The 72089-nt window shown below is 34.8% G+C and overlaps 7 protein-coding genes across 8 annotated transcripts; 4 read left to right on the top strand and 3 right to left on the bottom strand.

Moving 5' to 3' along the window:
- The first annotated feature begins 5275 nt into the window (after positions 1-5275).
- LOC130809279 (uncharacterized) lies at positions 5276-7098 on the top strand. The gene is made up of 3 exons (XM_057674982.1): positions 5276-6070; positions 6400-6516; positions 6818-7098. The coding sequence occupies exons 1-3, from the start codon at positions 5984-5986 to the stop codon at positions 6932-6934; spliced, it is 321 nt and encodes a 106-aa protein (XP_057530965.1). The 5' UTR covers positions 5276-5983; the 3' UTR covers positions 6935-7098.
- Positions 7099-7330: 232 nt separating this feature from the next.
- On the bottom strand, positions 7331-9549 carry LOC130809278 (uncharacterized protein At4g38062-like). Its single transcript, XM_057674981.1, has 2 exons — positions 9401-9549; positions 7331-9024 (listed from the first exon to the last, which is right to left on the bottom strand). The coding sequence occupies exon 2, from the start codon at positions 8981-8983 to the stop codon at positions 7331-7333; it is 1653 nt and encodes a 550-aa protein (XP_057530964.1). The 5' UTR covers positions 8984-9024; positions 9401-9549.
- Positions 9550-19217: 9668 nt separating this feature from the next.
- Positions 19218-23104, top strand: LOC130809277 (uncharacterized). Its single transcript, XM_057674980.1, has 2 exons — positions 19218-20347; positions 22307-23104. The coding sequence occupies exons 1-2, from the start codon at positions 19867-19869 to the stop codon at positions 22357-22359; spliced, it is 534 nt and encodes a 177-aa protein (XP_057530963.1). The 5' UTR covers positions 19218-19866; the 3' UTR covers positions 22360-23104.
- Positions 23105-30799: 7695 nt separating this feature from the next.
- LOC130808451 (protein NETWORKED 2D) lies at positions 30800-35744 on the top strand. The gene is made up of 3 exons (XM_057673928.1): positions 30800-30920; positions 32198-33852; positions 34374-35744. The coding sequence occupies exons 1-3, from the start codon at positions 30827-30829 to the stop codon at positions 35742-35744; spliced, it is 3120 nt and encodes a 1039-aa protein (XP_057529911.1). The 5' UTR covers positions 30800-30826.
- Positions 35745-36261: 517 nt separating this feature from the next.
- LOC130809276 (nicotinamidase 1) lies at positions 36262-45705 on the bottom strand. Of its 2 annotated transcripts, none has more exons than XM_057674979.1 (5): positions 45370-45705; positions 45085-45268; positions 37667-37800; positions 37261-37559; positions 36262-36604 (listed from the first exon to the last, which is right to left on the bottom strand). In XM_057674979.1, exons 1-4 carry the CDS (start codon positions 45520-45522, stop codon positions 37302-37304), a joined length of 729 nt encoding a protein of 242 aa, XP_057530962.1. In that variant the 5' UTR covers positions 45523-45705; the 3' UTR covers positions 36262-36604; positions 37261-37301. The 2 variants fall into 2 exon arrangements, with proteins under 2 accessions (XP_057530962.1, XP_057530961.1); XM_057674978.1 differs by having other exon boundaries at positions 37374-37559; positions 45370-45701.
- A 2023-nt stretch (positions 45706-47728) lies between these two features.
- Positions 47729-66726, top strand: LOC130808450 (uncharacterized). Its single transcript, XM_057673927.1, has 7 exons — positions 47729-48046; positions 48203-48907; positions 49010-49150; positions 65700-65711; positions 66171-66247; positions 66392-66444; positions 66650-66726. Exons 1-7 carry the CDS (start codon positions 47729-47731, stop codon positions 66724-66726), a joined length of 1383 nt encoding a protein of 460 aa, XP_057529910.1.
- Positions 66727-67197: 471 nt separating this feature from the next.
- On the bottom strand, positions 67198-70374 carry LOC130809275 (putative expansin-B2). The gene is made up of 4 exons (XM_057674977.1): positions 70139-70374; positions 69583-69695; positions 68776-68957; positions 67198-67906 (listed from the first exon to the last, which is right to left on the bottom strand). The coding sequence occupies exons 1-4, from the start codon at positions 70320-70322 to the stop codon at positions 67582-67584; spliced, it is 804 nt and encodes a 267-aa protein (XP_057530960.1). The 5' UTR covers positions 70323-70374; the 3' UTR covers positions 67198-67581.
- Positions 70375-72089: the final 1715 nt, after the last annotated feature.

Genomic DNA, 72089 nt, shown 5'->3' with positions numbered 1-72089 from the left:
TGCAAAATTTTGGTTTGAGGGTAAATTCAAATGGACAAACAATGGTTTAGATTATGTTGGTAGTGAAGGTTGTACTATAGAAATTGATGCAAACCTAATTTCTTGGTTTGATTTAGTAGTGAGTAAGGTTGGGGTTGATTATGAACATTCTTTGTTTTTATGAACCCAGCTTATATGCAGTTTGAGGTGGGTTTGCAAAGGGTAAGTAGTGATAAAAGTGTAATGAAAATGGCAAGGCTGGGTATTAGATTTAGGGCAGTACCTATGCATATACTTAAGTTAGGTGATGATGCAGAGTTGGAAAGGGACTTAACTACAAGGGTAACAAAGTTAATTTTCAAAGGGGCAGGTAAAAGCACCGTGGAATATAAAAAACAATTAGGGGTGCTACTAGTCCAAGAAGGGGTGTAGCTGTTCAAAGGAGTGGAAGAAGTACAAGTTCATCTGCAACCACAAGCCAAGTAAATATTGAATATTTGCAATACTAAATAGTCAGTTTCTATGTTGTTTTGACTTGCTTTCATTTCTTGTTAGGGACCGAACACAAGATCAAGGTCAACGTTGAAGATTTGCACTATTCAAGAATCAACTTCATTAGTATTGAACTAATACGTTTGAATCTAAGCACTATAGTGATTGTTATTTTATAGTGATTGTAAGGGTAGTTAGTATGAATCCATGAACTATGATTGTAAGGGCAGTAATGAAATTGTGCACTGATTTGCTGTGCTGCTGTTTAGTTTTTGTGCACTGAACATGATGACAGTGATGTATATGTGCACTGATGACAGTGATCTACTGACAACTGTTTAGTTTTGCTCAAATTGATTTTGCTCCAGCTGATTTGGTCTGCACTGATGGATATGTGCACTGATTTGCTATGCTATGATTTGTTCAAGATGACTTGCTGATTTGTTGTGTTGATTTGCTGTGCTGATTTGTTGAGTTGCTGTGCTGATTTGTAAGGGTAGCTGCACTGATTTGGTCTTCAGCACTAATTTGTGCTAATACATGTTGTAAATTCAGTACTAGTACAAGCTGCACTCATTTGTTCATTATCATTCAGTACTAATTTGTTCATAATCATTCTTTATAGTAGTTGCAAATTCAGTACAAATTAGTCATTACTTCTTAATACTAGTTGCACATTAGTACATTGCTTCCAATTACATTGAACATACTTCAACTTCTAGAATAATGAATGTTAGTACATTGCTAAGTAAGGAGAAATACAATCACAAAACAAATGAACCATGAGAACAAAAGCATAATTCCTAAGGCCTTCACTGTGCCATTGAACTTTGCATTATCAACTTTAGTGATGTAACAATCTCTTCCATAGTTCTTTTCTTATGCTTTAATTTCTGAATTTTTTCAACTAAAGCTCCAATTTTAACTTCTAATTGTTCATGCTTTTCGATCTCGTTAATGGATTTTTTAACATCATCTTCCAACTTAAAAAACTTACACTTGGTATCCTAGCACAGTCATACAACGATTAAATCAGATATGCTTTATTTTTGGTGAAAATATCAAATTGAAATTTTGTTCAGAAATTGGAGCACTTACAAGCCAATTAGCATAACCATAGAATTTGTTTTCCGACCTATTACCTCGTTTGGCGATCCTCAGTGGCGCAGGAAGACCATTGTAGCATGTGAAGCTTCCTCCATAAAGTGAACCCCTAGATTTGAGATTTGAGTTTGAAACTTAGAAGAACAAGTTGAATTCATTAGTTTTGGGGGATCAATGTCACATGTTGCAGGAATTTGAAGATTTTGGAGGTTTAGTTTCAATTTGGTTTTTTTGAAAAGTTAGGGTTCATCAATAGAGGAGTAATAGGGAAGAAGATGAATGAGGGAATTAATAGATGAAGGAGAAGGGTTATTTTTGAAAAGTTGAGTAAAAAAAAAGGAAAAAAAATAAAGGGAAAAGATACCTACTGTTGTCGGTTCTCAGGGGTAGGTATGTTTTGAACAAATTAGGAGAATAGTTGGGATAATTAAAATATAATTAATAGTTGGAATTAATTTTGGCCAACGAATGATAGTTGGGATTAATTTCAACAAATTTTCCTAAATGAAGTTATATTTGATGTCGATGTGCTTGGTTCTTCGATGAAAAGTGTTTTGATTTCTTGCCAAGTGAATGGCACTTTCACTATCACAATGAACACGCACCAAGCTCATCTCAGGGCATATCTCACCAACCAACCCTTTAAGCCACTTTGCCTCTTTGAATGATTCAGCGATAGCTATATACTCCGCTTTGGTGGTGGACATAGTGACCACATCTTGGAGCGACAATTGCCAACTCGTCGCCGTTCCACTCCATGTAAAAACATTCCCCAAGGTAGATTTTCTAGCATCTACATCAACCGCATAGTCGGAATCACAATACCCAATCAACCCGCTTGAATTTCTCCCAAACTTGAGACAAACATTTGAAGTTCCCTTCAAATACCTTAACAACCACTTCAGCACTTCCCAATGTCCCTTACCCGGATTTGACATATATCGGCTCACCATGCTAACTGCATGAGCAATATCGGGCCTAGAGCACACCATGGCATACATAACGCTACTAACTGCGCAAGTGTAAAGAATGTCCTCCATTTATTCTTCTAGTTCTTCCTTTGTTTGTGGACATAGCTTCTTGGATAGCTTGAAATGAGAAGCTAGAGGCGTGGACACACTCTTTGCATCGCTTATGGAGAATCTTCTTAATACCTTTTCAATGTACCTCCGTTGACTAAGGTACAAGATGCCTTTTGCCCTATCCCTCAATATCTCCATTCCAAGTATCTTCTTGGCTTCACCAAGATCTTTCAAGTCGAACTCACTTGAAAGTAACACCTTCAAGTTCTCCACCTCAAACAAATCACTATATGCTACAAGCATGTCATCAACATAAATGATCAAATATATAGTAGACCCACCATCAAGCTTCTTAAGATAGACACAACTATCATAAGAGCTTCTTGTAAAATCATGTGAAAGCATAAAGGAGTCAAATTTCTTATACCATTGTCTAGGCGATTGTTTTAGCCCATACAATGATTTCTTCAAACGGTACACATAAATTTCTTTACCTTTAACTTCAAAACCCTCTGGTTGCTTCATATAGATTTCTTCCTCCAACTCTCCATGTAAGAAAGTAGTCTTCACATCCAATTGATGTAACTCATGATCCTCCATAGCCACAATAGCTAACAAAGTCCTAATGGAAGAATGCTTCACAACCGGGGAGAAAACCTCATGAAAATCTACTCCCTCAACTTTAGTGAACCCTTTTGCCACAACTCTTACTTTGTATACCGGAGCACTTGTGCTTGTCGATCCCTTTTTCTTCTTGAAAACCCATTTACACCCCACAACTTTCTTGTTTCTAGGTGTTTCAACGATAACCCAAGTCTTGTTCTTTGCAAGAGACTCCATCTCTTGCTTCATAGCTACTAGCCACTTGCTTGAGTCACTTGAGGCTATAGCCTCTTTGTAGGAATTTCGATCATTCACACTCTCCACCTTACTAGCAATAGTGAGGACATAAGCCACATAGTCACACTCCTCCTCTATATACCTTCTTTGACGTATAATTCTTCTCTTTTCTCTTTGAGTGGGCAAAACGGTTTCTTTTTCATGTCGAGCATCATCATCAATTTCATCAATATTGGGAGGCTCCACCTCCTCTTGGGTGTTATTGGATGTATCACGCAGTGTTAGTAAGAGTGTTCCCCATAGTAGGAGTAACCAATGCATTCTCATTTAAAACTACATCCTTAGAAGTAATCATTTTTCTAGACTTCTCACACCACACCCTGTATCTCTTTACATCCAAACCATAGCCCATGAAAATACATTTCCTAGCTCTAGGTTCGACTTTCCCTTACTCACATGAATATAAGCCGGACAACCAAATACTCTAAGATTAGAATAATCAATCGGCGAATTATACCATACTTCCTGTGAGGACTTGAAGTTCAATGCGGTATGTGGAGAATGGTTCACCAAGTAGCATGCCGTAGAAACTGCTTCGGCCCAAAACCTGTAGCTCAACTTAGCTTGTGCGATCATACTCCTAGCCCTTTCCAACAACGTCTTGTTCATCATTTCGGCTATACCATTTTGTTGAGGCCTTCCAACACATGTTTTATGCTTCACTATACCCTCCTTGGTGCAATATTGAAAAAACTTCTTATCAACAAACTCAAGACTATTGTCCGTTCTCAATGTCTTGATGCACTTCCTGGTTTTCTTCTCAATCATGATCTTCCAATCAACGAAGACATCAAATACATCATCTTTGTGCTTGATGAAATAACACCAAACCTTCCTTGAATAGTCATCAATGAGAGTAAGCAAGTAATTGCACCCACCAAGTGAAGTCTTCCTAGAAGGCCCCCAAAGATTGGAATGTATATAGTCAAGGATCTCCTTGGTGTTGTGGATTGCCGGGTTGAAACTCACTCTCTTATGCTTCCTATAAACACAAGGTTCACAAAAGCCAAGGTTTCTAAGCTTCTTTCCTCCAAACAAGCCTTGCTTGCTCAACTTATGCATACCTCTCTCACCCATATGACCCAACCTCAAGTGCCAAAGTTTGGTCTCTTCATCGGACATATTACTAGTGGAGACATTCACAGAGCCGGAGATGGTTGAACCCTCTAAAGCATACAAACTCCCGTTCATCTTCCCCTTTATCACAACTAGTGACCCTCTTATGACTTTCATCACTCCACCTTGACAAGCAATCCTACAACCATTCTTGTCTAAAGTACCCAACGAAATCAAGTACACCTTAGGCTCTGATACCAATTGAAACAATAAGTACACTAGGGTCTAAAGGTTCAAACTTTATCCCTAACAACACCTAAGAACAATGGTAGGGGTGTTCTATGCAATGAAACAAACACTTCAATAAACTAGTAATGAAAAGCAATAAGAAACAATGCAATAAACAAGAGACGCAAGATTTACAAGGTTCACTCAATGTGGGCTACGTCCTCGGTGGTGGTTAGCTTGCCTGTATTATGTGAAGAATCAATGGAGTTCTTAAGAACTCATACAATGGAGAATATTACACTTAGAGAAGAAGAGTAGAGAAAAGTAGGGTTTATGTTTTGGCTTAGGGTTAGAATCCTCTTAGGGATGTGTGTAGGGACTTCTATTTATATTAGAAGTCATGTACAAGTGCTGGGGCAAAAGCCCATAATGATACAATCCCATATAACTATCGCGCAAGAAAACAGAGGACGCTGCCGCACCTCGCTCGACCGGTCAATCAGAAATTAGCCTGGTCGAGCGGCTTGGGGTTTCGGTCGAGCACAAGGTCAGAAAGCTCACTGATCTAGTCAAGCCAACAGGCTCGGTCGAGCACTCCCTGATCTTGGTCGAGCGGCTCATGTGAAACCCATAAGGACTCCCTTATCATCATACACACACATCCACACATCCAGAGACCATCAAACGCATCATACTCCATTGGTGCACTCAAAGTCACACCAAACTCCAACACCATAGTTCATTAGTGCACCTTTAAATCATGGTCATTAACCTTTCTTGCCACCTTTAGGCTCACGCTTCCGCATTCGTTAGCATACTCTAACACAATTATTAATAAACTAAAGATATAAACAATTCCATACCAACTTAAATCCATATTTAATCATTTTTTGTATCCCTAGATAATTAGTCTAGCTCACTAATCATTCAAATAGACAAGAAAATAACTTTAATCTATGGTCCTTAGGTGTATTCAACACGAAGTGCTCTTTGAATGTTCATTTGATTGAGTGGACTTAAAGTGACTCTAATTGATAAGGGGAAATTCACCTTTCATTTATTTTCAATAACATGCTTGATTTTATTTGTGTCATCAATGTAAATTTTAAGTAGAATTTTAAAGTGACTCTAATTGATAAGGGGAAATTCACCTTTCATTTATATTCCTATTAATATATACGCTGAAGGATAACGGAATTGAAATGGCCATTGCCTCAAGAACTCCAACTTCATATGTAGCAAAAGCATTTTTAGCCAAGTTGGGTATTCAGTCTATGTTTACCGTGCAGGTTAGTTTTGCAATAAATTCATATTTAATTGATGGATTAAATTACATTCACGGACTGATGATTTCTGATTTGATACTACGTAGTATATAATTGTTAATGGTAACTTTTGCACTTTTCATTGGGCATGTTTCTCAATATTTTTCCAGACTTCATATTATGTCTATTTTTGATGGATTTGATTTCTCACTATTCTTTGAGTTAGGTTCAGGCTTATGATGAACTAATTCAAAATGGCTTGTTGAATTGTATGTGCGTCATTCTGGCTAATGATGTTGATCCATTCAGGTTAAAAGACCTCCAGCTTAAGTACATTGTCGATTTCTATGCAGGAAATCTTCTCTAGCTGGACACACAAGACAGAACACTTTAAGAGGATACATACCAGAACTGGCATACCATTTGACTCCATGCGTTTTTTTGATGATGAGTACAGGAACATTGAAGCGGTAAGTGTCCTTTGGCTGGTGCATCATTGTTGTCACCGCATGTTTTTTTTACAGAAATTTTATAAAGTTACATTCTGTCAATTCTAAAATGGGATAACTTTTAAGGCATAGCTTTTGAAGACTAGATAAAAAGTTTCATGTTTCAGTTATACACAACATGTTTGTTAGTAGCAAATTCTTTCACTTTTAAATTCTATCTGGTCTTATTAACTCTTGACTCTTTAGTAAGATAATGAACAAGGTTTGACGACCTTATGTCAAAACTGGAAACTAATGTCTAAAATCCTTCCTGTGATTTCAGGTATCAAAAATGGGTGTAATATGCGTTTGGTTGGACAGGGGGGTTAACCTAGAGGCACCGAGGCAAGGGCTCACACATTTCTCTCAGAAATCCCATTTCTCAAGCGCCAGAAGCTGAGTATTCATTATAACCAATTTTTTTGCAAACATTTATTCTGTAATCTCTGTAATTTGATCGTGTTCTAGATAATTATCTACCTTGCTGGTGTAAGATAGTTAGATAAATAATATTCTATCACATTTTAGTAACTTTGATTGACATCAAATGTGATTTGAAATTCATTGGAGTACAAAGAAAAGCTGTTTGTAAAATCGTATAATCATGTGAGACTGAGTCACAAAGCTGACAAAGCTTACAGTGCCTATTAAAAGAATTTAGATCTGTTTCCATTTCACATAACGAAATGATGAAAAGAATTGTTAGGAGTGGTGACGTGAAATGCTCCTCATTAACAAGTCAAGGGATTGCATTGTTTCCAATAGCTTTCCTCTAGGTTTTTTCTAAAATTATCTGCTAATTAAGCTCTTTGAAAGGTGATCTTTTCTCAACGAAGGGATCGCTTGTCTTTCTTAAGTGAGAATGTTGGTGGGTTACATTCTCTTTCGAGGCACAAACTTCATCACCTTTAGGATCATCAACTAGAACCATTCTTTCTTGCTTTTGTTCAGGTTCATTATCTTGTTCAAATATGTAGTTTCTCTCTCCCAAGATATGACTAACTATGGCTTCTTCAAGTTCTTTTGCCAGTAACTCCAGTTGCAACTGTTCTCCATCATATATCTTCAATCGCCGTGTTATGTTTTCATCCTCTTCCATTTCTTCATCATCATGTTCTTCAATTCTTATCTCTTGGTCCATCAAAAATATCTGATGCTCAAGATTACTGATTCTTTTTTCCTTTTCTACTGTATCTAGCTTGAGCATTTCCTCAACCTCGGCCTGTGCAAGCAAGGATAATTCTAACTCTCTACGCATCAATTGAGTTCCTGTAACCTGTCTTTCTAAGTGTGCGGCTACAGATATCCAATTCTCTAACTCTAACTCAAGTTCAGATTTGTCATTGGCACGATCTGTCAACTCTGAATTAAACCTATCTAGGGATTCTTGCGCCGATTCTAGTTCATCTCTAAGTTGGTCGAGCTCCTCCTGCATTGCATGTTTCTCCTCGCGTTCTTTCTCCAATTGATCCATCAAATGTGCTACGCCACTTTTGATGTTTTCTGAGCCTTCGGATTTCATCAACTGTAACATTAAGGACAGCTCTTCATTCTGCATCTTCAACTGTGTCAATGAGGAATTGCACCTTTCTAGTTCTGTCTTCAGGTCTTCTATGAATTGATCTCTCATCTTTAAATTAGAAGTTGTTCTATTCAGCTCTTGAGTAAGTCTATCTGTTTTAGAATTCCACTCTGTTTCTTTTGATTTAATATTAGCTGTACATTCTCTGTGACTCTGTTCTATTGATTTGAGTCTGCTTTTCAGCTTAGCCCATGAAGATGGAGTTGGCACTGCTCTCGGAATATGAGCTTCCTGAAGTTCTTTAATGGAGGTCAGTAACTCCTGATTTTCTTTCTCTAATTTCTTTGCTTTGTATGTCAAATCCTTGTAATCCATCTCCTTTACGCGCAATGAATGCCTTAGATTTGCTACTTCTTCCTCCCTTTTTCCTGCAGCCGAGCATTCTTCCTCTCTCTTTCCTTCAATACCCTCATTTGTTGCGCTTTCTAATGCTGATTTCAAATCAGAAACATGTTCTTCGAGTTTTTTTCTCCGCTTCTCTTCATTTTCTAACCCTTGCCTGCACATTGCTAACTCTAATTTGAGCTCATCTGTTTTCTGGTTTTTGTCATCAAACCTCTCCTGCAGTTGGGTTATCTCATCAACCAACGCCGATTTCTCCTTCTCCCATTCGCTTTTACACTCATGAAACTGATTGCGAAGCTTCTCGTGTGCTTCTTCGAGATGCTTGAACTTTTCCACCTTCCATTTGAGCTCTTCCTCCACCTTTCTGTGTCTATTCTCTAGGTCAACCACCAAATCCCCCTCACTTAAACTGCTTTTAGGTGATTTGGTATCTCCCAAGTTTATTATAATAGTTTCTTTATCAGCCAAGATGCATTTTAATCTCTCAATCTCGGCTTTCGCTTCTTCTAGCTCTATCTCCATTAATGTCTACTATGTTGTTTCTGGATATTTCAAACCCTAACCTGAGAACAAATACAAAAAACCCATTTGAGCCATTCAATCCTTTCATCTCTTAAACACCAACACAATTAGTTTAACCAAATCACATGCTTTATAAGTTTCCTACAACTTGATCTAGATATCTATTTTTAGATACCCTTATAGGAATCTTAAGAAAACCCAGAAATCAGGTTACATTACAATGATTCTTAGTTTTATAGTTACATATAATAATATTTTACGAAATCAATTATTCAATTTGAATTATAATTTTTAGGTAATTTTTATTATAGAATTAGCATTTAGCAATAACCAAACAAGAAAAAGTCCAATGAACGATTGGCTATTTCTGAGATCTCAGAAGAAAAATTACAACTAGAGAGGACAATTGGTACGAACCTTAATATTTGATCATCCACCACTTTAATTGAAATGCAATATTTTCCTGCAATATATTCTTATTATTAGGTTTATAATTTGGGATTTATTGAATAACTGGGCTATGTTTTTCCAGTTGCTAGATGAAAGAGATTGAGATTGAAAGAAATTCCTGAAAAAACAGAAGGAAGAAAGATGATCAACAGAGAATCCGGTCGTTATAATTAGCCGTTAAGATGATGGGGAAGATAAGAGCTTTGGGTGTTTAAAAATTTCTGTTGCTTTTCCCTGGGATTCGTTGGAGGTGGGCACAACTAGCCGTTAGGTATTGGGTGGGCCTGAATGAAGTTTGGTCTGGGCTTTAAGGTCTTTGATAATGCTGTTCTGGGTGTCCTAATTGGAAAATTTAAAATAATTAAGTTTTTTTTGTGATCAAGAATTCCCAAACTAAGCAAATACTTAATTCTCAAAATAAGCGTCTCCCAGTCTAAAGCTAAGGTTATGGAATTATTTATTGTTACTAATAGCGAACTAAATAAACTTGACTAAAATTAGTAAAAAAATGTTTGTCCTTCTATTCATTGTTATTAACTGCGAACAAAGGAGACATAATCAAAGGAACTGGTAAAAAAAATCAAATTCGTTTGTTCACTTTTACTAACAATGAATAAAATTGTTTTGACTTTTTTTTTAACAATTTTCTCTTTTGTTCGCTGTTACCAACAACGAACAAAGGTTTTGACTTTTTTTGACCATTTCTTCTTTAGTTAGCTATGACCAACAACGGACAAATGTCATACCTTAGATTTGGGCTAAAGACGTTTATTTTAGAAATTAAGTTATTTCAGCCTTAATTTTTAATTTTATCAAAAACACGTTTATTTTTTTAAAAAAAATTAATAATGGGCCTACTGGGTACTTTTCTTGGAATAATTATAGGCCGAAATTCTGAATGACAGTGTCCTAAATTTTAATATGAGCACAAATATTCAGGATAACATGATAGTAAACATTCACTTTTGTACTAAAAAAAATTTTAATTGTTAATCATTTTGCATGCAAAATTGAAGTTATATTTTAGTTGTTTAACTTCTACTTTAAACCCCTTGTGATACAAAATAAGTCAAAGTGATTGTTTTAACTACAAAAGTGAGGGTTTGACATTCAAATATGAAACTGTGGTAGTCTACAACCCAAAATAACTATAACTATTATAACTAGAAGGTTTAAACAATAAATGTTGAGAATTTGACAATTTAAAATTTAAAATGATTATTTTAACTACAAAAGTAAGAGTTATAACGATTGTTTTTACATTAGTTGGTCTCATACAAGAGTTATTCATTATTGATTACTAATTCAGTGAGAATAACCTGGCGGTATATTATTATAGGCATGTAAATATAGGGTTTATTGGTGGATGATTATTTCAAATATGGAGAGAACATCATATAAAGATTCTACATTCATTGTCTTTAAAAATTTATCCATAATAAAATATTAATTTAAAGAGAGAGGAACTTAATCATGGCTTTTTATGCTTATATATGCATTAAAATATATTTGTGTAGGATGTTTTTAGATTCGTCTTAATGTATAGAATTTTAATATATTTTTTATAATTTTTTATGAACAAGTTTTATAATACAATTTGACAACTGTCCAAATGAAAAATGAACAAACTTTTAAAAGTATAGAGAGTATTCCTTCTGACCCTCTCATTAGCATCATTTTCATTTGGATTTAGGACTTCGGAGTAATATTTTTTAGATATATACTACATTTAAGGGAACAATATAAAAATTACTCCTAGATAAGCCTATCCACTCGCTTGTATTTTTAGATATATATGTGTAAGGTAAATATTATAGGATTTAGGACTATTAGAATATTAAAATATCTTAGAATATCTTAGAATAATATCTCTTTGATTTCTTGCATATTTTTGTATAATCTTTGTGATTATGTAGAATATTAGGAAATATTTAGTTTCCTAAAGTATAGTGACAATTTTGTATATATTGACATTAACATTAATGAGATAGGCAACCGAGTCATTCTTACATGGTATGATGTGGTTCATGGTATCAGAAGCTTCGGTTTTTTGATCTCGACTCGTTTTCCTTCTCCTTGCCGCCATCTTTTGTCTTTCTCTTCTTCCTTCTTTTCTTTAACCTTTCTTCTTCATGGCCTCTCCCACCAAAATTCATCCCGCTACTTTGATTACTAACATTAAAACAAGTATTCCCATTCAACTTAATGAAGATGGTTCCAATTTTCATACTTGGGTCACTTTATTCAAGCTTCATTGTCGTGCTCACCTTGTGGACTCTCATATTCTTCCCGATGACTCCTCTAAAGTTTTAGTTCCTAAAGATTCCGATTGGCAACGTCTTGATGACATTGTTCGAAAATGGATTTATGGCTCTATTAATCCCTCTCTTCTTCAAACTATAGTTCGTCCCGATGATTGTGCTTTTGATGCTTGGACTCGTCTTGAGAACAATTTCCAAAATAATAAGACATCCCGAATCCTTCATCTTGAATCTCAATTTAATGACATTTCTTTATCCACTTTTTCCAATGTAAAGTCTTATTGCAATGAAATTGAAAGTATTGCCACTTCTCTTAATAATCTTGGCACTTCCATCACCGACAATCGCTTGGCTCTTCAAGTTCTTCATGGGTTAACTTCGGAGTACAAAACTTTTTGGTCTTTGGTTCAACATATGAATCCTATTCCCTCCTTTGATACTCTTCGTTCTATTTGGAATTGGAAGAACGCTCTAATCATAAGCATACTTCTCCCGCTCAAGATTCGGCTCTTCTTGCTTCAAACAAAGGTACTTTTTCTGAAAATTCCGCTCCATTTATCAACCGCGGCCCTTCTCACCACCGTGGTGGCCACCGCCACTCTCGTCGTGGTGGCCGGACCCAATGTGGCAGCCACCATGGCTCCACCAGTGGGTATGGACGCTAGCAGCAGCCCCATCTATTGTTTTCCATTCATCTCGGCCCAACAGCAATCATTCTGGCCCAAGTCCTTCTCCTTCTTCTTCTTATTATGGGAGGCCTTCTTGGCTCGAACATACTTGGGCCCAGCCTGCTGCCCCCTTTCCTACTACATCTTGGGCTCCTCATTTTTCAAACAATGGATATTCTGATGGTGTACTTGGGCCACGTCCGGCACAAAGCTATCACACCGGGACTAATACTTCTTCAAATTTTATTCCTACGGACATCGATCATGCAATGAACACTCTCTCTTTATCTACTCCGGATGAGCAATTTTATATGGATACCGGTGCCACATCCCACATGACTCGTTCTCAAGGTACTCTTCTTCCTTATTTTCCTTTAAAGCATCAATTCAATAATACTATTGTTGTCGGTAATGGTAATTTAATTCCAGTTCTTGGTCACGGGCATATTTCTTTTCCTTCTTCCCAAAAATCCCTTTCCCTCAAAAATGTCTTACATGCACCTAAACTTATTAAAAATCTCATTTCCGTTCGAAAATTCACTCATGATAATATGGTTTCCTTTAAATTTGATCCTTTTGGCTTTTTTGTGAAGGATTTGGCCACGGGGAGCATCGTCCTGAGATCTAATAGCACGGGTGATCTTTATCCTTTTCCATCCGCACATGGAGCTACTCCTTCATCCTCCATATCATCAGCTTTTTTCGCTTTTTCCTCTAGTATTTGGCATTCCCATTTAGGACATCTGGGCAATGCGGTTTTAAATTCCTTGTATTCCTCTAGTTTAATTAAATGTAATAAAGATCCTCATTTTGTTTGTCATTCTTGTCCTTTAGGAAAACACATCCAATTACCTTTTTTTAATTCTATGGCTATGAGTTCTAAACCTTTTGATATTATTCATAGTGATTTGTGGACGTCTCCTATTTCTAGTCCATCGGGATATAAATATTATGTTCTTTTTCTTGATAATTATACTAATTTTTCGTGGACTTTTCCTTTATATCGTAAATCTCAAGTTTATGATGTGTTTGTGAATTTTCATACTTTTATTAACACCCAATTTGAGCTTAATATAAAATCTTTCCAATGCGATAACGTGGGTGAATTTGACAATAATATGTTTCGTCAATTTTGCACTAGTCGAGGCATTTCACTTTGTTTTTCTTGTCCTTACACATCATCCCAAAATGGCAAATCCGAACGAAAAATTCGATCCATAAATAACATCATTCGCACTCTTTTGTATCATGCCTCTCTTCCTCCGTCTTTTTGGCCTCACGCTTTAAACACGACCACTTATCTCCTCAATATTCTTCCTTCTAAACTTCTAGGTAATCTCACTCCCACTCATGTTCTATACCGTAAGTCTCCTACATATACTCATCTACGGGTTTTTGGGTGTTTATGTTTTCCTCTTTTTCCCTCTACTACTATTCACAAACTCCAACCTCGATCCGCTCCATGTGTCTTTTTAGGATATCCCTCTTCTCATAGGGGGTTACAAGTGCTATGATCTCTCATCCCGTAAAATCATTATATCTCGGCATGTTCTTTTTGATGAGACCACTTTTCCATTTTCTCAATCACCTTCTTCATCTCCCCCAACCTATCAATTTTTAGATGATAATATTCACCCTCAATTATTTAAAACAGCCTCTACACATTCTTTTGGGCCTAATCCATTATTGAGCCCACCATCAGATTCTCCCTCCTCTCTCTGCCAGCCTTCTTCAACTCATAGGCCTCCTTCTCTGTCAGGCCCAACTACCATCCCTCAATCTCCATCCTCTCTCTCCCCTACTGGGCCTGCCTCATGCAGCCCAGTCTCCATCCAATCCCCTTCTTTCTCTCCCTCTCCTACTAGGCCAGCCCCAATCCAGTAGCCCCCAGCCCCCATCAGCCCCACCCCAATCCAGTACCCCTCCTTCTCCCTCCCCTCAACTGGGCCTGCCTCACGCAGCCCAGTCCAACAGCCCCCTCCTTCCTCCCCCTTCTCTATTGGGCCTGCCTCACGCAACCCAATCAACCCACCTCCTCCTTCCTCATCCACTGGTATAACTACGCGGAGTAAACATGGTATTTTCAAACCCAATCCCAAATACTACTCTCAGGCTTTATTTGTTTCTTTTTCACCTTTACCTACATCTCCTCTTCATGCCCTTTGTGACCCAAACTAAAAGTTAGCCATGAAAGAAGAATTTGATGCCTTAATTGAGAATAATACTTGGGATTTGGTGCCGCGTCCTCCTAATGCTAATATCATTCGGTCTTTATGGGTGTTTCGTGTCAAGACCAAGTCCGATGGCTCTTTTGAGCGCTATAAAGCGCGTCTTGTTGGTGATGGTAAATCTCAAAGGGAAGGCATTGATTGTGATGAGACTTTTAGTCCAGTTGTGAAACCTGCTTCTATTCGCATTGTTTTAAGTATTGCTCTTTCTAGGTCTTGGTCTAATCATCAGCTTGATGTTAAGAATGCTTTTTTACATTGTCATTTAACTGAGACTGTTTACATGCATCAGCCTATGGGTTTTCGTGATTCTACTCGTCCTGATCATGTTTGTCTTCTTCGTAAGTCTCCTTATGGTCTCAAACAGGCTCCTCGTGCTTGGTATCACCGGTTTGCTACTTTTGCAACTACTATTGGCTTTTCTAACAGCATTTCTGATAATTCCTTGTTTGTTTATTGTCATGGCTCTGATATTGCTTATCTGCTATTATATGTGGACGATATTATTCTCACAACTTCCTCAGATTCACTTCGTGAGTCCATTATGTCCAAACTTAGCTCTGAATTTGCCATGAAGGATTTGGGTCCTCTTAATTATTTCTTGGGTATTGGTGTTACTCGTACTTCTACAAGCCTCTTTCTCTCTCAACAAAGGTATGCCTCTGAAATTCTTGAAAAGGCTGGCATGTCTCAATGTAATCCTGTTGCTACTCCTGTTGCTAGCTCCGGCAAACTTTGTGCTAATGCTGGTTCTTCTTGTGAAGATCCTACCTTGTATCCTAGCCTAGCTGGTGCTTTACAGTATCTTACTTTCACTCGCCCAAATATTTCATATGCTGTTCAGCAAGTTTGCCTCTATATGCATGATCCTCGCATTGAACATATGGCTGCTATTCACCGCATTCTTCGCTATGTCAAGGGTACTCTTCCATATGGTCTGCAGTTACATCGTTCTAATATTTCAACTCTTTTTTCCTATATCGATGCTGATTAGGGTGGCTGTCTTGACACTCGCCGCTCAACTTCTGGTTACTGTGTTTTTCTAGGTGATAACTTAATTTCTTGGTCAGCTAAACGACAACCTACTGTTTCCAAATCCAGTGTTGAAGCTGAATATCGTGGTGTTGCTAATGTTGTTTCTGAAACTTGCTGGATTCGCAATTTACTTCTTGAGCTGCACTGTCCTATTACCACAGCTACCCTTGTCTATTGCGACAATATTAGTGCCGTTTATTTAGCTGGTAATCCGGTCAATCATCAGCGCACTATGCATATTGAGATCGGCATTCATTTTGTTCGAGAAAAAGTTAAACGTAGTGATGTTCGGGTACTTCATGTTTCATCTCGTTATCAGATTGCTGACTTTTCACCAAAGGCCTTCTTCAAGTATTATTTGATGATTTTTTCGTTCCAGTCTCAACGTCTCCAAACCGCCCGATTTGACTGCGGGGGTGTATTAGAATATTAAAATATCTTAGAATATCTTAGAATAATATCTCTTTGATTTCTTGCATATTTTTGTATAATCTTTGTGATTATGTAGAATATTAGGAAATATTTAGTTTCCTAAAGTATAGTGACAATCTTGTATATATTGACATTAACATTAATGAGAAAGGCAACCGAGTCATTCTTACAAGGACTTAAAGAGTAATATTTTTTTAAAGTGTCCTAAGAGCAATTACCAAGAGAAGCTTTTGGACTCCTCACTTCTTGTTTTCAAAGCCTAATCTAGAAGCATTTTCAAAATAATGTTAATTTAGATGATGTTCTTAACGTGCTAGATTATATTTTTAGTTTGAAATATTATCGATTTTTTTTAATCTAAAATGCTTGAAATTGTTATTGCCCTTTACTTTAGGCTATGAATTACGGATTTTTTTGTTATGGTTTGTTATTGAAAATATGTTACCATATCATATTTCTAACTCGAAAATGTCAAAATTGTTTTTGTCTTAAGTTATGTTATAACAATAAGAACCTAAAATATTGTTAGATACTTGATTATAAAATTAAAACATGTTTGCTCCGTGAGTTCCTCCCGCTAGAATGAGGTAGGGTAGCGACGAATTAAGTGTGCTTGCTAAAGTGGTTGTGCTTTTGAAACTTTAGGCTCGTGGGTAGATTTTGAGGATCAAGCTCTACCCAAAACAAAAAATATTGTTATATACTTTTGACTAATGAATATATTAAAAGCTGATTTACTCAAAACAAAAAATTAATTCACTAATAGTTGATTGATAGGGATGTGGTCATAGATCTAAGCCTCTATTGTATTCGTCCCAAATTCAACCCTTTTTTTAGGGTTTAGGTTCAATTTCTGCTTACAATAAAAATAAATGGCAATGGGCGTAGGTTTTAGGGTTTTCAGACCTAAATTCGACCAAAATCCTCTCTTTAGAGTCATTTACGACACAAAGCCACTAAACCTGTTTTAGACCCACTCCAGACTCGACATATTATACAACCAAAAATTACTTTTGAATTCGTTCTAAAGCTATTTCCACATTTATTAGAATTCATTTAGACTTGAATGCAACCTAAAGACCCATTAAAGAACTAATGAAATCTTTAAAATGCAAAAATATTTAAGTATATATAATTTAATCAAGACTCATTTAGAGCCATTTAGGAGCCTAGACCCATCAAACCTAGCGGGTCTAGGTCTAGATCTAAAATTTTCAAGTCCTGAGGATACAAGTTCGAATATGGCTTCACTAAAAATTAATGGGTCTGGATTTGAATTTGGTTGGACTCGACCCAAAACCGACCCATGACCATCCCTATTCATTGATCTGCCATTTTGAATTGTCAAATTACATTCAGTCAACCTCTTAGAGAGACACCACTTAGGAGACCCAACGCCCAACCCAATTTGTATTATTTACTAAAAAAGAATATTATAAATCGATATTAAAAATAACACGCTTTTCTTCGCGTGATTCAAAATAACCACTTTCATACAATTCATTCAAGAAAATCAAAACAGCGAAAAACAAGAATTGAAATTAAACAGGATTAAGATGAAAGAAATTTCGTACAATAACACACCAACTAGATCCATATAAAACCCATGTTGTCAAATGATGCCTAATACTTTACAGATCCACAATCTCATAATTCTATATAAATTCATTGCACGATTGAGGATTGATATATATATTCAAAGATTTAAAAATGTCTACAAGTACCCAAAAGCGATGCCACCAATCGAATTCTGCTTGACAATAGCTTTGAAAACTCAATGATTGATAGGTTTACAAATCAAAATTTTAGAAAAAATATTCTAAGCGTGCTAAAACATCATACACAACTAAATAAGGTGACCCCAAATGATATACATGACAACTATTCAAAGATCCAAAATGTGTATATGTGTTGCTCATTATCAGATATGATAGTCTAAAAATTTCATTAACTTCTTACAAAGTGTAGGAATTTAATTTCTCATACATACAAATTTCTGTGTTAATTTTCGATGTTCAACCAAGTAATTAAAAACATGTTAGAAATTTGACAAAAGAAATACTCCCTTCTATTCCCTAATATTGTCTCATTTTCTTTTTTAACACTATTTATTGATCACTTTTGATATGTATTTTATTTTTAATTTATAGGTTAAAATATAATCAAGTAGATATCTTGATTGATTCCTCTTAATGCAGATATTATTAATATCATTTTGTATATTTTTAATCAAGTATAATTAAAATAATTATAATTAAAAAAGTACATTGGATAGAGTAAAAAAAAATAAATGAGACAATCATAATGAATGAGTAGAAGAGAGTATGAATTTTATTGAAATTTAATTTTGGTGTAGCGAGAAGAGCTGTAGGTTTTCACATAAAAGTCTCTCCTATTCTTACTAAATATATAGTAGTCGTTCCAATTTAATTTAGTTGTCCTATTTGATTTAAATATAAATATTAAGAAAATGAGGGATCACTTAAAATAGTAGACCCATGTGCAATATATGATTTTTAATATTAAGAAAATGTGGAGATCACGTAAAATAGTAGACATGTGCAACATTGGGTATTCTTAATATTAAAAAATGAGAAGACCACCTAAAAGTGTATATCTTAAAATGGAAATGAGACAATATAGGTAAACTGCCAAATAAGAAAATAAGACAACTAAAAAGAATTAGAGGGAGTACTATTTTTTTTTCTTTTACTCCCTCTTACTCATCCTAAGTGTTCCATTTCCCATACTAGGTCAAATCACCATAATTGTCTTATTTCTATTTTAGATATGTTAACTTCGCCAATTTACCTTATTAAATTTAATAATTTCAAGCCTATACGCTTATTAACCCTATTTTACCACTATTAAATTAAAAAAACACTATATTTTTTTAACATATTATTTCATTTGATCACCTAAAAATAATAAAAAGGTCAAATAAAACCCATTAAATAAATATAAGGGAGTAATATATTTACATCAAATATCTCATTTATTTTCATATATTAACTTTATTTTTTTCATAAATAAATCATCATGCCATTTAACTATTTACACAATAGTTATAAAATTATCAACACCCGATACACTGCTTGATTAGAATAAAAAGAATTATTACCGACGTTATCCAGTAGAATAAAATAAACTAAGAGAAGCAAAAAAAAAAAAAAAAAAAAAAGGTTTTTATAGATTATACTAGTCCATATACTTTGTAGTCTATAACTTGCTATGTCTACCAGAATTTGTTAGTCGACATCCTTACTGACTATCATGACCAATTCTTCTGATTCCAAGGATTGTTGATCTTAGTGTTCTTCACACCATATTATGTTCTTTATATTTCTGTGTTTGTTAAGTTTCAAGAAATCTCAAAATCTTCCATTTTTTCATTAAAACAAACAATTTTTTCATGGGTGAGGTAACAATTATGTTTCTTAAATATATGTTTAAGTTTGGGTTTCTTTATTTATTCTGAATTGGGAAACTTCTGCTTTCTGGTTACCAAAATTTCTGTTAATTATTGTCATAGTGTTGCCATTTTTAGAAAGTTTTTTAAAATGGGTCATTGACATATTTGAAACTTTCAAACTTAGCTCCTTGTTTTTAGCTGTTTCAGTTGGGTTCATTATGTTGTATGTTTCTCCGGAATTCGGTTGTTTCTGTTGCTCCCCTATAGACCTATTTTAAAGAGACATTTTTCTCATAAATTTATTGCAACTGATTTTAAAGAGGTTAAATTGAATAAAGAATCCAACTTTAATAGTCACAAAATTCGGTTTTTATCTGGGTATTGTTCAGTTGTGTAAATGGCATTTCCCAGGTTGCAGTTATGGGGTTTATCCTTATGGGGTGGAAAAAAGGAGAATAAAAATATACCTAATTTAACCTCGTCAAACTCTCAATTTGATTCTGGTTTTGGGGTGAGGGAAATTGAGAGTATCAAATTCCCATTGAAGGGTACAAAAATGGTTTCTTCTTCTTCATCTTCTTCAAGGAAAATTAAGAAGAAATGGAATAGTAGAGAAGAGAGAAAGATTGATGGAGAATATGATGGTGTTTTAGTACCAAGAGATGGGGGTTGTTCTTCAGAATCTGAATCTGAGGATTCTGATTGGTCTATTGGGTGGTTGGAGCCTCATGGGCCTGATTTCTTGAGTGATGATGAAACTGATGATAGCTTTGCAGTCTTGGTTCCTTGTTATAGGAATGATAGAAAGGGGACAATTCAGGGTCCTAATACCCAGCTTCTCAATACCATCAAGAATCTCACTAGTGAGCCATTCACCGGTAATATTTCTCATTTACTAAATCTTGTTTCAATGTTGCTCTTACTATTTTTGGTGTTTACTATCAGAAATCAGTTTGCTACCAAAATCATCGTGTAAAAATGCGGTAATGGTCGTGATCGTGGTAACAGAATGTTGATGCGGTTATCGTAACATCTGAATATTGGTCAAAACCATAAGATATCCCTTGATACTAAAATGTGTTTTTTTTACATTTATAATGCGGGGAATATCGGTTTGTTTATTTCGAAAATCTTTTTAATGCGGCCCATGCAAGGTGACCTTATTTTTACACTATGACCAAAGTTCTGAAACAACCTGAAAAGTTAGGGTTGTTTCCATTGACCTTCTGAATCTTCGTCTACATGGGAGCTCCCTCTGTCCCTTAGGAATCACAATAATTACAACATGGGTGTATTTTAAGGGGTGGGGCAAAAATATGTACTTCGCGAGAGAGTGAGACAAATATCTAGATGGGATGAAATGATTTTAATGGGTGGATGAAAATTAAAAAGAACAAGTTACATCAAACAAATAGAATGATAGCAAATTCAATAAACCAATAAGAAAATTGTTTCAATTCCTATATATAGATCGAGTACTTAAAAGGCATTGGGGTGATGGAATATATATACTACTTCTATTAGATATTTGTGTCAAGGAGTTTGATTTTTTGGTTTTTGTAGTTATCTATTGCAACCTGTTTCAAAGGTGAATAGTGGCATTTGTGTTAGTTAAGGGCTTATTTCTGTTGATAATATATTTTTTAAGTGAATGGTTTTTGTTCCCTATTTACTATTTATTGAACTTAAAACTGATGTAGTTCTTAGATTGTCCCTCCTTCCTTGACAGTGTATAAGTGTAACATAGGGTCTCATAAGCGTCTATAAGAAACGTTATGTGTTTGGTTCGATTATTTACCGCAGGCCAATATCCCCTTTTTGAAGGTACTTCACCTTGTTTTTCTTTCAGAACAGCATAAGATTGTCATTTGTGGAAATGCTTGGTTTGTTTTGTCTGTCATGATGTTTTTGCGGCTTCTTGCCGTGAAAGTTTTGCAGTTAGGTACCCCTGTTGTGGTTCTGGGAACTTGAATTTGTGCTTTTTTATTGGAAATGTTCTGTTTGTAATTGATGAATGTAAATATCTAAGCATATTGAGATTGGAGCCTGGAAATGCAATCTTATGCTCGGATTTTCGTTGGTTGCTTGGTTTTGAATGACCACCGTTAGACATGGTTGTATGGGTTTCAATAATGACATTATTCGAATTGAGCATGCTTGGTTTTGATGGCATTTTACCGACAATTAAGGGTAATTGCTGTGAGCAGCTCTAAGTTCTTATGGATGCAACAATTCTACTGAACACATTTTATTTTTCTTCTGTCTGGTGTATCCCCCTGTGTTGAAGCCCGAAGGCTCGAGCCACCATCTGAATACAATTCCTGAATTTCTCATAATATCGTGTGAATGACTAGATGGATTTGTCACACAGTACAAGACCTGAGTGTTAGACTGCTATTATGAAAAATTTTCTTGCTTTTGGCCTAGATTGTGTATTGCATCCGTCTTACTCCTGTAGAGCAACTGCCACACACACACACACACACTTTGAGGTATTATGAAGAATCGTTACAAAATATCGACTCAGAGGAACTCTCTGGTGGGTGTATTGGGAAAAAGGATGGGTTCTATGAATGAATGATAAATTATGCTCTACTTGTAGATTATCTACTCCATATATCACAAGCCGTTACGTCAACGTCAAACTCTCTAGCTTAGGGGGGATTTGAGGGGTTGGATGCACAAAACCTTGCCCTTTCCGATAACAAACAATCGCATTTACCCTTGTAATAACATTGTCTACCTTATATCGGCTTAGTTCGGAACATTCCTCCAAATTTTCCGATTTTGGCTTTAATAATTCGTCTACTTACAAACTATGTGATTATACCTTGCAGAAGGGAAGAACCGGATGGATCAGTGGCTATCTTCTCTGCAAAGCTTCCGATAAATTGCTGTAATTACCAATGTTCAATAATGCAGAAGCTGGTTCTTTGTGTGACATGTTCAGAAATTGAAGCTAATCAGCTATTGTGCATCATATCTATGTTAGTATTGATGGATTTGGAGATAACATAAAAATCTCATTAAGTGTCCAGAAAGCAAAGAGAACAAGAGATTAAGGCGATTCAAAATCTGGTGACAATCAAGAATAAAGATATATGTGACAGTAAGGCACGGGATTTACTCGTGCCAGCAACCGTTTTGGACATTAAGGATCTACCTGATGCCGCTACTGCAAGTATAAGTGTGTTCTTAACCATCTTTACTTGACACGGCCGTATGGATTTACCCAACCATTTCCTTGAACTTCTGAGCCTTTGTAAATACCAGAACAATGTAAATATTTTTGCTATATGATTATGCTTTTGACTTGATTTCAAATAAATTTCTGGAAGAACTTTGCTTTCTAGGCTCATATGCGATACTTCTTCCCTCCCTTTGAGATTGCTATTGAAGGAAAATGTCGCTCTCAGTAGCAATTTCAAATGGAAAGAAGAATACTAATTTCTAACTAACATGCATACCATGAATTTGCTTAGTACTGTAGATTCATCATCTAGTCTGGCATATCCTGATGTATGCTGTATGTAATCAATAGTTTGGATAAATTTTGTTACAGTACACTTATTTCTGGTGTTCTATGGTGTATCATGTAAATTTTGATCAATACACCAAGAATAATCTTATAGCCGACTCCATATATTGGGATTAACATTGTTATTTTTGATTTACGCAAAGTGCTCAAAACTATTCGTCTCTTGAGCTTTTCCCAATCTGAAGACGCTCTTACATTATCATATCTGGTGTATCTCGCTTATAAAATGAAAAGGCTCTTACAAAGAAGGTAAATACAACAAATCAAAGAGAGAAATTGGGCAAGCATTCAACTGCCTGCTGCATCCAATTTGATTTGATCTAGTCGAAGTAACGTTATAACGTGCACTCTATACACAAATTAAAAAAAAAATTGTTTCCAAATCATTTCTCAATTTTCATTTTTGAGTGTTTTTGCTTAACATGATTCGGTCAAGTAACTCAAATATGTACTAGAATAAATTAGTTAATTGATTAATTAAAAATACATATAGAGTTTATTTAATAATATATTAAAATAATTTTATTATAGAGTTGATTGAGGAAAAAAAACACTTGGTATAAATTAAACTTGATTTGATCTGGAAAAGTGATACTCACTCTAATTGTGATAAAATTCAATTCTTATTATTATTCATTTAATAACTAATATTGCATATTTTTTATGATTTATGAATAAGTGAACTTTCATTATGTGCATTATTATGTCTAGATTGTTGCATATGTCAGGATATGAACTAAAGTAGTATTGACAAGTACCTTTTACTGTTTAGGATAAGTTAATTGTAATTAGTCTATGCTCTAACAGAACATAATAATATTGCATTTATCTCCCTCTAAATAAAGAATTAAAATAAAAGATACTCAATTATATACTGAGATCATTGAGATATGACAATTGTTAGATGATTATGTTGCGTGTAGAGGTGTTGGAAATAAATTTGATGTCACTTTATTAAACTTTATATAATTAAGTTTAATTAAAGCCCAGTTTCAGAAATAAATTTACAACAATGTAAAAATCAATATAAATACAAAACCAGATTTTAACCCGATTTAAAATTGAATCGATGACCTTATTGAACAACTCAAGTTGAGTCCATCTATAACTTACTCTCTATGTCTCACATATTCGCATAATTTTTTTAGTCTGTCATATGGATTCTTTTATTTCTATATTTGATTATACTTTACACTCTTTTTAAATTCTCATTTACATAATTAACTTATCTTTTTTTTCTTAAATTCATTTTTCATATGCCTACACATTTAAAATTTGAAATAATATAAAAAGTCTAATAAAGTGAATATCCAATTTAATCCAAATCGAATATTGGATATCGGCTTTTGAATTTTTATTTTTTTATTTACGACTATATATAATAATAACTTAAAATTTACGGTTATGATTTATTAATGATATAATAATTAATAAACATCATTTCTATTAAATTAGAGATGGTAAACGTACGTAAGATTTCAAAACTCGATAGTTGATACTTTAGTAAGATACTAGAGTATGTACCATATAAACAATAGTAACATTGCACGACAATTAGTTTACTTACTCAACTTGTGTCAAGGGTGGGTGATATTTATAAAAGGAAAATTTACCCAGAATAATCCAACCTATTTACGATTTTCCTACAATAATCCCAACTATTGATTAACCATGAATAATTCGAACTTAGGAGGGTCTTTGCCTTGGGTACACCCAGGTGACCTGCTACCTATTGTAGCAAGTCATTTTGAATATAAAAAAAAAAGATAAATATTTTAAAAAATGGAAAATTTACCCAGAATAATCCAACTTATTTACGATTTTCCTACAATAATCCCAACTATTGACTAAATGCCAGAAAATTACCTGTTGCACCGGTAAAAACAAGAGCAACAACAGCACAGGTTAAGTGAGTCAATAGTTGGGATTATTCATGGTTAATCGATAGTTGAGATTATTGTAGGAAAATCGTGAACATGTTGAATTATTCTAGGTAAATATTCCTTAATAAAATTGAAAATGGCAATTGAAATACCAATAAGTCTACCTATTTAACACATGAGCAACTAACAAACATTTAACACATAATTTAACTAAAATATTTTATATAGTAAGACTAACGCTAATAAATTATAGCCCACTCGATACATTGTATAATTAATTGCTAAAATTTTAACTGATGTCCCCTAGGTTACTTTTGGGTGTTCTTGTCTTCTTACATCTCTCGTTTCTTTTATTATTAGTTTTGTATTCTTTTTTGTTTTTTTTCAGTAGTTGGTTCTACTTATTTATTTTATTTATATGTACTTTATTTATCCTTTCCGTAGCTAAAATTTTTCTGTAGCTACGTCTTATCATCTTTCTCAAGCCGGGGGACTCCTTTGATCGCGCTCTCCTTTATGGGTAAGAGTTGCCGCCGTCCTTCCCTCCCCAGACCCTGTCCATAGTATGAGCGGGATACACTGGGTAGGATGATGATGATGACTCAAGCTAAGAGAATGAAAGGGTGACTGTTCTAAAGCAATGAAATATGATATTAGTTTTTCATTTTGCTAATAAAATGTATTTCGGTTAAAAATTGGAAATAATCAAATAAATGGGTACCTTCGGGGTATGTGATGATAAAACGGTGGTTGATCGGGAAACTATTAAATACCTGAAAATAAACACCAACCCAAAGTGGTCCCTTGGGGGCGGTTAGTGATGGCCACGGAGCGGGTTATCCGGAACAGAACCGGTCCCGAACTGCTTGAAACCGTCCCGGAACCGGAACCGTTCGCGACATGTTCCGAACCGATCCGAACCGCGGAACCGTGAAACCGCCGGAAAAAAAAGTTGTCGGAACCGTGAAACCACCGGAAAAAAACTGCTTGAACCGGACCTAAGAACCGCGGGTCGGAACCGGAACCGGTCCGGGTGAACCGGAACACAGGTTCCATGGAACCGGTCCGGGTGAACCAGACCACAGGTTCCGTGGAACCGGAACCGGAAGCGGTCCGGGTGAACCGGCCCACAGGTTCTTTGGAACCGTTCGAAAAAGAGTCGTTAACTAGCCGTTGTGATTTTCACTATAAATATATATCACTTTCAATCATTTTCATTTACAACTCATCTCTTCTCCTACTCTCACTACTTACTCTATCTACTTAATTACGCAATTATTCTCTTAATTACATAATTAGTCTTTTAATTATTTGTTAATTTAGTTAATTACATAATTAGTCTATTAATTATTTGTTTATTTCTTAATTCTATTATTATTTCAATATTATCATGTCTTCTTTTTTGAAAAAAGCCTCTAAAAAAGTTATTAAAGTGGCAAAATCATTGGGAGGTTCTAGCTCCAAAAGAAAGGCCACTTCAACTCCGTCGATATCAACAACACCTTCCATTAGTAATTATAATTATGAACTAAATTATCCAGAAGGGTACGACCAAGAATTACACGATTATGCAGAAGAAGTGGAAAGAGAAATATAAATTGATGAAGAAGAAGAACAAGAAGAGGAACCAACGACCCCTATTGGGATACATAGATCTCGACAGTCATCAACAAGATCAAATGAAGAACAACTACAACAACAATAAAGACAAGCTCGTGGTAAACGAGTCAATTTCCAAACTATCGGTTAGTTTTATAATTTTATTCTTCAAATTGATAAAATTTAAAATTATTATTTATTTATATATTGTGGTATTTGAGTATGTCTTTATATTTAAATTTAGATGAAGATGAACCAGTAAGACAAATTTGTGAAAGTCAAGGTGTAAATCCCTTAGTTTCATACAATTTCACCAGAGACAAATACTTTTTAAGTTTTTTATAACGAACTTGCATTTAGTTTTATTCTTGGGGGTAGATTATTACACGTACGTTTTTGTGCTCATATAGTAAACTTATCTTGCCAAGCAGGTATAAAACAATTAAGTGATTTATTAGATCCCATTAGAGACATAGTGAAGTGGCTTAGAATTGGACAAATAAAGAGACGATATAAGCAATTATGTGACCAATATCAACTAAAAAAGTGTATTGGTCATTAGATCCATGTTTAGTGGAAGACATATTTTACCGATTTTTCTTTTATTTATGGAATTGCAACCATTTTAGACCCATGTTTTAAGACAGAAGTCCTTACTAAAGTAATTGGATTTTACTACCAATCAATAGATCGCCCGCCTAGTGATGTACATAATTATGTTGGAACTTGTAAAAAACTTTTAGCAGAACTTTATGATTACTATGCTAGTGTATATAACCCAAAACGCGATACGTCTAGGCGTGCTAGCGTCTCGGCATGTCCCTCTTATTATAATTCCGTAATAGCTAATATAATGAGCCAAGATGATAGTTTTGTAGGATCATCTTCTTCTTCACCCTCCACTGCATATTTAGAATTAGATAATTATCTTAAACATCACTTTGAAATTGACCAAGGTAGCTATAATATTTTAGACTGGTGGAAAGAAAAATCTATAAAATTTTCCATATTATCGAGAATTGTAAAGGATATCCTTGCAATTCCTACTTCTACGATTGCGTCGGAGTCTGCTTTTAGTGCAGGTAGAAGAGTTTTAGACGAAAAGAGATCTCGTCTTGCTCCACATAGTATTCAAATATGTGTTTGCAAGAAAGATTGGGATCAAGCGGAGATTCGAACACAAGGACTAAGGAATGATGATGATCAAGGCGATGATGATGATCCATGGATAATGATGGATACATCTGCATCATCGTCAGGAGGAGAGTCAGCGGAAGCATCTAACTAACCAGATGATGATGACGAAGACGAATAGGATCCATCGGACAACGATAAATGAACATTCAACAACTACAAATAAAAGGTATGACAAAGAACTACATGGGCTTTCATTCCTTCGGGATACGTAGGAAGCTTAGTATTCCTTTGGATACTAGGTTTAAGTCCATTTTCTCCCTCTTTTTTTATTAATCGCCTTTATCGACATTATCGTTGATTTTTTCTTATTAATTTATTTTTTTCATTCTTTTTAGTAAATATTTTAATAACGATTACAACATGACAAGCAATGAATTACGCTGATAATCAAGTAATCATCAAAGGTATGTCCGCAATATTATAGTATTTTTATATTATATAAATATTTGAAGGAAAAATAAAAACGGAACCGATGATCCGACCCGCCCGTCCCGCGAGTTTGAACCGCCGGAACCGCCTCATGAACCGCCAAGGAACCGTTTGGAACCGGAACCGAAACTGGAACCGTTCGCGACAGGTTCCAAATGGAATCGGAACCGGATGGAACCGAAACCGGATGGAACCGGAACGGAACCGGCCCAACCCGGACCGTGGCCATGCCTAGGGGCGGTGCCTTCGACGCCCAAGTTAGTACCCACGTGTAAGCTACTATGATATAGTGTAGTATTTTTAGAGAGATAAAGACTTTTGCCTAAGTTGTAACCAAATGCCCATTTTTTCTACACAAATTCTTGTGACAAACGGTCTCTTTGAGAGATTATCTCTAATTGGGCTGGCCCATTATATATTTTTTAATATATTGTAAATAGGCATCAAGAATGTTGTAAGTAAACATTTAAGGTATTGAAAGTAGGCATTAAGGATATGGTAAGTAAGCATTTAGGATAATATAAGTAGCGATTAAGAGTACGATAAGTAGGCATTAATCTTTGATGGACTAAGCTTGAGATACGTCTCTCAAGCGACTAGCTATTTTTTCTATCATCATTCTTACCCCCTAAGAAGTGTATATATAAAGGCTTTCTAGTGAGGAATATTTGAAAAAAATAAGACATTTCAACAACTTATTTTCCAAAATAAGCTCCGTGAAAACTTATTTCCCAAAATAAGCGTCCGTACATTCAAAGCTGTGGTTTGGGATTAGTCGCTGTTAGTAACAGCGAAAGAAGGAAAAAAAAATTAAAAGGCCTAAGTCGCTGTTACTAACAGCGACTTAGGCCGTTTTATTTTTCCAGTTTCTTCTTCTTCCTCATTTCAGTTTGCGTTTTTTTCTTCATTCGACATCTCCCTTGTTTATCCTCCATTAAAATCACATTCAATCTTTCAACTAAATTCATCAAATTCGAAGTTGGTACCACTAATTTGTTGTATAATCTTCCTACATCGAATAGTGTTTGTATATTTTGAAGAATAGTGACATTTTGTATATATTTAACACTTGTACATATTCAGAATTTGTAACATATTGACTTTTGTGTATACTTTGTAATATATGTGTATATGTATATATTTTAATCGTATTATCAAACGTTTATATTAACATTTAAAAATTAAAAGTAAAACTAACATAATACATAATGTTACCTTTAGAAATTAAGAAGTATGATGTAGAATTGATATAATGAAGTATGGGAAATAATGGAGCTATTTATAGAACATCATTACAACGGCTATTTTCAAGTTCCTAACGGCTATTTTTCTAATTAACAATGGCTACTTTACTTCATTAAAAAAAAATTAAAGGGACTAAGTCGCTGTTAGTAACAGCGACTAAGGCATTTTAATTTTTTTTCCTTCTTTCGCTGTTACTAACAGCGACTTATCCAAAACTCTGGTCTGGATGTACGGACGCTTATTTTGGGAAATAAGTTTTCACGAAGCTTATTTTGGGAATTAATTTGTTCAAATGTCTTATTTTTTTTTCACTTTTTCTTCTAGTGAGCCTATCTAGTGAGTGGAATTTCGCCCATTAAAAGTGGGCTTATATTTTATTCACAAAAAAAATTTAATCACAAATTTTTATGAGAGACGGTCTCTTTGAGAGACCATCTCTAAATGAGCCGATCCATTATATATTTTTAAAATATTGTAAGTAGTCATTAAGAATTACGTAAGTAGACATTTAAAATATTAAAAGTAGGTATTAAAGATACGGTAAGTAAGCATTAAGGATAATATAAGTAGGCATTAAGAATATGATAAGTAGGCATTAATCTTTAATAGGTTGAGCTTAAGATACGTCTCTCAAAGAGACGGTTTCTCAAGATACTAGTTGAAATGTAATAAATACTCCCCGGTTCTCTAATGTTTTTTCATTTGGAATATTCTACTTCAAAGAAAGAGAAATATAAATAAGATTTTAAAGAGATATAAAAGATGAAATATAACAATGTGAGATCTTGTTTAATTCGTGTTAATGTATAGTTTTTTATTATACTTTTTATAATTTTTATAATGCGTATTTAGATATATTGAGGCTCAAAATTATTTTAAAACTTATGAATAGAAAGAAAAAAAAAACGGAGGGAGTAATTATAATTCGTTAAGCCGCTACAAGCTATTATAATATGGTGTGACTAAATGATGGTCTTATTAATATATTCTTGATAAAGATCTTCACCTTTGTATTGGCAAGCAAAGTCTAGTATTAACACATGGACAAAAATGATTGCTAATCTATTTTTTTTTTCTTTTAGTAATTGCCTTTAATTATTTTTCACATTTTGCTTTTGAATGTTATATTGTTTATTAAAAGAGAAATAAAAAAAGGATTATATGAAATGCTACTATATTTGACATCAATTCCAACCGAAGTTTCCTCCATGCCACAACCCCAAATTAAAGTCTCTTCCACATTTCCCATAATTTTTTGACATTTTATTTTTCAGCATATTCATAGCATGCATTGTATAATTTTGCGATTATTTTTAAAATTTTTCTAGATTATTAAGAAATGTAATGAAGGAGAGAGTAAATTCTGGAACAATCAACAAAGAAAGCGAGCTCAATTATTTTTATTTAATGCCATTTTTAGTGGGTTGAAGAATCAGAAAAAAAAAAGTAGCAGAAAATCATTAGAAATGTTGCAAAGGGCAGCTAGCAATGCATATTCATGGTGGTATGCTAGCCATGTTAGGACTAAACAATCCAAATGGCTCGAACAAAGTCTTCAAGGTATGCCTTATATACTTCATGTACCATTTAGATTCTTCTTCTCTTTTATGGTTTTGATGTTTTTTACAATGCGTAATGCTCTTGATGAGGTTAAAGCCAAATGAGATCACATGTCAAACACTTTATGGATGGTGCATCCATCTATTTGTTATCACAACGGCAAAATTATATACATCTCAGTCAGACTCCTACGCCGCTTATGTGGAAGCGACTTAGTAACATTGACATAATAAAATATTAAAATATATGCAAATTAATAACGTTATCTTTTCTAAAACTAGTGACATGAGGAAATGGACTTGAGATTATACACTTATTTCATTTTTTTTTATTTACTTTTATAAAATGATAAATTAGAGAATTCCTAAAAAAGACAGAAAATAAATCTTTTATGTACATAGTAAGAATCAAATTCATATCACAAAAGTGAAAATAAAAAAATCCTCAACCAACAAGTTACCAAGATTTTCAATTTACACCTATAGCATGGATCATATTGAAGGCGTAGACATTTCGTCACCAAACTTACTAGGATTTATTACAATTTCTTTTGATCAAAATAGTAACGAAAACTATAAATAACAAGAACAATAGAAAATTTATTTAAAATAATCTAATTTTTTAGTGATTTTCCTATGATAATTCCACCTATTGATCAATCATGAATATTCTCAATTTTAGGGGTATTTTACCTAGAGTAAATTTGGGTAATCTAATGACCTGTTATAGTAGGTAATTCATCAAAAAAGTAAATTAAATATTAATTTAAAATTAAAGAAATTTTAAAAATTTACATAAAAAAATTCTAAATAATAAAAAAAATCATAATTTTTTTTAATATCTTTTTCGACATTTTATTATAATTTATCTTTATTTTAAAAAATAAAACTTGTTTTAGTAAGTCATCCAGTTACCTGGTTTACTCTAGAAAAATAACCTTCAAAGTTAGAATTATTCATGGTTAATCAATAGGTGAGATTATTGTAGAAAAATCATAAATAGGTTAGATTATTAGGTAATTTTTAATAATAATAATAATAATAATAATAATAATAATAATAATAATAATAATAATAATGCCTTTTAGTCGAGATTAGAGTAATACAACAGAATTATGTGTTTTTCTTTGTATATTTACATATTTACAATTACGTAATTGTTTATAAATCAATAATGTAACAATAGTGCATTAACGAAAAAATGGTAATATTTACATATGCAAGCTAATCAATCCAATTTTTATTTATTTTGACCATTATGTGGCTGGCTTGCTGCAGATATGGGAGAAAAGGTGGAAGCTATGCTTAAGCTCATTCAAGAAGATGGAGACTCTTTTGCTAAGAGAGCAGAAATGTATTACAAAAGACGCCCCGAGTTGATAAATTTTGTCGAGGAATCGTATAGAGCTTATAGATCCTTAGCAGAAAGGTACGATCATATCTCGAAAGAGCTACAGAATGCAAATACTACACTTGCCTCTGCATTCCCAGATCAATACCAATTTCCTATAGATGATGATGACGACTATAATTCTCCGAGAAAGCCTAAGATATTCAAAGACAGATCGCCATTTAACTCGAATTCAACCTCAAACTCGCACATCCCACAAGCACCGCCAAAATTTCCTAGCAAAAATATTAAGGCTATCATTGCATTAACATCAAAATTCAGTAAAGCCCCTCCTTCGAAGAATGTACCAAAATCAGGAGGTCATGCTAATCGAATCCCGAAATCTGGTCTGACAATTGATGAGGCTATCAATGAGATTGACAAGCTTCAAAAACAAATTCTTACGCTCCAAACTGAGAAGGAGTTTGCAAAAAGCTCTTATGAAAGTGGGTATGCCAAGTACTGGGATATTGATGAACAGATAAATGGAACACAAGATAAAATTTCAAGATTACAAGATGAATTTGGGGTCTCACAAGTTATTGAGGATGATGAAGCTCGGATTTTAATGGCTGAAGCAGCTATCAAATCATGCAATGACACCTTGGCTGAGCTACAAGGGAAGCAAGATAGAACTGCAGCTGAAGCAAAAGCCGAGTATCAGAGGATAAAAGAAGCTCGCAGCAAGCTGAATTCTCTCAAGGGTGAGCTCCTTGGCAATCAAACTGATGCCTCACAGAGTGGAGATCCCTTGAAAGCAGAAGAACCGACTACCATTGACGATGAAGCAGGGGGTGGTTTGAAAGAGTCAAAGGATCTTGAAATACTACATCAAAAGATTAAGGAGCACTTTCATGTTGGTGAAACTGTATCATTTAGTGTCTTAGAAATGGCTGAAAAGATAGACGTGCTAGTGAATAAAGTGATTAGCCTAGAATCTTCGATGTCTACTCAAACGTCTCTAACACATACATTAAGGTTAGAAACTGATGAGCTCCAGTCACAGATTAAGGGCCTTGAAGATGATAAGGCAAACCTGATTGGGGGAAAAACCACTTTGAGTGACAAGCTGGGCGAGATGGAGAATAAGCTGAGAGGACTCGAGATAGAGGAGCTCCATGCACAGATTAAGAGCCTTGAAGATGACAAGGCAAATCTGATTGCTGGTAAAACCTCTTTAAGTGACAAGCTAGGTGAGATGGAGGACAAGCTGAGAGGACATGAGATTGAGGAGCTCCATGCGAGAATTAAGAACCTTGAAGATGACAAGGCAAACCTGATTGACGGCAAAACCACTTTGAGTGATAAGCTAGGTGAGATTGAGAATAAGTTCAGAGGAGTTGAGATTGATGAGCTTCAATCACATATTAAGAGTCTTGAACATGACAACATAAACTTGATTGCCCTGAAAAGCACTTTGAGTGACAAGCTGGATGAAATGGAAAATAAGATAAGAAGACTCGAGGAATCGCTCAAGTTGCAGGGAAGTAAAGGATTTGCAGGAAACATGGTTGTGGAGAAAGAGGTGATGGAGGGTAGAATGGTAAGTGAAGAATTTTTAAACTTTTTATGAAGGAACTAAGAAATGCTTTCTGGTTGTCCTATATGTCCAATCATATCGATCGGGCCAACGATTCATAGTTCTTTGATTTCAGATTATAATGGACTGAAGTAAAATGACTCATTAAATCATATGCATTTCTTATACATCTAAAATTTAAGAAAGCATAAATCAACTTAAAGAATTCTAAACCCTAATTTTGTAATTAATCTACTACAATTTGAAGCTTTACTGATAATAATTACTATACACAACAAAAATTAAATATTTATTCATAAAAATCAAGGAGGGAAACACATACCTTCAATAATGGGGAACTTAATGAGAGAAAATTTTTAGGAAGTAATCGAAGAAGACCCATCAGTGTAAAAAAGAGATGTTGGCTTTGATATGCGTAAACTAAAAGGCTGTAGTTGGCAAAATATTCTCAACTACTAATTCTTTTTTCTTTTAGATAAAGAAAACTAGTTCCTAAAAATATTTTTCTTTCTTTGTTAATCTAGGTGTGCTCTAATATCGGTCAAGATGGAAAAGAAAGTCCCGGAGAAACTGCTCTCGAGTTAAAGGATGAATCTGGAATGCGTTCCAGGACATATAGTTTTCAACTAAAGAAATCTCAGCCGAGCACTATTGATAGTGATCAACCACAAGGAAAATCAAACAACAACGAAGTGGAAGCAGTTGCAAGTCAGCTTAGAGATCATCTAAGTAATCCCCAAGATGAGCCAAATGCACCTTTATCCTTGCAACCTTCAGCACAAAAGAGAAAAGAAGACGATGAGCCAGATTGGCAGCAATTATTTACTAGTGGTTTGGAGGGAAAGGAAAAAATTCTTTTAGAAGAGTATACAGCTACTCTTCGAAACTACAAGGAAACCAAGAAGAAACTTTGTGAAGTGGAGACGAAAAATCAAGAGAATTTCTCAGATATTGAGAAACAGCTTAATGAATTAAAGAATTCTCTTGACATGAAAAATGAAGAGATCCACTCCTTGCGCCAGAGAATGATAATTATGCAGAAAAGACTAGATGAATACAAAAATGCACAAGAGAAAGACATGGAGTCACGTGCAAAAAATGAAGAGTTTGATGGTGAAGATGATATAAGGCTTATGTTTCCTGTTGAAGGAAAAGAGATCTCACCGGTTGAACAAAAACTACGGGCAGACATTGACCAAATTCTTGAGGAAAATCTGGATTTCTGGATGAGGTTCAGTGCTACATTTAGTCAAGTCCAAAAGTTTCAGAATGTAGTTCAAGATTTACAGGCAGAATTAGCAAAGGTTGAGAAAAACCAAAATAATACAGAAGGGAGCAACCACGGGGATACTCACACAAACTCATCTCTAAAATCAAACGTCAGACCAATATATAAGCACCTGAGAGAGACACAAACAGAGTTAACTGTCTGGTTGGAGAAAAGTGAAAAGCTAAAAGAAGAGCTACAGAAAAGATTTACACAGTTGTGTCACATTCAAGATGAAATAAAGCACGCTCTAAGCACAGGTGCTGAAGACAACAATATGAAATTTACCAGCTTCCAAGCTGCAAAGTTCCAAGGTGAGGCAGCAAACATGCAGCAAGAGAATCACAAGGTAGCTGATGAACTACAAGCCGGAATGGATTATATAACCAGTCTCCAGCTTGAAGTAGACCGTACCTTAACCAGGTTGAATGACGAACTAGAATTTTCTAGCTCACAAAATCAAAATGAAGCTGACGGGCCTGGAAGCCAAGCTCGAGTGCCATTAAGATCATTCATTTTTGGGGTTAAACCACCAAAGAAAAAGCAATCCATATTTTCGTGCATGCACCCAGGAATGATGCATCGACGATACCATCATTTAAAAGCCGATAAATCACCCTGGATGTAAGATAAATTGTGTCTTTTAACAGATACAGGTTTTGACAGAGTCGTATCCATATTTTTTTCTTGTATCTTCTAATTATATTGGTTAGAAATTATAGGACCATTTTTGGCAGCACATAGATCTATTGGTTTATGTAAAATAGTTTACAGGAGTTGTGTTTCTCCAAATGTCACAAAGACTGGCTTCTATTAGCTCTGAGTCAAGTTTGATGATACATGAACATGCAATAGAAATTTTTTATTTTGTGCAGAATCGCCTAAGAAAGATAATGGCTCATAGTTTCCTCCATTCTCTTCTACTGATCAAGTTGTCATTACATTTCACTTCCATACCGTAATCACAATCAAGGTTCCACAAAGTACTTCCAGACTAAGGTTTCTGACTTAATCTTACTAAATGTAGTTATATAACTATAACCCCAAATTACTTCCATTTTAAAAAGGCAGTTGATGCCATTAAGGAAGTGCATTGTTCCTAATTTGGCCAAGGCTCACATGTAAAAGTGAAAAAAAAATAAATATTAAACACAATTACTGCACCTTTTGTACATCCTCTTAATAACTGCAAGCCATGAAGTCAACAATGTTTTTTCTTTCATAAACATATAGGAATTTATTTATACTTGGGGTTCAAAAAAAAGGATTTTGTATTGTATGGTTAAAAGCCAAAACAATTGAGATTATATAATACAAGAACTCAATAAGAATAACATAAAAACAAAAAGAAAGTCCACACCCGAGAAATCCATGAACCTGTAGCAATAAAGACACCATGATTCACGATTGGGTTGTGAAAGACACTTCTGATACGACTTTGGCTCCTCTTCCTCGAGCCATGTACAAGCCTATATGATGCATCAAATCCTGCAACAAGAACAAGTAAACACAAAAAAATACAGTCATTAAAGTTTGAACTACATTGAAGATCTCTTTTGAAACTCTTCAAATATCCGATAGAACTAAAAATTTATTAGAAGTACATCATCAAGATTCCAACTCTTCTAGCAGTGCTATCAATTATATGCACATTCCAAAACATTTTAACACTACATTTCTGAACCATATACCTAACATTTGTTGAATATCAATTACATCAAACAAGCATGTGTGCTTCTTATTTATGTGATCCATTTATGTGAATCAGCAGATAGTGTTTATAATCAAGGATCAACTAAAAAACAATCACTTTGTTACTACAAGGCTAAAGTTGCATAAATCTAAACTTAATTGAGAATAATTTAAATCAAAAACATGATTTGCTACACATAACAAGCAGCCTAGAGTCCTATTAATGATCCTCACACAGAAATACAAAAGCATCATAAAAGATATTCAACTTGTCTTTTCCCAGTTAATTAGTAATCGACAGAATCCCTCACTTGTCTCACAGTTATATCCTTATATCAGATTGCATTGTATCCATTTATAGTTTAAATCCTTTCCTATGATCAACAATGAGTCTTCCATAAATATTTTAAAATGATTTCAGTAACAAAGGCTTGGGTAGGGGTAGCTGATACCTCACCCATAATTGGATGAAATAGCTAAGGAAGTCAATTGGTCACGAACAATGGGTCAACACAGTTTCAATCCTAAATCCTTTCCAATATGCAATAAGAAGATATTCATACACCTGTGGATGCGCAACCGTGCCTTCTATAGTCTCTGCCACATATAGTGGGAGGTCATAAGTTGCACAGGCTCGAGAATAGACAATCACATCTTGCAGCGGTGAAAGGATACCCCGATTTCTGGCAGAAAGTACTGAGGACAAGAAATCCAACACACATATATCTGTACATATGCCAATAACCAGCACCTTCAACAAAATATAAAAAGGAAAACAAATCAATAAAAATCTTAGCCTTAAAAAAATTTAAGAAAAACAGAAGGCTACGCAGTGGGTTGAAGAAAGTAGAAACATACAGCTTGCAGCTGGTTGGTTTTCACCCAATCAACAAACACATTGGATCCATTTGTCTCCATTGAGCCAACAAATCCATCAATGCAATCTTTGAGCCTCAAAGTTACATTTAGTTCACCTTCCAACCATTCCAGTTCTAATTTCACATCCATTCAAAAAAAACAAAAATCAACATAGCTCAAATATAAAAATGCTCTAACTAACCAATACAATAAAGTTATTAAATGGCATGTTATCCCATCTTATTTACCTTTAATTCTTTTGAAGTTTTTTCATCACTTTCACTCTCACGTTTTTACTGCTTCACAATTTTAAACAAGTTCAAATCAATTGAGTTCTACCAAGTCCCGAAGAACATGCCCTTAATGCATAAAAGAGTCTTTCATTAAGTACTAACAAAATACTCCCTCCAATTCACAACTATTGTCCCATTTATTTATTGGGTAAGTTCACCTCAAATGTCCCATTTTTTTTTTAGTCATGATTTTTTTTACCATTTTACCCTTAAAATTACAAAAATACCCTCATTTATTTTTATTAACCCTCTAAACAAACAATTAATACCCTATAATTAAACCCCCTAATGCCCACCTAATTAACTACTCCCTCCTTTTTTTATATTCCCTCACCTTCTAGATTCATCTAAAACCCTAACTCCCTTCCTCTTTGCCTCCATTACCTGAAACCTCCATTTCAGTCGAATCATCACACTCTTCTTCCTTCTCAACGACCTCATCATCACACTCTTCTTCCTTCTCAACGACCTCATCATCGGCTTTTAGATCTCCGGCAACTTGCATTACCTTATGTTCTGACTTCAAATCTTGCTCAGTCATCTCCCACAATTCATTTATTGCTTTCCTTTTCTCTATATACTTGTTTCTGAGATTGACTTTCAATGGTTTTGTCCATTCTTGCAACTAAGTCCTCTGTATGATTTAATATCTTATTTTTGGCAGTTTGTTGACATTGCTAAATTCCAAGAATATTCTGACCTCGGCAACCGCTGTCCTTGGACTCAAGAACGCCATCAAAATTAAGAAATTATTTCCCTTGACCTCCCTTGGTGACGAATCGCCAAGAATCGAACGTCTCTGATACCAATTGTTATGGACTGAGTAGGCCATGAGACGAAATCACAGAAGACTGAACAGAAGAATGTATATGAATGTAAAACTATAAATTGTAATTTGTATAACACGAAAGAGAAATATAGAATGTAACCGACAAATGATTACAAAGGATAGTATACAAGCATTCAAGAGGCTCGTTCTCTCCAAAAGAGTATAAGACTCCTCTAAATCTATTACTAAGTATACTATTTCCCTTCCCCTCTATTTATATTATTTTTTCCACCTTTTCTTCCCCCCAACTAACTAATTACTAAGTATTATTTATTACTAAATTCCTATATTACCCCTTTCTATCAATTCATGACAGCTTCGTGTTCTTCATCTCATTAGTGTTCTTCATCTTCTTCCTACTGTCTGAGGCTATGTTATTCATCTTCTTCATTCTCACTGAGGCTGTGTTCGTCATCTCATAGAATCAAATAACGGTCGTTCTAACTCGACACAACCGAGTTAGAACGGATTTCTAAGCTATTGTTCCGAAAGCGATTCTTCACGAGCTATGAAAAAACGCCGAGTCAACTCAGATTTTGTCCAAGTCCGCCAGTTTGGAACGGGAATTCGCGGAAAATCGCCATTAAAATCCAACCTCTAAGCTTGAATCTCGCAGCTACCGTTACTACTTCTTTTATTTTAGACTTTGGAGTTTAGATATCATATAAATATAGAATTATGGAATAGAAATTAGAGAAAAAAAGGTTTGAACCGTTAAGGTTGAATGTTGAACTGAACAAAGCTTGCGCATGAAGATGAAGTTGAATGGCTAAAAATTGTAAATGTGATGTTGAAACTTGAAAGAAACATGCAAAGACAACATGGAGGAGAAATGGAGTTATGATGACTTATTGGGAAAACAATTTGACAAAAGGTACTTTAATTTAGAATTTGGAAATGAAAAGCCTTATAATGTGACTTGGGGAGTTGAAGCCTTGGGGCAATAATTTTTAAAGGGACCTGTGTGTAAAATTTTCTCAGTCTTACTTCCTCTGTTAAAAAATATTTACAACATTAGACTTTTTACGAAGTACAATGCCTAAATATTTTTAAAGGGACTAATGTCTAGAAATTAATTAGTGAAAATTAAAAAGTGACATATATTACTACAAAATCAGTTCAAAGGAAAATTAAAAAACTTATATCCTGCATAATAATTCCAACCCGTTTCGTGATAACCAAATTTTTTCCGTTCTCGTGATCCGTGATCACGTTTTTGCACCATGCTTCATCTTCTTCGTACCTTATCCTTCATCTATTCTCTCTATCTTCTCTTCATCTCATAAATCCTAGATCTACTTTCTATTCTCTTCTATAAAAGCCCTAATTTTTCCCAACATCTACTTTCTATTCTGGCGATTTTAGTGTTAAACCCCAGATTTTTTGATCTACTTTATCTTATCTCTATTCTCTTCATTTTAGATAAAAGCCCTAATTTTTTGTTTTGAAGTTGAACAATGGGTTCACCATTGAAACCTACTGTTGAGTTCTTTGACAAGGATGCAAAATAAAAACCCTTGGTTTGACTATTTTGCTCGATCTACATCAAAAGATCCGGAATGGGGTAAAGAGTTAGACTTTGAAGGTGAAGAAATTGTAGATCAAGTAGGCCCTTTCCCAGCCACTCCATATGATTGGTTTTTTTGTTGATGATGATGTGGAGGAAAATGAGGATGCAAATACTATGCATGTTGAAAAAAAAAAGCAAAAAATGAGGAAAAGGATGAAGATGCCTATGATGTTGCAGGTCCATTTTCTCGTATGTGTGTTTACGGTTTTCTTTCTGACTTCTGATGATTTATTGGGTTTTTTTTTACATTTACATGGTTTTTTATGGTTTATGTGAATTGATTTTGACACCATTTGAGACCATAAGATTTCCATATTGCCACCAAATTTATTTAGGAGGCATTAAATTTGCCACAAATTTATTTTAGGAGGCTATGGAAATCTTGTGAGTGTTGATGATGAAAACAACTTAATTTTCTTGAAACTTGCGCCACTTTGCATGAATTTTTAAAGCCATTTGATTCCTTCGTCATTCATGATTTTGGTACAATGTTTAGTGTAAAGCATCTACACTATTTTACAAGATGTTTAAAACTAAAAATTTTTCTATGTATCCCGAAAGTGTGTTTATGCCCCAAAAAATTAGTTGGCTTGCAAACGTTGTGAATATGTTCATTGCTCCTCTCAAAAGTATGTTATGCTCTGTTTCTATTACTGTTTGTTGACTACTAGGTTGTTGTTGGCATTATTATTGATTGTTGCTTGGTTGTTCTTGGTTGGATTGTTATTTGATATTGGGTTGTTGTACAGTGAACTGGCATTTGAAATAATGGGTCATGAATGGGGTAAATTAGGTAATTACAATGTTAGTGGTAACTTGGGGAATAAGTTAGTATTAGGGGGTGGCTTTATTATTAATAAGGGGAATTAGGGCGTCATTAGGTATCATGAAAATTGTACACAATTGGTGGGTGGGTTTTACTCTAAGAGATCTCAAGCTTTTTGAAGTATTTATCTTTTGTTTATTTTGCAATCATCCTTTAATCGTTCTCTGATCATCTATTTTATAATATAATCTTATTTTTGTCCTATTATTATTATTTAATGTCTCAATTTATTGTTTTAGTGAATTAATCAGTTCATAGCTTGTTGTTGGTTGGAATGTTCATTCATATTGGGTTGATGTTAGCTGGACTGTTCATTAATGTTGGGTTGTCTTTTGTGTTGTTGTTGGTTGATGTTGGGTTGTAAAGATGATTTTAATGAGTTTTATGCAAATGAAGGTATAGGTCGACGTCATGCCGTTAAAAATGACACCACGAAAAAAAGTATTGTAGAGCGAGTACAGCAGGTACTACTAGAAATAGTTCGATGCATGCTTTCTAATGCAGGACTTGGAAAAGGTATTGGAGTAAAGTTGTTATGACAAGTTGTTATATCATCAACAAGGATCCTTATTCGAGAATTCAATTTAAAATTTCGTTTGAGATGCGGAGTGGTAAATTACCTAAAATTTTCAAATTTGAAGATATTTGGTTATATTGCTTAGTAAGCTGGATTCACGAGTTTGAAAAGGTGTTTTGTTGGGTACATGGATGGTGTGAAGGAGTTTAAAATCTATTCACCTTCAAAAGGTTGGGTTATTCTCATGGATGGTAACTTGGGTTATTCTGTTATTGTGTGTCACCTTCTTCTTGCTGTTGACATTAATGACTGTCCTAACTCCTTGTTGTTGTTGATACGATGCCTAAATCCTAGTAATTGTCTTTCTATTAACACTGTACTCATTTGCAAGATCATTAATTTTGCCATGAACTAGTTTGCATTTTTTGTTTAAGGCTATCAATAACTCATGCATAATTCTTTTGTTTTTGCAATTAGTAAATATTGTATTGAAGTTGGTTGGTGTGTTCATTTGATGCTCTCTGAATATAAGGAATTTTCATGGCTTTTTTGGTTTCAAAAGTGGGCAGCTTTTGAAAATTTTGGGGTTCCATCATAATTTTCTGATCACTGGAAATTTTTGGTTCATTTCTAAATTGTGGACATTTTTTGGTTTCCACCAAAAATTTCTCATCTGTTCAATTTTTGAAAATTTCTGATGTGTTAATTTCATGCAATTTTTTTCATATTCATAATGACCTGAAGTAAACGAATGATATGAAATTCATAAGTACATAGCAGGAGACAGTTCTACATTGTCGGAAGTCATAAAAGAAGTGTTAAAGAGTTCAAGAAGTGAAGCATTTTTATTTTATGTCAATTAGAATTATGTAATTTATTGGAATTTATGTACTTTAATTTGAATTTATGTAATCAAATTTATGAAATTTGATGAATTGTAATGGAGGTAAATTTCCCTCCAAAATTGTATTTTCCTTTTTGGTTTGATAGAAATGGAGAGAACAATTAGATATTTATTGTTTTTCTTAATCTCTCTTACTTACACATGTGAGCCACCATTTTAGGTGGTCCCTCCAATTTCTTAATATTTGTGCCCGAGCAAATGGGACAATAGTTGTGTATTGGAGGGAGTATGTTCTCCTCAATGACGAAATTTACTAGGATTGGAGAGGCATCACCTGAACTATTTTTCTAATATTATATAGCATTTTAAACATAATGACAGTTTCAAAAATCATATAACAATTGACTTATTGTTAAAGTTAATGTTTTCATAATTAAGAGGTCAAAAGTTCGCTCATCCAATGAAAGTTTAGGGTCTAAGAGGGAAGTGAATTGGGCCAACACAGGGGTCACTCGGACAAAAGGCACACTCCTAAACTGTTCACGGTAGGACTTGACACAATATGATTTGGCACAAGGCACAATAGACACCTAACATGGGCAGCCCAAGACACACAATTTCTATAGACCACATTTTTGAGTGACACAGTACGACATTGTTCACGTTAGATGGGCTCGGCTCGACACGATTTCCATGGACCGTCCAAGTTTCACCACTAGTTCTTCTCACATTATTTGCATTTATATTGAAGAAAACTCAAACATGTCAAGAAAAATTGTTTTGTTCAAGCAACAGCTAGAGGTGTCCAATACCGGTCAAATCCAACATTTACTCGACCTTGTATAACCATCCTAACTTTAAATATGACTTTACAATGATATAAAAGCTAATATGGACGCAAGACTCGATTTTGACTCGACCTGTAACACCTATGCCGATCCAGTTACTCAAATGAACACCTTAAGCAATAGTGTATTTGACGTTTGGTCAACAATGTCAAATGACATCACTGAATTTGGATGAGTTGTTGCTACCATTTGTATTTCAAATTTCAAAGCGAGGGTTGACTCTGAATTCCAACGTCACAATACATTTTTCTACTCGAAAAAATGTGGTTTAGGGTACCCAATTTACAAAATCAATTTGACACTCCTCTCTACTTGAAAAAATGTTGTCAATTAAACTTCTTTTCATTTATTGAATAAACATCTAGTTAAAAATTTCTCATTGTTATTGTTTATTAATTTGGTACAAATTAAATTTTTTTGAATATATTCTTCTTTGGGAATTACTCTTAGCTAGTAGCATAATTTAAAAATAGGAACTTTAAAAGACATGTTTTAATTAGGTATTAGGATCCTCTCTATTACTTTTCTTTATTACCCTTGCTAAGATTTCAACACTTATTTTAAAATAAATAATTAAATCTCGAAATCCCCCATATTTTCCTCTATCAAACAATTCTAATCATTAGATTGAGTAATGGAATCTCCATTACATTTTAAGTAATGGAGAGGATCTTAACTCTTTAATTAGTACCATTTATTTGGAAACTTTGGTATAAATTTGCATGTTGGAGTTTAGTGTGCCTTGAGTGCACCATAAGCATGATAATATGTGTATGTCGGTGGAGGATACTAAAGAGATGTGTTGGTTATGAAGTAGAGTAATTCAAAGGCATGTAGCATGCCCCTGTCTACTGCCTGCTGTTTTCATGAAGATCAGAAGGTTCTGGTCAGTTGCTCGACCAAGGCCAGCAGCCACTCGACCAACACCAGCCAGCCGCTGTCTCAATTTTGCGATAAGTTGCTACGGATATATTTGAGGGCTGGGCTTTTGCCCATTCATTCCCTTATGACTCTCTATATAAATAGTGAATGTAACTCACCTAAACATAACATTCTAACCCTAAGCCAAACACAAACGCCTATTCTTTCTCTTCTCTTCTTCTCTAAGTGTAATACTCTTCATTGTATGAGTTCTTGAGAATTCCATTGATTATTCTCTATAATACAAGCAAGCTAACCACCACTGAGGATGTAGCCTATATTGGATGAACCTCGTAAATCTTTATGTCTTTGTTTATTGCATTATTTCTCATTGTTCTTCATCCTAGTTCATAAAAGTGTCTTGTTTCTTTACATAGAACATCCCTACCATTGTTCTTGGGTGTTGTAGGGATAAAGGTTGAATCTTTATACCCTAGAATGCTTCTTATTTCAATGCACAATACTAAATGTAATTTTTCATTTAAATTATTGACATTACATTAATTTTTTTTTTTGGATCTGCCCTGTAAATAAAGTGCAATAAAATTACTATATTTTGAATTTGGGGCAAGCTCTAGTTAATCACATGGGTATAAATAACAAAAATTCAAATATAAGCTTGTCCCAATTGAAAAGAAGTTCCGATTCAATAACTAAAATTGGGTACAGTACTTCACTTCCAACAAAAAACCAGTTGGAAACAAAGTTGTTTGGAACGTCTATAAAAATAAATAAATACAAGAAATTGAAATATAGAAATAAAATAAAACCTGGAACTAATTTGGATTCAAGAGAGCCTGCAAAACAATGAGGAGGATATGGAGGTTCAGGAACATCAGGATCATGAGAATCAAGAAAACCAAAAATCGGCAATTTCTTATCGCAGAAAACCCTAGCTAATTTCGCAGCTTCTTCCACCATTTCTGCAATTTGTTTATTTGGAACTCTTGGAGCCTAATTCATCAGCCAAAAGCATTCAAATACAAATTAAAAAGAAAAAACTAAATTAAGATGCTAAATCAATTCAATGAAGAGCATTTAAAAAATGAACATACGAGGTTTCCAGCGCCGACAGTGCAGAATCCATTGATGATATCGACGAGAACGAGGCCGATGCAAGTGTTATCAGTCAAAAGCAGAGTTTCTTGTTTCAAAGGAAGCTCTTTTTTTAGATGATCAATGGTGGAATATGCTACTGATGATGACATATTCGTTAGCTGAAATTGTGTTTCGGGTTGAAAATATTAGAGACGATGGCGTAGTCAGAAAATTAGACGGTTTTGGATATTGAGATTGCGGCGCACTTTTTCTGCAAAGTACAAGTTAACGAGTATGACTGTATGAGTCGTCTCCAGTTGGTCCTTGTCACTTATGCACCTGTGCTCCTCACTTGTCTTCTTCTCCATATAGCATCCCTAATGGTGACCAAAAAAAGTCAAATTACAATATTTTACAATTTTTCTTTCTCTAAAAAATTTATCTTTTAATCTAATCTTATCTTAAATTGAGTGGTTCAAGAATGGGGATATTGGTTCTGCAAAGAGTCTCGACCGAGATTACCCTTAATCTCTATCCAAACTTATATACTATGTAGTCAAAAGTCGTGATTTAAAAGTCTCAAGTGAGATCAACTTAATCTCGGTCGAGATTATGAAGTCTTAAGTGAGATTGTTCCAAGTTCGATTAAATCTAAAGTTGGTGAAAGGTAATATCCTTTTGGTGTTTAGTCTCAAGCAAGACTTGTGCTCAATCTTGGTTGAGACTTTGGAATTCCTACCGAGACTCACCCAATCTCGATCGAGATTGGTAAATGCCAAAATCAAAATGATGGTTATGTTAATTATTTTCCTAACCCTAATTATTCCTGTAAAGATGATTTACTATATAATCACTTCCAATACTTAGATTTAGGGTATAGAGGAGATGTACTAATCTAGAGAGCCACAAATTAGTTTTGGTGAGTAGGAAAAAACTTCTCTGTCATCGTTGTGTTATGATCTCTTTTACATAGAGAAAGTTTTTCCTAGGTGCAAAAGTTTTGTTTTTTTGATTCCTTTTACATTGATTGTTAACTACGTAATTTTTGGGGTTGTCATGGTACTGTTTATTCAATTAATTTATTTATTTAATAATTAGTATCATACCCTTTGACCTTTTCAGTTGACCTTGACTTTCGGTTAATGGGCTTTTTCTGGAATTACCATTTTCCTTGAATGGCCCATGGTCCAGTTACCTCTAAAAAACCCTAACTCCCCACTTTCCCACAATGTATGGCTCTCCTTGTTTCAAGATGAATAACTGTCCATTCTTCCCATGACCAGTCCACCTCCCATTACTCCCACTACTCCCATGATAGTTCACTTATCCTTAGATATAACTTCCCTTCCTCAACATTATAAATAGGGGCTACCATCAAGGAGGGAGGATCATCTGAAAAAATATAGCTTTCCTAGTATCTTTGCCTACATTACACCCTTAGCCTGCCCAAACACTAACATTAGCAATCTCAATCCCGACATTTCCTCTTGCATTCATTCTGCAATCGTTCATTCATTAGTTTCCGATTTACGTTCTAACTTGAGCGTCGGAGGGGTATTCCGGGAGATCACCCCCCGGACAAGGCTAACGTGTTGTGTTGTAGGAATCCAAGCCGCTTCCTTCCACGAGTCGCCGTTCCAAACCACGCTTCCATTCACAGTATTGTAAGTGTCTTCTTCACTTCCTCGTTTCATTACCGAAACAGTTTGGCGCCGTCTGTGGGGATTTGAACAAAAAGTCATGGCTCCTAAGAGAAATGCGACTCAAAATGCCACCGTGCATAGCACAAATACAGATACTTCTGCAGGTCACGCTAATAATCAAGCCGTGACTCGCCGTGATCTGGACATGCTAGCACGAAACCTCACGGCTGCTTTCTCTGAACAACTCCGCGCCGTCATGAATCATGCTCCTACTCAGCAACGAGTATTAGAAGATATGGCGGATCAAATAAAAAACTTGCGGGAACGAATCGAACCCCATCAGAAGATACCGAAATCTCATGAATCTCAGGATGGGAACTCGAGGACGTCCCACTCCAGTAGACGCAATAAGAAGAGGCGGAAGAGATCTAGAACCTACCCGAGCCTCAGCAAAACAGATCTGCGAGATGGCGAATCTAAAACCGCCTCTCGAGACGTCTGCACCTTCCTAGAAAGTAAGAGACAAAAGACGTCTGAAAGCGTCTAATCATTGGTGGATAAAAGGAGGGAAGAAAGAAAGCAAGCCCAAGCCGCGGAGTCTAGCCGCCGCATCACCATGCCGCGGAATGAGGCCGGCAAAAGTAGCCTTTCTGGAAAACTTATACCCATAATCTCTCCATTGGCCCCGATGATACTAAATACCCCCAGTAATGGGAAGATAAAGATTCCGAACATGGCGGCCTTCGATGGAACGTCCTGCCCGGAGGAACACCTGATGGCCTACAAAAACTTGATGTTGCTGTATACCAATGACCCGTTGTTGTGGTGCAAGTTCTTCCCGACTACTCTTACGGGAGTAGCGCTGACATGGTATACCTCCCTTCCAGGAGGAAGTATACATAACTTTGCCCAACTGGAAGAGAAGTTCCTGGGCCACTTTATAGCTTCCAGAAGGCAGGAGAAATCAAATTTCCATCTACTCAGCATCACGCAATTAGAAGGGGAGTCCATATCATCCTATCTAAAAAAGTTTCATGAGGCGGTGCTGGAGGTAACCGATTTGGAAGAATCGGTTGCATTAAACGCCCTGATCAACGGAATGAAGGCCCAACGGCTGAAGTTCCAGTTGGTCGAAAGTCAAGTGAAGACATACGCGGAGGCTATGAAGTAATGCTAAAGCTATGTCACGGCCTCTGAAATATGTCAGGCCCATGATCCTAAAAAACGGAGGTCTGATAAGAAGGACCCCATTGCCAATCAATCCTCGAGAAACAGAGAGGAACAAGCATTGAGGAGAGAAAGAAACTACCCTCCACGTCGTCCGGAGCCTCCGTCAGATATGGGGCCTCCACGATCCAGACATGTGTACGTCACGGAAGGGGAAACAAGGACGCGGAGTATACTCGATGGAGGCAATGACCCGATGTTCAACCGCAACAGGAAAGACATATTCTATGCCATCCGCAATGAATTGCCAACTCCGCCTCCTACTAACACCCCCTCCAACCGTCGCAACTTCAATCTGTGGTGTGACTACCACAAAGAACACGGCCACACTTTGGCCCAATGCCGTGAACTTAAACGTATCCTACACCAATTGGCTGATGAAGGGAAACTATCAAGGTTCATCAACAAGGGAGACTATGTAGCAAAAGAAGCCGAGAGAAAGTCGTGGCACCAAAGACGCAGATTCCCCGGAAGGGATGAGGCCAGGCGCGAAAGTTCCAACACTCAGGGGACTATCAACCTGATTTTCGGTGGATACACTGAGGAATATCCCACCATCCGCGCCGCAAAACATAGCGTCCATACTTTGCTGAAGGGACCTCCAATGACCACATCCAGTGGGCCGGTCATGAAATTCGATGCCACGACCTCTCAAATGCTGCAACAACCACATACTGACCCTCTGGTGGTCACTTTGAAAATTGGGCAAATGAAAGTCAAAAGGGTACTTGTAGATACCGGAAGTACGGCTGATCTTCTAACAATGGATTGCCTAAGGAAAATGCAGTTTGAAGAAAAACACTTGCAACCCCTTGATAAACCTTTAATCGGGTTTGGGGGAAACCAGGTCGTTCCATTGGGTACCATCGTACTCCCCGTACGAGTAGGGGAGAAGGACAAAAGTAGAACGATGCCTATACGATTCACGGTTGTGGATCTCACATTCCCCTACAACGCCATCATGGGGCTTCCGCTCATCAATAAAATCAAAGCTGCAATCTTCCCTCATCAACTCTTGCTTCAGTTTGAGCGGGATGATGGGCAAGTGGGTATACTCAAAGGGGACTGTTGGAAAATGAAGAGATGATCAAAAGCAACAAGAGGGGGGGGTGAATTGTTGTGTATTGAGTTGTACTACGTTTTTGCTCTAACTTGCGGAATTTTAGCAAACAAAATAAAACTTAAACTTAAGAAGCAAGAAATAAAAAGGAGACAAAGATTTTACGTGGAAACCTTCTTGGCCTAATAAGAAGGAAAAACCACGACCCCCCAGGATTTCAAAATTCTCACTATGTTTAGGCAATCAATTACAATTACACAAAACAATGTTTGCTTCACTTGAAGCTTCTCTACTCTAGGCCTAATTCTCTTTCTCTACTTTCTCCTTCTCTTTCTCTTCTCACGTTTCTCTTCTCTATTCCCTTAGACTTCCCACAAGTCTAATTACAACAAAACACTCATTAACCCTTACAAGGCCAATTCTCAAGAGATTAAAAATTAAGATAAGTACTTAAGAAAAATATAATAAATTAATTGGCATTAGAAAACTGAAAATATTTTTCTTAAGATGATCTCCCTTTTATGGACACTCTTGGATCCTCTTAGATTGATACATGGTTTGAGCAAAGTCCCTTCTATTTATAGTGGGAACAGCCAGCAGTTTCCTCAGACATACCTCCCACTACCCCCACGTTCTCAAAATAAAAGGTGGTGGAATTATGAAAGTGTCCGGCTGTTATTTGCTCAAAGAAAAATCAGTTTCCTTATGCTAAAAATAGCATAGGAGTTAAAAACATAAGATCCTAAAAAATAGGAGATCTAAATCTAATGAAGAAAAAGTCTTGGGCTATTTTTAGAAAACCTAAAAATAGATTTGCCAATTAACTTACTAATTAATTTAAGCAATTAAATTAATTCTTAACCATTACATCAACTTAAAAACAGAAAATAATTTATTCGCAATTTTCCAGTCGATGTTATTCTCCAGACCTGCTACGTAGGAACAACGTACTGTCTCCAGCTTCAACTTCAGTTAAAATGTTCATTTTAGGAACAGTAGACTGTACGTCTACTTTGAACATTATAACACTTATCTAACATCTTGGACATATTAAGACATGTACATCTTTCACGAACCAAGTCATAGGCTTTATCAACGATTCAAACTAAATCGGATATATACCTACAAAACAATCTCTAAAAATATGTTTGTTTATTTAAAAGTGAAGTCATCATCAAAACCTTAAGAGGCCAACAAATTCCCCCTTTTTGATGAGGACAAAATTTATAAACAAACTTAAGTAAAATAGAGTAAAACAAAATTCTTAGAGCATACTAGAGATTAAAGCAACTCTAAATAACTTAGCAAATCAACTCGTTACAATATAATTTACCAAGCATTCACAATAAAACAATTTACTCCATAATATTTCAAAATTAATTAAACTAAAACTTAAATGAAATAAACTGAAATTAATTAAACTGACATAATTAAACTAACATAATAAAACTAACACAAATTATTAAGTATTTTCAACCAAAAACAACTTGAAAACAAATTTACAAAAACAAGTAAATATCCATCAACTTGAAAACACAGATGATCATTAAGCTAGCATAAGCTCAGCACATTATCATCAATAAGAACACATTATCATCAATAACATTAAAGCATAAACACAACACATTATCATCAATAAGAAACAATATAAATCAACCAAGATATGTTACTGTGTATTCACTGCTCTTCTTAAGTTTGTGCATAATCTTCCCCCTTTTGTCATCAATCAAAAAGAATTAGGGGTTATCAAACCTCAGCACAAACCATATAGATTTGTCAGTGATGAAAGCAAGAAACAATAATAAAAGTAAGTGCCATGAACAATAATCAAACCTGCATATAGTTAGTTGTCACAGACCATTAATAAAAGCAAAGAAAAATAGCAAATGTTCAACGTAACAACAACAATGTACCCCAGATGGTACAAAGTAAAAGGTGAAATTGTTTGTGAAATGTAACAGCCAATCAATTCTTAAAAACATAGGGAGAGGGTTCAAGGGGCAGTCTCTTCTTCGTCCACATATTCGGTCTGCACTTCTACTGTATCCAACTTTGCACCAAGACGATGTTCCATCATGGTCAGTTGATCAACAATTGAAGCGAGTGACACATGAACTTCATCTTGAAAAGCACTGAATTGAGATTGTAGATCATTAAGCTTGGAGAGAACAGAATGTGAGGATGCTGTAGGAATAGGATCAGCACAACCAATACCAGGAGATGATGGAAATGGTGGTGGTGTAAAGTGAATAGGTGATGGAGGTGGTGATGAAGTTTGATTTGGTGGTGGAGTGGTTGGCTTGGGTGAGAGAGGTTCGTTTGAAGTAGGTTCAGGAATGGTTTCAGAAGTGATATCATCAACCGTTACAGCCTTTTGTTTTGAAGCAAGCCTCCTACTCTTCCTTTGAATAGCTTTACCCTTCCTCCTTAATGCAATCTCAACCTCTTCATCACTGGAATCATGATAGAGATCATGAGGCACTTCTTCTCCTAAAGCTTTTTCCTCTCCTTGTTCCCCCTTAGTTCTTGTCCCCTCCTCCTGTTCCCTCTCTTTTCCTTCTTCAGTGGGAACATGTCCTTGTTCTTCCTCCTCTACTTCTTCATCTTTTTCTTTTTCTTTTTCTTTTTCTTCTTCTTTTTCTTCTCCTTTTTCTTTCTTTATTTTTACTTCTTTTTTAATTTCTTCTTCTTCTTCCTCCATTTCCTCCTCATCAGAACCTACATCAATTATTTCTTCTGATTCGTTTATTAACACCCCTTCATCATTTAATTTGAGATGCAAATTTTTCAGACACCGTGCACCAATTTTCATATTGGGACCCATTGGGAACTCCAGCCCATCCAATGGTACCCTAAGCTTACGAAAAATCCATGTCAACAGCCCACCATAGCCCACAACATTCTTCTTCTCAATGCAGTCAGATAAATGTGATATCATCAAAGATGGAAAATTTATTTTTATTTGATTATCCATGCAATAAATCAAAGTCGCATCACGTAGACTCACCTCACTCCTCTTAGAGTTTCGGGGCAAGATGAATCTTCGTGCTACATTATAGAGTAATTTATGCAATGGAGACAAGACATTGTGACTGATTTTACCCCTTTTTTGTTCAACCCCTAAATACTTAAAAATCGTTTTTTCATTTATTCCAGAAAAAACTATCTTAGTACCAACACAGTATGTATCAAAACCAACATTCGGAATATTGAACCATTCTGCCAACAAAGCGCTGTTAAACTCTAATTTCATGTTCCTAACCATACTAGAACACATTCCACATTCATTGGAGAAGTTTGAAATAAACTCTCGCATAATGTTTGGGAAAATGGTATTACAACTATACTCAGTCATCAAAACCTCCCATTCTTGAAATTTTAAAATAGTATGAAGTTGAGGAAAGTGTGTAGAGTCATACTAGTACTTATCTACCCCAAATCCGACAGACATTTCCTTTGCAATCTCTTCAGCACTGTTAGGATCAACTTGCTTCAAACGCTTGACCGCTTTGGAGGATGATTCACTTTTTGGTGAGAATATTTTGCGTTTTGTTCCAACATTTTCAGTGGTTTCTTGGGATGGTGATGGTGCAGCGTTCAATAATGGGGGTGGATGAACAATTTTTAAGGGTTTTGGCTGGATGTTTTGGTGAGATTTAGAGGCTTTCTTTCCTGATTTAGGCGTTTTCTTGCTTGATTTTGGAGTTTTCATGTTTGAATTTTGAAAGGTTGAAAGAAGAAGGGGGACGGTTTCTTGAGACGGTTTTTGAAGAAGACGTGTGAAGTGTGAAGTACGGGAAAGGTTAATAAAGTGGTGAAGTGACGGTTACCTCAAGTCCAATCCTTTAATATTCTAATCATTGCGTTTGATATGGAAGAATTTTAAAGTGATGGGATTGAAAACCGTTTCCTATTGTTTTTAATTTTAGTTGGCCGTACATTTTTAAGAAAAATGTGAAATATGAATAAATTATGAATATTAAAGTAAAATATGAAAACAAAATGAAAAAAAAATGATGAATTATGATATATAAAAAATTATAAAGAAAATAACGAACATATTGCTGTGGTCTGATCAAACTAACAACATGCAAACAAGAAAATATTCATAGTACAAACTTCATTACGTGTTTACCTGATCCATGCAATAATTGATTTTCAATCAAAATTTTGAGGTTGATTCCTGACCCTTTTTTTTCATGATGCTTCATTGGAAATTTTATGCAACCAACTTTAGTGAAGCTTGATCATACCAAGTTCCAATCTCATCTTTTCATATTGTTCTCTTGGAAGTGGTTTGGTCAGAATGTCTGCAACTTGTTCATTAGTATTAACATGCTTTAATATAATATTTTTGTTTTCTACATTATCCTTAAGAAAATGATGTCTAATATGTATATGTTTAGCTCGTGAATGATGCACTGGATCTTTAGATATACATATGGCACTGGTATTATCACAATAAATAGGAACACATTCAAATTTAATACCAAAATCTCTTAGTTGCTGTTTTATCCAAAGCATTTGGGAACAGCAAGCTGCTGCTGCCACGTATTCAGCTTCGGCTGTGGATAATGCAACCGTGTTTTGTTTCTTGGATTTCCATGAAACTAAACAAGAGCCAAGAAATTGTACCATACCTGACGTGCTTTTTCTATTAACTAGATCACCTGCATAATCTGCATCACTAAAACCTTTTAAATCATAAACATCACTTTTAGGATAAAATAAGGACAAGTCGTCTGTTCTCTTTAAATATCTTAAAATTCGTTTGACTGCCGTGAGATGTGATTCTTTAGGATTTGATTGAAATCCAGCACATAAACCAACACTAAATGAAATATCGGGTCTACTTGCAGTTAGATATAATAAGGAACCTATCATGCCTCGATACATTGTTTGATCTACGTTAGTTCCTTTTAGGTCTTCATCTAATCTAACATTTGTAGCCATTGGTGTATGGTTGGTTTTAGCGTTGCTTAGTCCATATTTCTTTAGAAGTTCTTTTATGTATTTTTGTTGATGAATAAAAATACCATTTTCAATTTGTTTAATTTGTAAACCAAGGAAGAAATTTAGTTCTCCCATCATGCTCATTTCAAATTCTGTGCCCATTAGGTTAGCAAATTCCTTACATAATAAATCATTAGTAGCACCAAAAATAATATCATCAACATAAATTTGAACAACCAAAATATGAGAACCTTTATTCTTAAAGAACAAGGTTTTGTCGATTTTTCCTCTAACAAAATTATTTTGTATTAAAAACTTTGACAGTCTTTCATACCATTGCCTAGGAGCTTGCTTTAAGCCATATAGAGCTTTATCAAGCTTGTAGACATGATCAGGACAAGAGGTATTCTCAAAACCTGGAGGTTGTTCAACAAACACTTCTTCATCAAGAAATCCATTTAAGAAAGCACATTTCACATCCATTTGATATAATTTAAAATTCATAAATGCAGCAAAAGAAATTAAAATTCTAATGGCCTCTAACCTTGCTACCGGAGCAAATGTCTCGGTATAATCAATACCTTCTTGTTGATTGTACCCTTTGACCACGAGTCTTGCTTTGTTTCTTACAATTATTCCATGCTCATCTAGCTTATTCCGAAATACCCATTTCAGACCAATTACCTTCTTGTGTTTTGGTTTGGGTTCCAAGTGCCATACCTTATTTCTTTCAAATTCATTTAATTCATCTTGCATAGCTATTATCCATTCGGAAATCCTTTAGAGCTTCTTCGTGATTTTTGGGTTCAAGTGATGATAGGAACGCAAAATGTGCACAAAAGTTTCTCAGTTGAGATCTGGTTTGTGTTCCCTTATTCATATCACTTATAATCAGATCAAGAGGATGATAACTTTGGTATTTCCAAGGTTTAGGCACAAATTCTCTGGAGGGAATAGTAGCATGTTCTGATTCAGCATCTTGATTTGCATTTTGTTCAGCTACTGGATCATCTTGGTCATCTGTGGGAACAGTTGGATTGGGAACAGTCCGCTGGTCCTGTTGTGCTGGCAGTTCCTGGATTTGGTCAGTTTCTCCTGCCTCTTCTTGTATTGGCTGTTCACCTGCTGTTCCTAGATCTTGCATTTTAACTTCTTCATCATCATCTTCTAAATTTGCAAGACCTATTTTAATATTATTTGTTTCCTGTTCACTTGTTGAAAAGTTAGTTTCATCAAAAATTATGTGAATAGATTCCTCTACACACATTGTTCTCTTATTATAAACTCTGTAAGCTTTGCTATGTGATGAATAACGGAGGAATACTGCTTCATCACTTCTTTCATCAAACTTACCTATATTTCGTTTACCATTCACATGAACAAAACATTTGCATCCAAACACACGAAAATAGGAAATATTTGGTTTAACACCTTTGAGTAATTCATAGGGTGTCTTAGAGGTGATTGGTCTTATTAACACACGATTCAAAATATAGCATGCAGTATTAACGGCCTCGGCCCAAAAATTCCTAGGTAGACCACTAGCAATCAACATGGTCCTAGCCATTTCTTCTAAGGTTCTATTCTTCCTTTCCACCACTCCATTTTGTTGTGGTGTTCTACGAGCGGAAAAATTATGATTTATACCATGTTCATTACAATAATTCATGAATTGTGAGTTTTCAAATTCTTTGCCATGATCCGATCTAATGTGAACAATTAAATTATTGGTAGATTTTTGTATTTTATTTGCAAAAGATACAAACTCATCGAAAGCTTCATCTTTGCTTGCTAAAAATAAGGTCCAAGTAAATCTACTAAAATCATCAACTGTGACAAACACATATCTTTTGCCACTACGACTTTGTGTTCTCATAGGTCCACATAGATCCATATGAATTAATTCTAATGGTCTAGAAGTTGTCACCAGAAACTTTGATTTAAAGGATGACCGCACTTGTTTTCCTTTAGCACAAGGATCACAAATTTTATTTTTGAGGAATTTTATTGCTGGTAATCCTCTTACTAGGTCTTTTGATCTTAAGGTGTTAATTAATGAATAGCTAGCATGACCTAGACGCTTGTGCCAAAGAAGTGGGTCTTCTTCTATAACACTTAAACACGTTAGACTGTTTCTGGGAACAGTGTCCAGGTCCACCACATAGGTGTTCCCTTTCTGATTCCCTCTAGTACAGGGTCTCCTGTGTTGTTCCTAGAAATTATACATCGTTCAGAAGTAAACTTAACAGAGTTACCTTTGTCACAAAATTGAGAAATACTTAAAAGATTGTGTTTTAGATTCTCGACTAAAAATACATTGTCAATGGCATGGGAGCTTGATCTTCCAACTTTTCCTTTGGCGATTATTTCACCCTTCATATTATCACCGAAGGTTACAGTTCCCCCATCATACGCTTCAAGTGAGAGAAATCTTGATTTGTCACCCGTCATGTGCTTGGAATACCCACTGTCGAGATACCATGAGTTGTTCCCCCTCACTTGAGCCTGTAAAGCAAACTAATGGTTAGTTTTAGGAACCCAGTCAGCCTTGGGTTCCCTGTCGATTAAATTTGAATCATGTTTCTCAATCCATATGCATTCGACATAAGTTTCATTTGCTTTAGTGTGATGTTCCCTTTTTACACATTGATATTTTAGGTGTCCATTTTTACCACAAAAGGAACAGATTTTACTACTAGGGAGATCTACATAGACCTTTTTCCTTTTTTCATTCTTAACATAACCTAGACCTTCTTTACTCTTGGTTTTAGCATTTAGAATCCATTTGGGAATTTCATTGATTTTCCCTTTTCCTCTTAAGTTAATTTGATCTTTTAGAAACTTATTTTCTTCTTCATATGATTCTAATTTTAATTTTATTTCTTGAAATTCCGTGCTAAACACATGAGTGGTTTTATCATTTTCAACCAATTTTAATCCTAGCAATTTGTTTTGATTTAATTCAATGTTAAGAATAACGAAATCCTGCTTTAATTTCTCCAATTGTTCTTTTAAAATGATATTCTTATCTAACAAATTAAAAAATCTACTTTGCACATCGATCCTAAAGGAATTTAGGTATGAGATGTGATCTTTACTTAAGTTAAGGTCTTTCTCAATTTGGAGACACTTAGTTGTTTTTTCATTCAACTTTTCTTGTGTCTCTAACAGCAATTTGATTAATTTATTCTTACTTAAATTAGACAGTTGTTTAGAAGATAGACTAGAAGACATTACCTCTTTTTCCTTAGACTCTTCATGAGATGCCATGAGACACAGATTTGCGGTTTCTTCCTCTATTGGCGCTTCAGTTTCAGCTTCGCTTTCACTATCACCCCAAGCTGCGATCATAGCTTTTCGAAAATCAGTTCTGAAGTTTCCTTGTTTAGGCATCCTTCCAGCTTCTCTTGTCTTTCCCTTGCCCTTCTCATTCTTCCATAGAGGGCAATCTTTGATGAAGTGGTCAGTACTTTTACATTTGTGGCATTCAAAATTTTTCTTCATGTTAGCAGTTCCTTTTTCTTTATTATTCCTTTGATTTCCATATCTGCTGTTCCTGAAGAATTTTTTGAATTTTCGTGCCAACATAGCAGCTTCCTCTTCCCCAGCTTCTGATTCTTCACTATCATCTGCTGCCAGAGCCAGTCCTTTGTTTCGGGAACTGTCAACTGTTCCCAAATGCAATTCATGAGTCATGAGGGAACCAGCCAACTCTTCCAAATTAAACTTGGTGAAATCTTTCGATTCCTGAATGGCTGTGACCTTAGCTCTCCAGCATTCGTCTTGAGGAAGACTCCTAAGTATTTTCCTAACTTGTTCATCAACGGGAATGATCTTACCAAGAGAGACCAATTCATTCGTGATATTTGTGAACCTGGTGAACATCTCTTGAATGTTCTCTCTAGGTTCCATAACAAACCTTTCATATTTGGACATTAGGAGGTCAATCTTGGATCGCTTCACTTCACTAGTACCTTCATGGGTAACTTCCAGCAGGTCCCAAATCTGCTTGGCAGTTTTGCAACCTATTATACGATTGTGTTCATTGGGTCCAAGACCACAGTGAAGCAATTTGATAGCAAGAGCGTTCATCTCCATCTTTTGAAAATCTTCTTTTTCATATTCAGTGATTGGTTTTGAAATAGCTTCGTTATTGGAGTTGATGGTCGTCACCTCAAAGTCTCCAACTTCAATAACTCTCCAAACTTGATAGTTTTCGGCCTTTATGAAGATTTCCATTCCATTTTTCCAGTAAGTATAGAATTTCCCATCAAACATGGGTGGCCTTTGTGTGGAGTATCCCTCTTCCATGCGCTCGTTCATCTTCAACATCTCTGTGGGAACAGGATACTGCTCTCAGGGTTTCCTGATTAAATGAGGAACAGAGCTCTGATACCAATTGTTGGAATATGAAGAGATGATCAAAAGCAACTAGACGAAAAACATTTCTCGACCTTCTACCAGGATAAGTCACGGCTTAGAAATTTGAAAACTCAATGACCTCAAAAGCATATACATTGTTCTGGGAAACACGAAATATTCAAATTGTTACACCCTTAGCCTGCCCAAACACTAACATTAGAAATCTCAATTTCCTCTTGCATTCATTCTGCAATCGTTCATTCATTAGTTTTCGATTTACGTTCTAACTTGAGCGTCGGAGGGGTATTCCGGGAGATCACCCCCCGGACAAGGCTAACGTGTTGTGTTGTAGGAATCCAAGCCGCTTCCTTCCACGAGTCGCCGTTCCAAACCACGCTTCCATTCACAGTATTGTAAGTGTCTTCTTCACTTCCTCGTTTCATTACCGAAACAGGGGTGTTTTTCTTATTATTGTTATTTGTTTTAGTTTTTCATTATTATTTTTGGGTGAACGCTTAATTGTATGCACAACAATTGGCAACAAGAGCACAAATTACAACATTGCAGTGTTTTTTTTACGAAAAGAATGGTTATAGATTCAAAAATTAGAATTGAGAAATTTACAAGCAAGATTAGTTTCAGTCTGTGACAATTAAAAATGAAGGGCTTTGTAAAACAACAGAGAATTTGGTGTTTGTTGATCCCTAAACGTCCGGCTTCCACTAGTGGAAAAAAGTTCATTTGCTGCGGTTTTTTTGCCATAATATGTTGCGGTTGAGGCCCCAAGCATTAGTGATAGCAGTAGATGGCCTATTTGATATGATGCGATTTAAAACCGCAGCACAAAAAAAGACTATATGCTGCGGGCCTCACAAAACCGCAGCATATAGTGTAAACCGCAGCATATAGTCTTACACTATATGGTGCGGTTTTGTGAGGCCCGCAGCATATATATATATATATATATATATATATATATATATATATATATATATATATATATATATATATATTTTTTTTTTTTTTTCTTTTTTCGTTTAATATTAATAAATAATCCAATGATCAATGTACAATGTAATAATCCAATGATAATCACCAATTATCACCAATAATCTCTTTGTAAACTCTCGATCGTATATATAATAATATGTACTACATACATATACAAATTAAAGTCATAAATCTAAACTAATTACATTATTTACCAAGAACAAAAATTATCAAGATACGCGGCAATCTTGTCTTTCAATTCGTGCATTTCCCCATCTCTCAAAGGGCATGTTTCCCTTGGAGTGTCGTATAAAACCTATAGTATAATATTAAATTAAATGATACATAAACATTATATATTTACCAATAGTAAATACATAATAATATTATAATTTAAGAAAGTAACAAATACTTACGGCATCAATGTTTTCGACTCCAACCTCCTTCACGGATTGTAAGTTATCGTCCATGTATTTGAGAGTGTAGTAGCCGCAATCAACGGTATTATAATCTTGTCGAAAGCACTAAGAGAAAAATAGATGTTAGTGCCAAAAAAGCTTAAAAATCTCTTAAAATCGCAACTTAGCACGTAATTTCAAGCATATGACTATGATTTTCAATTCTAACCACTTCAACACAATAATATATACCAAATAGTGTTGTGTGCCAAATTTCGTGCAAAACAAACCAAGTTTGAGCTACTTTATGCGCCAAAGTGGCAAAAAAGCTTAAAAACCCTTAAAATCACAATTTAACACGTAATTTCTAACATATGACTATGATTTAGAATTCTAACCACTTCAACACAATAATATATACCGAATAGTGTTGTGTGCCAAGTTTCGTGCAAAACAAACCAAGTTTGAGCTACTTTATGCGCAAAAGTGCCAAAAAAGCTTAAAAACCCTTAAAATTGCAACTTAGCACATAATTTCTAGCATATGACTATGGTTTTCAATTCTAACCACTTCAACACAATAATATATATACCAAATAGTGTTGTTTGCCAAATTTCGTGCAAAACGAACCAAGTTTGAGCTACTTTATGCGCAAAAGTGCCAAAAAAGCTTAAAAAACCTTAAAATCGCAACTTACAAGAGTGAATCCACAAAGGTCGTCATTTTTTATGCATCGTCGATTATTATCTACCCACTTACATTTGAAAAGACCAATAGTGAAAGTATAGTAGTCAAGCTCCCATATTTCATGTACCCACCCGTAGTATACCAATTTAGCATCGGTGATTGATCCTTGGCACTCGCGTAAAATATAGATGATGCCAAAATAGAAATCCCACTATTCTGTAGATAAGATGACTTCTTATCTTGACCCTCAGTCCAAAATGTGAAGCCATTGACATCGTAACCCTCTTATTTGTTGATATCATCACAAGGACCAAAAGCTAACCACTTAACAATTTCAGATATACCATTGAGTTCTTCACTTATTACTCGATTATGAAACCAATCAATAAACGTCTTGTTATGCAACTGCCTCAATCCCCTATCCCCTTTACAAGGTTATTTTGGGCGCAATATATCTAATGCTCACTCAAAAAAGGATGGACTTTAGGAATATGATGCAACACATATAAGTGTGCTTGTAGAAGACTGTCTCGAGGAGGTGTGATCGATTTGGAGCCAATTGTTCCTTTTCCCTCAAGCCTTCCTTCATGTCGAGAGGTGGAAGTCCAATAGGCTTTGCCATGGCCAAATACTCAGCTATAAAGTTACTAATCTCATCGCTCACAGTGCCTTGAATCATACTCCCCTCGGGTTGTGCTGGATTCCTCACCTTGTTTTGTATAACACCCATGTGTCTTTTAAAAGGATAACACCACCTTAAAAAAAACTGGACCCAAAAGCTTGATCTCACGAACGAGATGGACAATAAGATGAACCATTATGTCAAAGAAAGAAGGTGGAAAATACATCTCAAACTTGCATAAAGTTACAATCACGTCGACTTGAAGAGCATCAAGTTTAAAGGGATCAAGACCTTTACTACAAATTGTGTTGAAGAACGAACATAGCTCGATAATAGCATATCTCATATGTTTTGGCAGTATTCCACGGATTACAATTGGTAAGAACACTTGAATCATTATATGGCAATCATGAGATTTCATGTTTCCCAACTTCAACTCACCATTTAGGGTCACAAATCTCTTCATGTTGGATGAGTACCCAGACGGAACCTTAATGCCATACAAAGACTCACAAAATGCCTGCTTTTCTGCTTTGGACAATGTGTAGCAAGCTGGAGGCAAATAAACTTTGTCATTACTCATCTTCTTCTTATCTCCCTTTCCCTTATTACTGCCACCAACTTCATCAGCTCTATTTCTTTTCTTACTCACCTTAACATGTGCCCACAATTCCGGACGAAGACCCTTACATTCAAACCAATCTCGCACGGCCTTAGCATCCTTTGTCTTACCCGGAATATTCATGAGAGTCCGAGTATGGCATCGCATACATTTTTCTCTATATGCATAACGTCAAGATAATGCCTAACCTGTAGATCTCTCCAATATGGAAGCTTCCAAAAGATTGATTCTATTTTCTATAATCGGTCTTCACCCCCTTACATTTGCCCTATTTTACCAAATACAGTCTCAACTCCTTTAACCTGTTTATAAACCTCGTAACCGATTAACGGTCGACGAGCTACACGGTCCTTAACCTCCCCGTTGAACATCTTCTTCTTCTTACGATATTGGTGATCTCGTGGGAGGAACTTGCGATGGTGCATGAATACGTGTTTGCACTTAGGAATCCACGTTGATTCCATGTCATCGATACATATTGGGCATGCTTTCTTCCCTTTGTTCTTATACCCCGATAAGTTGCCATATGCCAGAAAATCATTAATGATGCATAAAAGCATTGCACGCAAGGTGAACTCCTTATTAGCATATGCATCAAACACGGAAACGCCTTCATCCCACATCTTTCTCAAATCCTCAACGAGAGGTGCAAGATATACATCTATGTCATTGCCAGGTTGTTTAGGACCCGAGATAAGAAGCGAAAGCATAATGTAATTACGTTTCATACACAACCAAGGTGGCAAGTTATAGATCACTAACAGTACCGGCCAAGTACTATGTTGAGAAATAAGATTGCCGAATGGGTTCATTCCATCCGTACACATTCCGAGCCTTAAATTACGAACTTCATCCCCAAAAGTCTTATGCAACCTATCAATACTCTTCTACACCGGAGAATCAGATGGATGTGTGAGCAAGTGACCTTTCTTCACCCTATCTGCATGCCACCTCAAATTTAACGCATCTTTCTTTATAGAAAACAAGCGCTTGAATCTAAGTATTATTGGAAGATACCACAATACCTTTGCCGGGGGCCCTTTAGCATCCCAAGCCCCTTTACGCTTGTAGCGGGATAACCCACACCTAGGACACTCTTGTAAGTTCTCGTTTTCTTTCCGATACAACACATAATCATTCGGACATGCATGAATCTTCTGGTACTCTAAGCCGAAAGGACACATGAGCTTTTTGGCATAATATGTTGACTTTTGAAGTTCATTTCCCTAAAAAAGCATGTCACCTAACGCTTCTAATAACATTGTGAAACTAGCGTCACTCCAATTGAAATTTGACTTAATGTTGAAAATTGTCAACACTGCTGTTAGTTTGCTGAACTTTGTACATCTAGGGTACAAAGGCCTTTGAGAAGCCTTTGTCAATAAGTCAAAAACATGAGGACGTTTTCCTAACTCATCCTCGGCCCCCTCCATCATCTCATCAACACAATCCACATCCTCATCGACATTCTCTTCATCCGTCTCATACCTATCAACACGATCTACTACATCCTCATTGACATCGGCCACATTATTGACGTCCTCAACAACACTTTTCTCGTTGTAAATTCCCTCCTCACCATGCCAAACCAAAACATGCTATTGAGGCCTAAACCCACATTGAAGTATGTGCTCCTTAAGGATATGAACACTATCTACCTTTGATACATTGCCACAAGTGACACATGGACAATAAAAACCAACTCCCCCTGTTCTAACTTGATGTTCAACCGCAATACTACAAAATTCTAATACGCCATCAATAAATTCTGACGATTCAATGCTTCCATACATCAAAGAACGATCTTTTGTCATCCTAATTAGTGTAATTAATTAATTCAAAACAAAATTAATAACAACTTTTAACATATATACTTAACGAACTCTAACTAACCACAAAATTAAGTAATAATCATTCATTTAACCCTAATTTACAATATTAATAATAAACCATCATAATCTATAAATTGTTCATAAAATATGTATATTCTAATAAGAAGATTGTTTTAATCCTAATAATAATAAATTTAACCATAAACAACCCTAATTAAACCTAATTTACAAACTATAAAAACATTATGATAAATTTAAAACTTAAAAACCACAACTACATACACATTTATAAATAAAATGAAGAAATTACTTAAAAATATAACAAAACATGAAATGTATGATAAATTTAAAACTTAAATACAACGACTACATATACATTCATAAATTATGATAAATTTAAACCTAATTTACAAAATCAAAATGAAAATTATATCTTGAATTTTAGTGGGTTTTGGGTTGTGTATAACCTATACAATGAAAAAAAATAAAATTAGTATAAAAAAAACTAAGCCCTAAAACACAATTAATGAAGCTTGAATAACAATGTGTTTGAGAACTAAGCTTTAAAAAATTATACCTTGAAAAAGAGCAAGAACTAAGCCCAAATTTCGTGGGTTTTTCGTGGGTTTAAGAAGAGCAACAACAATGTACAGACGTGCGTTTGAAGCAGTAGATGATGAAGAAGAGCAAGAATGATGAAGAAGAGCAAGAACTAAGATGATGAATAAGAGGGATTGAAGAGCAAGAAACAGTCGTGCGTTTTTTGAGGAGGGTTTTTGAAGAATGAAAAAGTACGTATAGGTTTAATGAAACAGAATGAAGAATGAAGGTTTTGCATTGTAACGTTAAAAGGCACGTTTTTGAAGAGGGTTATATGCTGTGGGCAAAGCAAAAACCGTAGCTTTTGATGGTTATATGCTGCGGGCACGTTAAAAACCACAGCATTTGTTGAATTTTTTTTCCTAATTCTTTTTTCTATTTATTGTTGCGTATATAAAAAACTGCAGCAGATGATTAGCAGCAAATACGTTTTTTTCCACTAGTGTTCTACTTCAAGATCTGGAGACGGGTGGACCCAGGGACAGTTAGAGGCGATGGAGAAAAGCAATACTCTACCATCCTTCTAAGTCTTGATGATCATATCATTACAAAGGTTGTTCATCAGGTTACAGCCGTAAAATTATGTTGCTAAAGTTTGAGTCTTTGTATATGTCAAAATTTGTAACCAACAAGTCACTCCTTGAACAACAATTATTAAGCCTTGTATGCAGTTAGGTACGTCATTAAGAGAACATCTAAAAAAACTTAACTTTATTTGTTAACAAGGATAACAATGCTTAGTTGGGTAATGGTAATAGTACGGATGGAACTAGCGCTAGAAAGAAAAAGACTAGTTATCACTGTCATGAACCGAAAAACTTTATGTTTAATTACCTGAAAAGAAAGAACAAATCTTGAGCAACTGTAACAAAGTAATCCAAAGAAGAACTATAATTTAGAAGCAGACTTAGCATTAGTCAGTTTCGTTAGGTTGGTGATATATCTGATATGTGAGTTCTTGATTCTGATTGTTCGTTTCATACTTGTCTAAAGAATATCCACTTAGACTGCTAGGTGCCATCTAGAGTTGAAAGTATGGGAGTTTTCCACTATTTTTTCATTTTTGTTGATGATGAAACATGATACACATAGTTTAGATTACATAAGTCTAAAGATGAGGCCTTTAAAGATTTTAAGTAAAGCTTTGGTGGAAAATCAATAGGGAAAGATTATCAAAAAGATTTGAACGAACAATGACTAAAATTTTGTAAAGATGATTTTAATGAGTTTTATGCAAATGAAGGTATAGGTCGGCGTCGTGCCGTTAAAAAAGACACCACGAAAAAAAGTATTGCAGAGCGAGTACATCAGGTACTACTAGCGATAATTCGATGCATGCTTTCTAATGCAGGACTTGGAAAAGGTATTGGAGTAAAGTTGTTATATCAGCAACAAGTGTCCTCATTCGAGAATTCAATTTAAAATTTCGTTTGAGATGCGGAGTGGTAAATTACCTAAATTTTCCAAATTTGAAGATATTTGGTTATATTGCTTAGTAAGCTGGATTCATGAGTCTTAAAAGGTGTTTTGAAAAGGTGTTTTGAAAAGGTACATGGATGGTGTGAAGGAGGTTAAAATCTATTCACCTTCAAAAGTTTGGGTTATTTTCAATAGGAATGTGACATTAGAAGAAAGCACCATTTATTATTTAAAAAGCATGGGAAATTCAGATTTTAGAAAAAGGTAGGTTGAACTTACTGTAGATAAATAGTTTTTGAAGTGCGGTTTCAATTATTGGTTATTTACCTCGGGTACAATTGGTTGATGATGATTTTGAAGGTTATACCTATTACCCCTGAATCTATGGTATGTTGATCTCTAGGTGGAGCTTACCCATAGGCTTATGATGCAAGTGGAGATTGTTAGCAGTTATTACTTGTGTTCTAAGTTTGTGGAGTGGTTACAAGTAGGAAATTAGTTTCTATTTGAGACTTGGTCGGATATTTAGTTTATGCATGAGTTGAGCATTGACAGAGGCTAAAAATGATAATTTTACTACAGAATTAGAAACATTGGTTATGTTAATTGTTATGCTTCGTAAAGGTGGTTTACTATAAAAACACTTGCAACACTTAGATATAGGGTTAAGAGGAGAGGTATAATCTAGAGAGCCACATTGAGAGTATTGGTAAGCAAGGCAAAACTTCTTTGTCATATTTGTATACTGATCTCCTTCACATAGTGAAAGTTTGTTCTTGGTGCCTATTGGATGTAACTATCACATAGATAGTGAACCATGTAAATTCTTGGTATGTTTTCTTATTATTGTTATTTGTTTTATTGTTTCTTGGTTTCTTGTAGGTGAACGTTTCCAATGTGCGCACAATACTCTATATCATCTTATGGACAATGTTTCTCTTGATCAGTCTCCTCTTTAGAAATATTATTCTATATAGATAATTACAAGATATCAAGATTAGACTAGGATATGATAAATATTTTCCTAACTACAAGGTTATCTTTAGGGATATTATTATATTCTAAGAAGTTGTGATTTATATTGCTTAATTAATGTATTTTAACACTCTTAAGTACTTTTTACAACACTTTGATCTTTAAATAGATGTTTCTCAAAAATTATATTCCCATATTAATAAACTAGACAAAATTAATAAAGTTAACACATATATGATTATATAAAGTAGAATCAATGAATTGTTAACATGGTAACATTATATTTTGTTAAAGTACCATTTGTTAACCTATATGTAGATTGCATGTCATCATAATAAAGATAAAATAGTATTATCATATTATAAACTTATAGAATAATTTTATTAATACCAATTGATTTTAATAGTGAACTTTCTTATTTGAACTGGCCAGACAAATTTTATAATTAACATATATGAATAACATATAAAAAATCGACTATATAAATCGAAATCTACAAGACTTAAGAGTCGAAAACGATAAAATTATGGTGAAGGAGGGAAAAATCACACAAGTAGTGTTAACATAACTTTAAAGCAAAGGTTACACAAAAAGGAATGGGGGGGAACAATACATATTCCACAACCTAACATTCCCAATAGTATACAAGTTCTTTTTAAAACAAAAGAAAAAAAACAGCCAACTATAAGTCTATAATAACTAATAGCCGGGCAACATCATGCAGATTCATGCCTCGAAGCTGTTGGTGATATAAGGATATATTATGTATTTAGATAACCCCAAATTTGTTGGGAGAGTATCCAAATAGGAAGGACATTAATTAAGATTAAAAATGATAATTAATTATTAAAATTAACTTGAGAACGGTAAGTTTGACCAGGATTCCAGTTCCCAGGGATGACATTATTTAATGTAAGAGTAGCACCAGTTCCAATTTCAGTTAATTGTAAAGAGAAAGGAGGTTGAAGAACAGTTCCTCCATTATACTCCCAAACAGCACCCCACGATTTTTCCATGTTTTTCCATCCACCATTTCTTTGCTTTAATTTCACGCTTTCAATTCCAGTTCCATCTGTGTATTCAATTGTTGATGCAAAGTAGTTTTGGTTTGACCCTGGATCTACTCTTACCTCCACTGTTACTCCTGGATACTTACATTTCACTCTGCACCATTTTCATTTTTCAATACTTAGCTTGCATGCCTTAATTACTCACAATTAGAGGTGTTCAATTGGGCGGGGGATGCAATGGATTAAGGTCCCGGTCACATTTTAATGGGTCATTAGCGGGTTGGGCTCAATAACGGGGCGGGTCATTAACGGGCCTTGGCTTAAAAGGCCGGGACGAATAATTATAAGAATTAATTGCGAAAAAAATTACCACTTTTTTAATATTTTAAAATAATATTATTATATACATAAGTGAGTCGACCCAACAGGCCATAAAGTATAATAAAAAAACAATTTATGAACTTTTAAAAAACTTGATCAAAGTGGATCGAACTTAAACGAGCTTTGACCCGTCCCGACCCAGTCCATTTAAATTTGACCCAGCCCGCTCCGCCCCGGCCCGTTGAACACCTCTACTCACAATTATATAGTACACACAATTATATAGTAGGAGTGATGTGATTTTTATAACGCCTAAATATTAGTAAAAACCATAAGGCATGATTTGATACAATTCAAAATGCGGTTTTTTTACATCTTTACAACGCGGAAAATATTGATTCATTTATTTTAAAAACATTTACAATGTGATCGATACGATGAGTTGCGGCCTTATTTTTAGTCTATAATCAAAATTAGAGGTGTTCAAAACAAAATATATACTTGACCTTGAAACTAAACCCAACTTGACCCAACTTCAAAATGAATTTGTACATAAAAATTAATGTGGACTCAAATTCTGATTTTGAATCAACCCAAAATACATGATTCGAAATAGACTCGATAACCTGAATGAACACCTCTACTTAAAAGTTTCGAGTCTACCAAACTCATAAATTTGTATTGTAATAGTACCGTACGTACCTCTTGTATAGAATGCCAAGTTTACCAACATCTCGTAGTTGTTCAGATTGGCCTGGTTTAGCCATGGCTCCAAATGCAGTTCCACTTAAATCAAAATGTGCTGACGGACAACCAGGACATTGATCTGTTATTGTCACTGTCACTGGTTTTCCTGAACATGCTGTACTCTCTGTACATTTTACCTGGTTCAACCAATTTCAATTTTTTAAAATTTTAGGTCATTCATTCATTGTCAAAAATATTATATATATATATATATATATATATATATATATATATATATATATATATATATATATATATATATATATATATATATATATATATATATATATATATATATATGTTAAATTGAGTTGGAATTATTATTAATGATATTAGATCATCAGGAAACACGAGGTGCATACATTTCATAAGTCAAACAGATTTCATCTCGAAACTATACAGTGATGTGAAAAGAGTTTAATAACTTATAAAGAGTATACACCATCGTCAATTTATCAATGTAGGCACAAATCATCCCAACACCCTCCTTACATGATATAATATTATAATATATTTTGTCTTACTTTATTTTTCTAAAGTACAAATTTTGTATCTTTTAATATAATAAGAGCATCATTTTAAAAGACATCGTAAAAATACCTTTAAAATATTTATTCCGCCCCTGCTTAAACGTTAGCAATTTATTTTAAAAAAACACTCAACTTTTTAACGAGATATGTAACCTCTTAGCCTGTTTGTATATATTTCAATGTTTCACCGACTTAGTTGTTTTTACTCAAATTAAAAAAATAAAATTCAAACCTGATAGCAAACACCACATCCTTCACCATAACTATAAATTGAGTTTCCAGCCGCAGATACCATGGAAGAATATGGAGCTTTTTCCACCGTATCTGTGAACCCGCATGCTCCACCTACATAGTATTTATATATAAGTTAGTTAGTGCAAATACTATTTAGTTTAGAATCCTAACCGCAAATTCCTACGCAGCTAATTAAAGGACCACTAAGAATATTCTTAAAATAATTAAATATATATGTTTTATTTGTCTACATAATCCTTAAAATATTCAAGACGACACTAAAAAATGCAAAATATAAAAAAGTATATATGTTATATCACATTTTTGCATGTATAATATGAAAACAACTATTTCAGACTATATATAAGGCATTTATATATAGCTATATTATAGAATTTCATTCGTTCTTTTCGATTTTTGTCCAAGTACAAATTTACTATACTAGATTATATAGAATTGTACAAGATATCAAATGTCAAATGTCAAATATATATAAAACAGAGTTCTAAATAAATATTAATAGCATTCACCAAGATATCAAGGTGTCTACGTACCGTTACTTCCTGCGCCATTAGGGCTTCCATACCAAGTAGCACTAGCAGGAGACCAATTAGAATTAGAGAGTCGTTGATAAATTCTAGACACATTTAGAGATTTTGGGTTAAAACCATGAGAAATACTAACAAGGAAAGCAAATATTATAGTAAAGTGGATGAGGTGACTTGGAGAAAGAGCCATAACTATGAGCTAATTAGTAATTAAGCTAATGATGTTTAGTGTTAGAAGTAGTGAAGAAAAATGATATCAAATGAATCCTATATATAGACAAAATAGAGAGGATTTGGGATCTTTGCTATGATCTTAATTTAGCCTTTAATTAAGGAGAAGCTAGCAATTTAAGTCACCATCAAACTTATTTTTATTGAACTCATTTTAATTGAATATTCTCACGTACCTTTCACTCATTTTTTTAAATAATCTCTATTTGATTACTCAAAGAAAATGCTCAACATGGAGTGACCATGTCTAGAATTCACATAGTGCTTATTTTGCTTAAATACTTTGAACCCATATTTCATCAAAATGTTTTTAATTATTTGTATTTTCATCCTAAACTTGAAATTTATTTTGAATATATAATTTGAGAGAAAGTTTTGTAAGAATATGGCTTATACTATTGTAGTGTGCACCAACCTTAATAGGTAAAAATAGTAAGAATTTTATTTTTACTTAACAAGTACATTAATGTACACATTTACTATGAAATACTTGTATTATTAAATTTATGCACAGTAAAATAATGTGGACCAATTCTATTATTATAAACTAATAATGCAATATACAAATTACAATTGGGAATTAGTATTTTTCCTTTGTTGATGGCAAAATAAAACTTACAAAATAAACTAAGAATTAACTTGAAGATTATCTTAGTAACGACAACCGTTACCTAGAAACTTAATACTTGTTGTAGGCATGTAATCACTTTTCTTTTGTGATATTTTCCCCACAAAGGTACTTGTGTTTTGAATTGAAAATTCACAACGAGATACAAATAACACAACACACCCTTAGTACCTAAGGTATGCCACTTAACAACAAGTGTTTGATGAATTATAAGCTTTGGAGTTCTAACAAAAGTTAATTAGTCTCTTGAAAGAACGCAAGTGAAAGAGAAAGAGAAAGAATGAGAATTTAGAAATTAGGTGTGTTTTACACCCTTCCCCAAGCCCATATTTATACTACTTCACGTATAGCTAAGAGTCATGGCACATTTAATCACCTATTGATGACCAATCTTAATGGCCTCCATTCAATACCATTAACAAGGTATTCATGAGCATTATTCCTCGCTCCCAATTACTCCTTTGTAACTCATAAGTAAGGGAATCCAATGCAATCAACACAAAGGAAACGTAAACACTCAACGGTCATATCAGAACAAAAGCCGAGTCAGTTTTTGCTCCAACCTCAGGAAAGCCGACTCGTCTTTACCTTATGGACAAAATGATTTTTTCCAAAACCTAAAGCCGAGTCGGCTTTAGGCCCAAATCTAAGAAAGCCGAGTCGACTTTTATTGTATTTAATAAATATTGTCCCACTACTATTTGTAGTAATTGGTGATTATATATTTAGGATTATTATTCACTAAATATTCAACATCTATACATAATTTTTACATAATTTGATCTGTTTAATGCAAAAGTTGACCTTGGTCCACCCTAAAAAACAAATGAAAATGTAGTATATATATGCCAAAGTTGGTCTACAAAATATTAACGTTGTTTTAATTAATGCTCATTGGTCAAGTTACCACCATAACAAAATTGCTTAAATGTATATACTAAATTCGTGATAATTCAAAAAGTCGATCATCATATAAGGCAAAAGTTTAAGTTTCGATACAAACAAATGAGTAAGAATCCACCCATCAAATATAAGAAAGATATCATTACATTTATTTTTCAAGCTTCCAAATTTTGAAGAAAGATTACTTTAAGAAAA

This window comes from Amaranthus tricolor, chromosome 3 (genome assembly GCF_026212465.1).
Source record: "Amaranthus tricolor cultivar Red isolate AtriRed21 chromosome 3, ASM2621246v1, whole genome shotgun sequence".
Classification (NCBI taxonomy): Eukaryota; Viridiplantae; Streptophyta; class Magnoliopsida; order Caryophyllales; family Amaranthaceae; genus Amaranthus; species Amaranthus tricolor.
Note: the sequence above shows the minus strand (reverse complement) of the source record. Positions and strands in the feature narration are given on the sequence as shown.

Bases quoted from the DNA above. Each gene is read 5' to 3' on its own strand.
- LOC130809275 (XM_057674977.1), bottom strand. From the start codon at position 70,322: ATGGCTCTTTCTCCAAGTCACCTCATCCACTTTACTATAATATTTGCT. The intron at 69,696-70,138 runs GTACGTAGACAC...AATACTATGTAG, and splicing joins TAATGGCGCAGGAAGTAACG to GTGGAGCATGCGGGTTCACA. The intron at 68,958-69,582 runs GTTTGAATTTTA...TGGTTGAACCAG, and splicing joins GATGTGGTGTTTGCTATCAG to GTAAAATGTACAGAGAGTAC.
- LOC130809279 (XM_057674982.1), top strand. From the start codon at position 5,984: ATGGCCATTGCCTCAAGAACTCCAACTTCATATGTAGCAAAAGCATTT. The intron at 6,071-6,399 runs GTTAGTTTTGCA...ATTTCTATGCAG, and splicing joins AGTCTATGTTTACCGTGCAG to GAAATCTTCTCTAGCTGGAC. The intron at 6,517-6,817 runs GTAAGTGTCCTT...CTGTGATTTCAG, and splicing joins AGTACAGGAACATTGAAGCG to GTATCAAAAATGGGTGTAAT.
- LOC130808450 (XM_057673927.1), top strand. From the start codon at position 47,729: ATGGCGGCCTTCGATGGAACGTCCTGCCCGGAGGAACACCTGATGGCC. The intron at 48,908-49,009 runs GTGGTCACTTTG...AGGAAAATGCAG, and splicing joins AACCACATACTGACCCTCTG to TTTGAAGAAAAACACTTGCA. The intron at 66,445-66,649 runs GTATAATCTAGA...GGTTTCTTGTAG, and splicing joins ATATAGGGTTAAGAGGAGAG to GTGAACGTTTCCAATGTGCG.
- LOC130808451 (XM_057673928.1), top strand. From the start codon at position 30,827: ATGTTGCAAAGGGCAGCTAGCAATGCATATTCATGGTGGTATGCTAGC. The intron at 30,921-32,197 runs GTATGCCTTATA...GGCTTGCTGCAG, and splicing joins GCTCGAACAAAGTCTTCAAG to ATATGGGAGAAAAGGTGGAA. The intron at 33,853-34,373 runs GTAAGTGAAGAA...TTGTTAATCTAG, and splicing joins AGGTGATGGAGGGTAGAATG to GTGTGCTCTAATATCGGTCA.
- LOC130809277 (XM_057674980.1), top strand. From the start codon at position 19,867: ATGGCATTTCCCAGGTTGCAGTTATGGGGTTTATCCTTATGGGGTGGA. The intron at 20,348-22,306 runs GTAATATTTCTC...TATACCTTGCAG, and splicing joins CACTAGTGAGCCATTCACCG to AAGGGAAGAACCGGATGGAT.
- LOC130809278 (XM_057674981.1), bottom strand. From the start codon at position 8,983: ATGGAGATAGAGCTAGAAGAAGCGAAAGCCGAGATTGAGAGATTAAAA.
- LOC130809276 (XM_057674978.1), bottom strand. From the start codon at position 45,522: ATGTCATCATCAGTAGCATATTCCACCATTGATCATCTAAAAAAAGAG. The intron at 45,269-45,369 runs GTATGTTCATTT...CTGATGAATTAG, and splicing joins CTGTCGGCGCTGGAAACCTC to GCTCCAAGAGTTCCAAATAA. The intron at 36,605-37,373 runs GTGTATGAATAT...TTCTTGTTGCAG, and splicing joins GCACGGTTGCGCATCCACAG to GATTTGATGCATCATATAGG.